The sequence below is a fragment of the Pteronotus mesoamericanus genome, unplaced genomic scaffold (genome assembly GCF_021234165.1).
Source record: "Pteronotus mesoamericanus isolate MK-2021 breed Mesoamerican mustached bat unplaced genomic scaffold, CSHL_Meso_final scaffold_83, whole genome shotgun sequence".
Taxonomy (NCBI): Eukaryota; Metazoa; Chordata; class Mammalia; order Chiroptera; family Mormoopidae; genus Pteronotus; species Pteronotus mesoamericanus.
This window is the reverse complement of record NW_026555328.1, coordinates 2,355,140-2,427,228: the sequence shown is the minus strand read 5'-3', so window position 1 is coordinate 2,427,228 and position 72,089 is coordinate 2,355,140. Positions and strand designations below refer to the sequence as shown.

General features: G+C 41.9%; 2 protein-coding genes and 1 pseudogene across 2 annotated transcripts; 1 reads left to right on the top strand and 2 right to left on the bottom strand.

The window, feature by feature from the left end:
* The first annotated feature begins 31,810 nt into the window (after positions 1 to 31,810).
* On the top strand, positions 31,811 to 32,761 carry LOC129062649 (olfactory receptor 6Q1). The gene is given in 1 exon segment (XM_054563662.1): positions 31,811 to 32,761. A coding segment is annotated over 1 exon segment (951 nt).
* Positions 32,762 to 45,009: 12,248 nt separating this feature from the next.
* On the bottom strand, positions 45,010 to 48,830 carry LOC129062688 (40S ribosomal protein S6-like; annotated as a pseudogene).
* Positions 48,831 to 62,684: 13,854 nt separating this feature from the next.
* LOC129062628 (olfactory receptor 9I1) lies at positions 62,685 to 63,629 on the bottom strand. The gene has a single exon (XM_054563640.1). The coding sequence runs from the start codon at positions 63,627 to 63,629 to the stop codon at positions 62,685 to 62,687; it is 945 nt and encodes a 314-aa protein (XP_054419615.1).
* Positions 63,630 to 72,089: the final 8,460 nt, after the last annotated feature.

Below are 72,089 nucleotides of genomic sequence, written 5' to 3'. Positions count from 1 at the left end.
AAGACCCTGACATCAGGTATGACATAGATTACCTCCCAGTAGGAGAAGGCAAAAGCTAGACCTTCCTTCCACCCAGGTGATCGTACAGTTTTTCAATTTATATTCTGAAAATGTGGTCAACTGCTTTGGTTGATATTGAAAGGTTAAATGAATCTTATTTGTTTTTCTGGAACTTATACATAAATTAATTCAGGAATACAACATTGAGATGTATAACCCTTGTTAGACATAACTGGGTTTAATTTGGCAATATATTCTTTAATAACTTCCATATCTATTATCATGAGAGAGATTGATCTATAATTTACTTTTCTTATATGGTCTTGGGATATTATGGATTCAGGTTATGCTGGCCTTATAAGAGAGTTGGGAAATAATCCCCCCTCCTTTTTTTTTCCCTATTTAATGTTTGGAAATTGCTCTTGTGAAGTCTTCTGAATCAAAAGCTTACTCTGTGGGTAGGTTTTCCATATGAATTTAATTTCTCCATGAGTTATAGGAGTATATATGTACTTGCTCCTCTTATATCAATTTTAAAAGTTTGGCAGATATCAGAGCTGCTGAAATAAAGTTCACATGGCCTTCATCCCTGCATCTATTGGTGGAAGGAACCCTAGATGTAGGTGAGGAATCCCAGATGTGACTAACAGACTTAGGTCAGTGTCTTGATGATGTGTGGCCAGAAGTTATAATGAGCGAGAAAGAGGACAAGGACATCTATAACTGATTAAGTTTTACCTCTATCTGCATCAGAATTGTTCCAGTAGCTCTGTGTCCCCGATAAGGTTAAGGAACAATAACAGGAAACATTCAGTTTATTCTGTAGTTTTGGAGCCACAAAGGGACTGGGAGATGAACAGCAACAACCTGGTGTTCAACAGTGTTATAAAATTTTCTGTTTTTCAGTGGTGGCGTAAGCTCGTATCAGTTTGGCCATAGAGAAATAGTACACCTTTTTTATTTTATTTATTTATTTTTTTAAAGCCTAAGCCTCTATTAAAATAACTCCTTGGGTCAGCTGGTAAAGCTCAACTGGAGATTTAGGTAAAGGCTACATGGCATTGGATAGAGACAATTTGTGGCCAAAGGTCTGAGTCTAAACATTTGGAATATAAGGCAAAGGAAATCATTTTACAATTCTCTGAGTTACATACACCTGATTGAAAGAGCCATGGAGGTAAGAATGAGGAATTCAATCCTTTGGGGGTTGGTGGATAACCAGAGGAGACTGGCTTATTAACCGGTTTGGGTAATTTCTAGGGAGAGACCGAAGAAGTGATAATGGGACAAGGAAGTTGAGGGTATGTGAAAAAAGTGATGGTAACAATTGAGCATAGAATCTAAGCTGAGTAAGGAGAGTATGAGGCCATGAGGAGGTTGAGGGAACTTGTAAATGTGGTTGGATCAATGAGCTGCAGGTCCCAGGGTGTTACTAGTGTTGGGATACCAGAAAGTGTAGGCTGGAAAGATGGAAAGTGTTGGCTAGAGAATGGAATGCTTAAATTTGAGATTGTGGAGGGATTGTTATTGGTTGTGTCAAACTTTATGGCATAATCATAAGACACTGATAATGCAGGGAAGTTTATGGCATAATCACAGCAATGAAGGCTGAGAAAGACGGGATACAAGAAGGTCAGGAGCTGATAATTTAGGGTATTAGAAGGATCAGTTATGACATTGTTTTCAACCTTGCCTGCATGTTATAATCATCTAGGGAGTTTAAAAAGAAATATTGATGGCTTGGTCCTTCTTAGACCAAATTAAGCTGAATCTCTGTGGGTTAGATTCTAAAATAGGTTATTTTGTTTTAAAGCTCCCGAGGTGATTGTAATGTGCAGGGAGGGTTAAGAACCTCTGCGTTTAGGGGATATCAGAGTCCCTCGAAAAGTGATCTTAAGCCAAGAGCTCCAATCTTCCCAAAATGAGGGGAGAGGCGACAGTTGCCGATGACAGTCATAGGACGGCTGGAGGATGGTGTGGTAATAACATGAGAGCACTATGTTTAATTTTTAAGGTGGGCTGGGGATGTTGGGGGAGGGAAAATGGGCTGGAAGTATCCCTTTGCTTGGAACCTACCAGCGGGACCCCATCTGACTCTGAATGAAAGTCAAGGCTCTCACCATGGTCTACAAGGCTGGTCTCTTTCTGTCACCCATCCCTTGTGGTTTCTTGGATCTCCCTCTTGCCCATTCCTCTGCAGCCAATGTCATTTCCTTGTCTGATTGAATCCCAGGTTTCTGCTCAGATGTTATCTTATTAGAGAGACCTTTTCTGATTTTATTTAAATAGCAATACCCAACTCCCTATTCTCCCTCCTTCCCCTTTTATTTATAGCACTTTTTACAATCTGCAATAGCATTTGCTTACTTGTTTTTTTCTTCTCTGCCTTCTCCACAAGAATGTAAATTCCTTGAGGGCAGCAATTGTCTGTTTTGTTCACTGATGTGTTCCCAGGGCCCTCTGAATAGGTGCTCAATAAATGTGAGGTATGAATGAATATATAGAACAAGCAAAAAACAAACAAACAAGTCACATAACCAAATGTCCATATAACCCTGTATATGAGTGTAAGTGTGTGCGCATGAATGATATATACCCAAAAGTTTTGTAAGAATACATGTCAAAATGTTAACGATGGTTGTCACAGTTCAGAAAAATAGGAGTGGGCCTTTTTTTTTTACACCTTTTTGTATATCTGAATTTTTTCAGCTCTCGTGTTTGTACTCTGCCACCTTCTTCTTACTCCACTCCCCTCAACTCCAACAACAAATAGGACAAAAAACAGAAAGATCATCTGATTTCAGTGAAGGAGAAGGGGGTGACTGCTGAAAACTTGGAGCAAATATTGGCAAAGTCTGGTCTGAATCCAGATGAATTTCTGAAATGGAGGCTGCCGAATCTGACTAGAAACAAATATTTGGGGATGCAGGCTCTGATGGAAAAGGTAAATCTGGACATGCATTTTGTGCACTTAGCGAAGGTTTGAATCAGGAGTTGAGATGGTATAAAATATCACATTATTCACAGGAAAAAGCAATAGGTGAGCAGTGTCAATTCTGCAAGAAAAAGCAAAGATTTAGAGATAATATAAATAGGAATTTCTGAATTGGCTGCCTTTAAGATCATAAATTGTGAATTTGGGTGGGTAACTTTTCATTTTGTGATTAAAGGTGAAATTAATCAGGTAAAGTGTATCTGCCTGGGGAAGATGCTGTCCTGAAATGGTTAATGAAAAATACAAGATCCAGGGATTACAGACACAACTTGTTTTAGACAAACAATTAGATTGCTTACCTGAGAGAATGGGGCATATTGTACAAAGTTTGGAGAAATTTTAAATGGGTATGTAGGTCCACACCAGTCCTGGTATTCAAGTTTGGTTTTTTGCACAAAGGATTAATTTACCTTTGAATGAATTGTTGTCTTTCTTTGATATCTGCTAGCCAACTGGGAGTTAATTTGTTTCTAAAACAGTACAAGGTTTTTTGGTTTCACCTAGGAGAGTGAATGGGTCTCTGTCTTTCAAGGTTGCACATTTTTCTGCATTTCGGTCTAGGCAGAGATAAGACCTCCAGGGCCGCAAAATACAATAGGCTATTCTTGTACCTCAGATGTGACTGGGCACCAGGAGTAGCTTCTGTTCTTGACCCTACACCCACCTTGAAGCAGGAACTCTGTTATCGTTTCCCAGAAAGCAAATCCAACACAACAAAGGATTAATGAATAAGGACAATTTTACTGAAAATGTCTTGGGGAGACAGAAAAGCTCTATGTGTCCCAGGGAGAGAGTTTTGATCTATGACAAAACCTAATAAAAATTCTTAGTAGCCACATACGTTTTCCTTCCAAAGGAAAAGGTTTCACATTCCTTTCATTTCTTTTCTCTGTGTTTTTAAGCAAAATGACCACATCCCTTTCAAAGTCTCCAGTCTCTCATCCTCCTATCTGCCCCTCTGCCTGGCAAGGGAAGGGCCCTCCACCCCCAGGCATCTGGTTATCTAATCCACTCTCAGAGGGATGTACAGAGTGAAGGAAAAGAGAACCCCTTGCGGCTCCTTGTCCCTTCCCAGGGCCAGGGGTCCCATGGGCTCAGGCCCCTCTTGGAGACTGTGTTCTAGTTCACCCTTCCTGCGCATGGTGTGTGTTGAAAGGAGGGAGCTGTGCCTGGGGATTTGTTGGTTCCCACTTGATAGCTTTATGGTTTATATCCAACCTTTTGGTGTCTCTGGGCCACAATGGAAAAGTGTTGTCTTGGGCCACACATTAAATACATTGTGACACATAGTCGCAAAAAAAGTTGCATTATATTTTAAGTAAGTTTATGATTTTGTGTTGGGCCGCATTCATAGCCCTCCTGAGCTGCATGCAGCCTGCAGGCTGTAGGTTGGACACCCACAGTTTAAAAGGAGTAAGAGAAGAGCAGGAATTTTTTACAATAGCTGGGAACCTCTGTGCTTCCTTCTTCCTCTGAGCCACTGATGGCTTCCAAACTCCTCAAAGGGATATCCTTGAGTGAATTCCCCATTTCTTCTCACCTTGCTTTTCAGGTGAAGACCTCCGGGCCTTGCCTTAGACACATGAACCATAATAAAGCAACTCCACCCCACTCTTGACACTGTTGCATGTCATTGCCATCTCCCCCTCCCCCACCCCACCCACATAGACTCTCTTCTTCTTAGTTTTGAACTCAGCTGAAAAACAGAAGAGTCACACATACATAATTACCAAGCGTCATAGTTCATATCTGTAAAATATCTTCATGAACTGTTCATAGATTGACTGCTTTTTTTCTTTACCACGGGACTGGTTCTTACTGCTGTTGACTGTATCTTTATCTCTCTTCACTCTGATATAAAAATTTTGCCACTGGCTCTGGCTGGTGTGGTGATTGAGTGCCAGCCTATGAACCAAAGGGTCCCTGGATCGATTCCCAGTCAGGGCATATGCCTGGGTTGCAGGACAGGTCCCCAGTAGGGGGTGCTCAAGAGGCAATCACACATGGATGTTTCTTTCCCTCTCCCTTCCTCTCTCTCTAAAAATAAATAAATAAAATCTTTAAAAATATTTTGCCACTGAATTGTGATTTATTTATTTATTTATTTATTTATTTATTCACTCAGTGTTTTTTGAGCACTGATTATGGGGCAGGTGGTGTTCTGAGGACTGAGTGACACACCATAACGAGAAGATTCCTGTTCCCATGGCTCTTACTTTAAGGTGGGGGAGGCCAACATAAACACACAAACAAGAAAGTGTCAGATGGTGATAAATGCTTTGAAGAACACTGACAAAGAATGACAGACAAAGCTGTGTTAGGGGCTCCTGGCAATGAGTGGGCAGGCATGGCCTTTATGGTGAGGTGGTAGCTGCTGATTTAACCCTTTATAGTCATGAAATAAATCTGCAATTTACCTTTTACTCCTTCCTCTCAGAGTCTGAATTTTTGGGTCAGTGTCCTGATGGAGACTGTTCAACACCCATTTCCCTTTTCTGACCAGGGATCAGTAAAATTTCCTCTGTAAAGGGCCAGATAGTGAATAGTTTTTGCTTTGTAAGCCATACCATCCCGGTCACAACTGCACAACTGGGTGCTGTTTGTAGCACAATAGCAGCCACGGGTATTATGTAAATGAATGGAGGGGGCTGTGTTCTGATACAACCTTATTTACAAAAACAGAGGGCAGGCCCTATTTGGTCCATGACTGTACTTGGATGACCTCTGATCTCCATCACACTTGCCTCTATTCACTTCAGGGGGAGAGCGGAGACCCTTTTCCTTCAAGGAGAGAGCTGCCGCCCCATTAAACAGTCCTTTGCCTTAATTTTTCTTCACTAGAAAAAAGGAGAAATTAAGATAGAGTAATTCAGAAAATTTACACAACGGATAAGAAAAAGTAGAAAAAAGTGAGAGCCTTACATTTATCTTCACATATATTTTAAGAAGAACCACTGTTAAGGTGAATCTTTTCAAGTTTTCTATGTGTATACACATGATGAGTGTATATGCACAGACATACAAATAAAGATTTTTTTTCTTTTTTGTCTTTAGTTCCCACACTTTTCCTTCCTACCTACCTTTCTTTCCCTCTCCCTCTCTTTTCCTCCTCTTAACTCTGATATGAAAATTTTGCCATTGGATTGCAATTCATTCATTCATTCACTCACTCATTCTCCTCTCCTGCCTCCCTGTCCCCCTCCAGCCCTCCTTCCTCTCTAACACGCATGCTGTCCTTCTGAAACACTGTTCTGCGTTTTGCTTCTTTTGCCCCCTCATTACATCACTGTATGTCTCTCTGGATTCGAGAGGCACTCATTCCACAGTTGGCGTCCTGTTATTGCCAACCGACATGACGTGAGTGTCAAATTATTTTGGTGAATGGTGCTAGGACCAGGTGGTGCTGGGGGCATTCTACATCTCCTCCCACACAACCTCGCTGCTGCTGGAGGGTTGCTTTGAGAGCAAGTCTCAGGCCAAATGCCAGCAGCTCCACAGCCCTATTGTGGTGAGCAGGCACGAACAGCTGGTCTGGACTTTGGAAGGGGGTTCTGTCTTGGTGGTCAGGCACACTGGCCAGCACTGGCTGGAAAGGCTTGCTCTGAAGCAGGTGCTTCTTACAAAAGGGCTGGTTGACTCCTTTATCCGCACAGTGCAGAGAAATGGTCCCAATGTGCCCCAGAGCCCAAGCACACCCTCATTGTGTGGACTGTTGGAATTGCCTTAAATTTTTTATTACTTTATTCATAGAAAGATCATGAACCATGCTATATGATTGCAAGAGAATCAAAGATTCCCCTACTTAGATAGACAAATGAAAGAACAACATAATGATATCCTGCACTCAGATTCACAATAACATATTTCCACATTTGCTTTGCCTATTTTTCTTTCTCTAAAAAATATATATACACACTCACACATGCATATATAAATTATAAATGTATTTGCACATAGAGTTAAATTTTATATTTTTAATTGTGGTTCCCAAATAAATCACATATCATATATCCAAAATAAATCACAACTCTTAACTTGCCAGTTAGGTTATTTCTAATATCCCTTATGCCAATTAGCTAGACCTAAGGGGCTGAATAAAATTAATTTTTCTCAGATAAGTTTCTGTCCTTAGTTCAGCTGCTCAGAAATGTCAAAGTTGAGGCCCATAAGTTTTTTTTTTTTTTGCTTTTCTTTGCATTGCAAGATTTTCACACCAGAAGGGCAAGGATATTTGTTTTGTTATTGCTGAATCTCAGTGGCTTGGAAGAATGCCTGGCACATAGCAAATATTCATGATTTGAATATTTGCTGAGTGGCTTTTTGTAACTCCAGATATTCCTTAAGAGCTATAGGCAACAGGAAAGAAGACAAGATGCAAAAGAAGAGATGACCTCTATGTTGAGAAAGTGAAATATTCCTGGGAAATCTGTGGTCAGTGAATTAAAATCCGTAGCCCAATCCCTTTGAGCTGCATTGGCCAGAGCTCAGGGCTATCCATAAGATAGGCCGGGACATAAAGTTTCCAGCTTGGCACATTACTGCTATCCACACAAAAATAGTGGGGTTTTGTTGTTGTTGTTGTTGTTGTTGTTGTTTTTTTTTGGTAAGTAAGAAAGAAGCAAAAATGGATATTGAGCAACGTTAAAGAAAATTTTTGCTGGACTTTGGACATGCATGTAGATTTGTCCATGTAAGACCCTGAGTCTGAAAGGTATGAGACACTGGTAGGTAGATAGAGAGCGAGTGGTTAGGTGCTATGACAAGAAACCAGAGCAACTGCTTCTCAGAATCTGGTCAGAGAAACAGTCCAATCATGAACTTGTGACTGCTTTCTGTGTGTGACTCAAATGTCTTATTTCAGCCCAAACTAATGAACTTGATGGATCACACAGCTCTTAAAAAACCAAAATTGGACTTAGAGGTTCACCAATTTGTCTGAGCTGAGCATCACTGCTGGTCAATACTGAACTGACAAGATAATGGATTGTTTAAATCAGACAATCTTCTGTCCTTATGAACTCTGTGGCTTTTGCCCTTATACATCTTGCTCTTGTCTTGGGTTGATGAGACTCTCTTTACAGGATTCCTGTACCTCATGCATATCCAGGACTGGCTGCATGATTTGTGGGGACTGGGGAAAATGAAAATATGGGGTCTCTTGTGTAAAAATTAAGAATTTCAAGAAGGTGATTGTGGAAATTCAGACCAACGATGCACCCTCTGAGCACGGGGTCCCTGTGTGGTTGCATAGGTCACATGCCTATGAACCAGCTTGGTGTATACCTTTACATGATGAAACACTCAAGGCTTGGGCTAGCTGTCTCTGAGTTATTTTTTGAGAGTTAACATAAAGATCCTATCACTTAGGACTGGATCCTTCTGTGTTAAATCAGATTTTCCCACTTTCCCTGGCAGTGAGCTCAGACTAACACTCATGATGAATCAGAAATAGTTATTTTTATTTTGTCTGAAGCAATCAGGAGTGATTGGCACAAAGGGATTATTCTGGTTAAACATGGGGGGGCCTGAAATAGGATTTTATATATGTTTCTTTTCATGACTCCACTAAAATGCCAGGAAAAGGAAAAAAAGGTATGAACACATAAGAACAAAGAGAACATGAAAAGGGAGCAGAGAGCAATTGAGGGATTAAGAAAGTTAATTCCTTTTTTTTTAAAAAGATTTTATTTATTTATTTTTAGAGAAGGGGGAAGGGAAGGAGAAAGAGAGGGAGATAAATATCTAGGTGTGGTTGCCTGTGGCATACCCCCTACTGGGGACTTGGCCTGCAACCCAGGCCTGTGCCCTGATTGGGAATCGAACCGGTAACCTTTTTGTTCACAGGCCAGCAAGCAGTCCATTGAACCACACAAGCCAGGGCTTAGAAAGTTAATTCTTAAGCCCCTGAAAACGGGCAGGAAGAAGCTAACAAGATATAAATTTAGTCTCACTGCAGAAGTCCCTAAAGACTCAAGAGCTGGGGACACAAAGTATCTCTAGGGGCAGGGGTGGGCTAGGGTTAAAAATAGGGAGGCATTGAAAGTCCACATGAAGAGCAGTTGCACCCCAGATTTCTTACCTTGCCCCAGTAAAAGATTGAGGGCAACTTTTCTCCCTGAAGAAGTCGAAGCACAGAGCTTTTTGGTTTAGCCATACCAGGTACAGTTGAGGACAGTAGTCAGGTACCAGATTGAAAATGAGAATTAACAAAAATCTACAAAAGGGTTTGCTAGCTTGCTTACCCCAATTTGGCTCCCAGAATGCTCATGGCCAGGCTCAGAGCTACCAAGCAGCGGTGCAGAGAAGTCCTCTTTTGGACACCACCAAATATCCCCTACCCCCAAACCCACCCCTAAAAGCCAGCACCTCTCTAAGCTTCTCTTTGCTGGTCCTTGTGGTCCAAGAAGTCCTGCCCAGGCATGCCAAGCTGGGTCTCACCTTAAATATGAGTGGACAGCCATGCTTTTTCAGGAAATAAACTAGAATGAAAGATAAGATCAAAGTCAACAAATCAAAAAGGCACTTGGAGGAAACAGAATACAGAGATTAGATGTCAACTTCAAAATACTCTAATATCATATGAGAGATGAGAGGTGTGTGAAATACCCACTCCTCATTGCTTTCTATTTCCAGTCCTTGTTTAAATCCTTTTTTTTTTTTTTTTGGTAACACCATTACCTCCTGATATTATATAATATAACTATTAGCTGTTAACTCTTTGTTACTCCCAGTTGACTGTAAGCTCTATAAGAGCAGGGACTTTGTCTTCTTCTAGTCTTCTCACTATGACTAGTACAAGGTAGGTGCTCAAGTTATATTCATAGACAAGAACAGGGGACTATGCAAGAGGAATAGTAAAGATCAGAAAAGACATTGTAATATTAATAGTGTGATAAGAAAATTTAAAAATTCAATAGGAGAGATGAAAACTAAAATTGAGAAAATATCCTCAAAACATAAAAGAATAGAAAATAATAAAGTGTGCAATAACATTATATCTAAAAAATAATGTATGTACCTTAATTTAAAAAACTTTATTGCTAAACATGCTTAAAAAAGGAAAATGTTAAAGAAAACAGAAGAAAAGTAGAAGATAAGGCAAAGAGTTTTCACATCTAGCTGACAGAAAGTACTCGAGGTATTTGTATAGAGATGGATTTTAGTTCTGTTTGGAAAGCGTATGGGGGTAGTTTGAGTTTGGGCCAATTATAGGTACATACAAAACTAAGCAAGTGAAAAATGGAGGCGATTGTTAACTCAGGAAAAACATAAAAGTTATATAATAAAGGGTATATGATATATCATAGCAAATGACTCAACTAATGAATTCTATTTTTATAGTCCATAACGTAAGCACTAAATACCAGTGTAACAAAAAAATCTTGGTGTAACTTTACTGAGAGAATGATATAGAAGGGATAAAGGGTTATGGGTGTGGTGTGTGGGTTAAAAGAACTAAATCCTTGTTTTCCATCTTATGAAGTCAAAAATGGAAATCTTGAAATAAAAAGCAGAAGGGAAAACTGTACACATGTGATGTGGAACTATGACATTAGACACCATAAGAAACAAATGAGGGAGCTGAAAGTGATTGCTTTGGGGCGTGGAGCGTGGCCAGAGGAGGGAGTGGAACAGGGAAGCTTTTTCTTGTCCTCAGCCTCGTGGTACTGTTTGACTCTTTAAACTGCATAATGAAGTTCTTTGATAATAATAACAACAACAAAAAAAAACAACCCTTGAATAACAAGCAGTATGCTGTTGCGGTGGTGGGCTTTTGCACCCCCTCATCTGTGATCGATTGGCTCTATGGTGTGGTGTTAACAGTGAGGGCTTGGAGACAGCTCATCGCTGGGACTTAGTCATGTGCGGAGGTATCTTCTTTGAAGTCATCACGAGCTTATCATGTTCTTTTACTCCGTGGGAATAGGACGTCTGGGAACCAAGGAGTGGAACTGGGTGTGGAGTCTCACATGTTTAAGGATAAACAAACAGGCAAATAGCACACAAACATTTGGTTCTTTCTCTTTCTTTTGACCCCACTTCCCCTCTGGCACTCACCCTAAATAGTTGTCCATACTCATTGTCTTTAATTCTTCTCCCTTTCTCTCTTGAACCTATTCCAGTAAACTTTGACTCCCACTTCTCTGCTAAAAACAGCTCCCCCGCCCCTGCCCCCAGGATCTTTAATGGCCTCCTTGTCACCAAACCAATGAATTCAGTTTGGATCTTAATGTATTGGCAGCGTTGGACACTCAGCACCCACCGGGCAGGCTCTCCTAGTTCTTCCTGCTGTGGACTGCTCCTTCTCTGCTGCTTTTGTGGACTCCTCCTCATCTCCCAGCCTCCGCGTACGGAAGTACCCAGAGCACAGTTCTTGGAAGACTTCTCTTTCTGACCTAAGGTCGCTCCCTAGGCGTGCTCAGGAAGTCTCACTGCATTACCAGGCTCTATAAACTGAAGACTTTCAGATTCTATATCACCAGCCCAGAGCTCTCCTCTGAACTTCAGACTTCCTGATCCAGTTCCCTTTTTAATCTCTCTACTTGGATATATCTAAAAGGGCATTTTTATTAGGTTGGAAACCAAACTCTGGTGTTTCCCCCAGCGAGCCTGCTCTTCCCATGGCTTTGATCACATGAGTGGCTAGCTTGTCCTTCCAGTGGATCAGGTCAGACCTTGGTATTGTTCTTTCTCTTCTCTCCCTTGAACCTCACATCCCATCAGCCACAACTTCCTGCTGCCTGCGCTTTTGAAATGGATCCAGCATCTACCTGCCTCTCATCCCCTCTACAGCTACTTCCCTGGCCCAAGGCGCTGTAATTGTCCATCTGGGTTACTGCTCTGCCTTTGCCTCTTTGCAGTCTATTTTTAAAAAATTCAATAGCTAGACAAATCCTTTAAAAACTCCAGTCTGTGCCTCACTACTCACACCTCTTCACTGGCTTCCCGTATGACTCTCCTTTGAGGAATGCCATTTTTCCTTACATTTTAAACAATTTTCTTTATAAAATTTTGAATCAATGTGCTTAAATCCATAAGGTACCATGATATAGCTTCTCGGTGGGATGTATCATTACTCAATATAAATGATATTGGATGCTTTTTTTCTTGGCTTCAAGTTCTACCTTATTAAATTAATATGGTGACACATGCCTCCCTTTTAAACATTTTTTTCTTCTGTTGCTGTCAGGGCAGCTTCAGCTCTGCGGCAATAAAGTATAGGTCTCAAATCTCTGTCTTTACACAACGTAGTTTTATTTCTCACTCATATTAGGCATCCAGAGCCAGTTGGCAAGAGGGACTCCGGCCAAGTGAGAAGCTGGCGGGTCACATAGGGGCTTTCCATTGCTTCAGCCCGAAAGTGACAGACATCTGTTTCCCTCCCATTTTATTGGCCAGCACAGTCTTACATGTGCCTGGAAAGAAGGAAGATAAATGGGATTTGGTGAATAGAAAAACATGGTCTTTGCCTCAGTCACTTTGTAGGATGCATGTGTCTGAGTGTCAACGGGAGTATATGTATTATTATGAAATTATAGCTATATTTTAGTTACAACATATGCTTTATCATTAAAGAAGTCTTACTTATGTATTTCCTAAAGTCAGTTCCCTTCTTGCCTCCTGCTTCTGACTTAGGGTGTGTGGGGGTCTTCACCTTTGCCCTGAGGCCTCTCTCCTGCAGAGCTCAGCACCTCCTCCAATTCTTTCATCCTTTACAACAGCCTTGAGACCTAATTATCCTCATTGTAGAGATTGGGAACTGTAGACCAGAGAGGTTCTGTGCCTTATCTGAGGTCACACAGCAAGAAAGTGGCTGAACCAGGATGCCAATGTGAAGGTCTTGATTCCTGGCTTGGTTTGAGAACTTATTCTGAATCTTAGGGGGTAGGTAGTCGGTCAGAGGTGGAGGCTCAACTTCCTCTCTAGCCCCAAAGCTCTTTGCTGCCCTCTCTTGGCTTCCTCCGTTGTGACTGAGCAAGAAGGTGCTGGCTGCAAGGAGCACTTGATGTTCTGGTAGTCTCCAGGTTACAACCTGTGTTCTCTCTTCTTGATATTTTACACCCCTATCCCCTCTGATTCCCAGGAGCTGGGTACATAGTAAGGACTAGCAAATATTCTTACTGATGGATGTTTAAGAGCAACGACTCTGATAGGGATGTTAGAGTACCTTAATGAGTTTCCACTATATGCTGGACATGCATATGCTGTGCATGTATATCACTATACATACATAACCCCACGAATTCCTCATAACAACTCCAAAGGGAGTGCTATTAAGTCTCTCTCACAAATAGGAAAACTGAAGTGCAGAGAGGATGCATTATTATGCTCAGGGTTATCTACTTATTAGTATGTATTTTACATACTGTTAAAGAACATTTATTATCTGAATTTAACCAGGCAGTTAAAAATGTATTAATCAAATTGACAAAAAAGTGTAGTATCTGGGGTTTGAACCCAGATTATTCTGATTTTAATTATGTTTCCTTTTCAATAAAACTAAACTGCATGCCTACATTCTTTCAAGAGTTATTGCCATTGCTTTCTTTATGACATTTTCCCTGAGTTTTCCTTTCTCCCTCCCATATGAGACATAAAAGCACAGTTACAGTCTTGGTTCTGAGGAGTTTCTAGGGTTACAAAAGCACAGTTGGTATCTCTCTGCCTTTTGATCCTGGGAATAAAGATTTGAGTGTCGTCTTCTAGGGATGGCAAACGTATGTTACTTGTAAGTCACTGCCTCAGCTTCAGCTCCAAAGCAGACATTGCTAATCAATTGCAACATCTTTTCCAAGACTCAACTTGGGACTCCTTGTCTCTGCTTCCCCGCTGGTCTACCTTGAGTTTCTGTAAGACTGTGTAGAACACCAGGCTCTGCTCTAACACATAATGCAACGTGGGGTTATGGATGGGACAGTCGAGTTGCATCTCAGTGGGCAAGAATGTCAGATGAGAGGAATGAGAACATCACATCCCACTGGCCACGGCAGCTGACCTGATTCCTTCGGAGTCAGCGAGAGGCATCTCATGACTCAGACTGTGGGAGAGGTATGTTTTCTTTTCTACTGGACTTACGGGTGAGGATATAAGTCTGGAGCTGCTGGCGGTCACCCTGCCATCAAGTGGAGAAGGCTTGTTGAGAGTGAAAGCAAAATAGAGGACAGAACAGAAGGATGGAGAAAGTTGACATTGTTTACATCCCTAGGACTCTTCAGTTATGGAAGCCCATAAACTGGAATTCTTGATTAAGTGAGCTTGAGTTGGCTTTGCAGTTATTTACAACCTAAATATTCCTGATAGACCAGGCAAAGAATATAAGGACGAGAGAGGGGGAGGTGATGTCCCGATGGCACACATTAACTCAGCCACTCATCGCTAATGAAACTTGGAGTGGGAAACAAGCTACATTCTGAGTATACAGGGATTACACAGCCCTGTAATTTATGCAGTTTAATTTTGAATCCCTTCATAATTGGTTTTAAGGGCTGTTCTTGGTTGTCATATTTTCCTTTCCTAGTACTTCGAGGAATATCTGAAATTCAGGTCAAACGTTTTTACCACACAATTGAATTAATGCACTGATTTGACAGATGGTATAATAGCACATGCGTAGACATGCACACACCATTTAGTCAGTGATGCTTTACTCATGTGTGAACTCCTGTGGGCGGACTGCCTTGTCACGCAGGCTTCACTACTCCCCTGCTGTAAGGGGATGTGTCTGAATTCTCCTACTCTAATCCTCCCTGTGGCCAATGTTGGACACACATTTATTTGGCCTGATCCTCTCTTTTGCTCACTCAAGTTGCTCTGAATCTTGGAGGCTGAGAGAATATATCCTCTGCTGACTTGCTACCCCTCCGTACCCACCATATAAATTCATTCTCACAAGTGCTTGCATTGGGTTCTACTACAGTGACCCCTATGTGAGCACCTTTAATCTATCTCATGCTATTAAGTGCTCATTATGATCTAGGGAGAAAGCTATGAACAACACAGATAAATCCCAGAGGGTCTAGGAATGTGTTGTCTTTTGGGTAGCTTCTCTGGATTTACAAAGCCTGTCGATTTGTGTCAATAATTCCTTGTTTATTGTGTATAGGACAAAGGTTACCAGAAGGGAGGAACACTTCATTTTATTGGTGATAGCCATCTTTTTCTGTTTTTAATCTTTTAATGGCTGGAGAGTCATTTCCTGTTCTCCTTTGTTTCTCTCTTCCTGTTGATTCTCAAAAAGAACCTCTATATCCACTGGACACTCTGGTCCCTTTGGAATGTATTCTAATACCAGGTGCATCCTACTAGATTTACGACATGTTAGACAGTGTTCTAAGTGCCCTACACAAACCACTCGTTTAATCCTCCCCACAGCACCGTGGGTTCTATAATTGTGCATCATAGGAATGGATTTTTTCTAAAATGAGTTAACTTCAAACCTTCATTTCTGTAAAATAATATTTTTTCAGAGAATGTGGTGGGTGGGGGGGAAGAAAGGAAGAAACATTGATTTGTTCCACATATTTAGGTATTCGTTGGTTGGTTCTTGTATGTGCTCTGACCAGGGATCGAACTGCAACCTTGGCATACCAGGATGATGCTCTAACCACCTGAGCTACCCCGCCAGCAAATCTTTATTTTAATTCTACTTTATTATTGTTTGAATTTTGCTCTATTATTGCTTGAATTCTGACTATTCAGGATATGTTCAGTTAATATTTAGTCTTGACTGCCTCTTGTATGCTTGGTGCTCCAGTAACGTGCAACAGATGGAGACAAAATTCAGCCTGCCGAGGTGGCTTTCTTTGTACCACAGCAGACCTGGTCTGGCCACTTTGGGCATCAGAACTTTGACCACAATTGAGATATACGTAGTCCAACTCTCTAACTTCAAAGAATACTTACTGACAGTCAGATCAAAGTGGAATTCATGCTTAAAGAATTGCCTCTGCTCCACAAACATAACAGTACTACGTAAAACAAAAAGAGGAAAGAGAAGAAGGTATGGCCAGGCCTAAATACAAGATAAGCATTTTTGAAGATCCAAGATGGCACAGAAGCACACACAGTGACCAGGGCAGAAGGGGCAGTTGAGCTTGCTGGGTTTGGTTGGGGAGGCAGTCAGTGGTGGCAAAGAAATCAAAGGTATTCTCTGTGAGATGGGGAAGCAGAGGCAGGCTCACTGACTGAAGCCCAGGAGGAGGGTGGTATTCATTTCTTACCCCCACCCTCATGAGAGGAGGCTAGAAATAAAGCTGTTGCCAAATGCTGAAGGAGCCCTGGCTCATATCTAGCTCCAGACCAGGAGACAAGAATGAGACATCACCTTGTGACCAAGAGCTGAGTCAAGCTTCCCCCTGACCCAGCCTGGATCTGCCACAGCCCAGTGGTTCTGCAGGAGGATCACTCATTGCCTTATTAGACCTAGATCTGAACTGTGGACCTACAAACCTGTTCAACAGATAGTTGAATACAGAGGCAAAGGAGAGAGAGAAAATGGAAAAAACAAACAAACAAAACCCCTCATATTCCAAATGAGACTGTAAACCAAATACAAAACTGATGAATACAAGCTAAGACTAAGAAAACAGTCAACAAACCAACAATCATAATATGGATTCACTTCAGATGAAACTGACTTTAGGAGGCTTTAAAGTAAATATACATCTATTGATTATGTCATAGAGGTAAATGAAATAAAAACTTCCATTAAAATAATAAAAATTATGAAGAAAAACTGCCTGAAAACAAGAATGAAAAAATAGAAAAAGGACCAAGTGGAATATTTGAACATAAAAAAATATAGTCATTGAAATTAAAAATTTGAGGCTTTGAGTTATGGTTGCTGTTTGGCCATGTTTACCTAATTTCACTACCTTTCTAAAGCACAGTAAGAGATGGAAGGAAGGAAGGGAGGAAGGAAGGAAAGAAGGGAGGAAGGAAGGAAGGAAGGCTCTTCTATGTGGAATAGGATTAGTCTAAGAGGGAAGTCCTAAAGATAAAGATGCAGGGGGCTCCCAGAGATGTGGCTTCCTTAGCTGGCCACAGACGAGAGCTCCTAACTGACAAATCATACCCATCTACTCAGAATGTCCAAGCTGCTTCTAAATCCCTTTTACTCTTAACCCCAAGGAGAAAAATCTTATGATTACCAGAAATGTGAGGAAAACCTGCAAAGTAAAACATAGAAAACACAATGAGCAGGCAGGAAAAAAGAACTTGAAGGAAGCAGAGACTACATAGGGGAATGTGGAAGAAAAACAAAGCAGTGAAAAAAAGAAGAGAGCAAACATTATATTGTTAGGGAGATAAAAGACATTGTATCTATGAAAAAGAATTTTAAAAAATTCAGAGAAATATTTTTAAATGAACATTGGAAATTAAAAACATGATGGCAGAAATGAAAAAACTCAATGAAAGTGCTGGAAGATGAAGTAAAGGAATTTGCTAGAGATGAGAACAAAAATATATAGAAAGAAAAATAAGAGGAAAAAAATTGGAGGACCAGTTTAGGAAGTTTAATATATAAATAATGTGTTCTACTTCACAGCATACACAAAGATCAAGTCCAGTTACATTAAAAACCTATGTGTAAAAAGCAAAACCTAAACATTTTTGGAATACATTTTACTCAAGATACAAAAGCGCAACTATACGGGGAAAGATGAATGCATTTCATTACAGAGAACTTAAAGGCACTGCATAAAACGAAGTTAAAACACTGGGAAAACACTGGGAAAATATCCACTGTTAATATTACCAAGTATGTGTGTCTAGGAAATACACAGAATTTCTACAATTTATTTAAAAAACTGTTCAATAGGAAGATGAAGGAATGTAATATAGGGAAGGAAATCCATGTGGTCCATATGCATTTGACAAGAGGCCTAACCCTCCGTTGGTCAAAACTGTAAGGGGCCGCATTATCTAGTGTTGGCTTTCCTTGAAAATGATGGTAACTCTCAAACACTGCTGGTGGGAGTGTAGCGGGGGCGTGCTCCTTTAGAGGGTAATTTGGCATTATTTAGTGATGTGGGTGATCCTTATTTGGGTATACACCCTAGAGCAGCTGTTCTCAAACTTCAGCTTGTCTCAGAATCACTGTAAGGACTTGTTGAAGCACACATTTCTGGGCCTTACTTCCAGAGTTTCTAATTCAGTAGGTCTGGGGAAGGAGCTCAGAATTTGCATTCTGACATGTTCCAGGTGCCGGTGGGAACTACATATTGAGAACCAGCCCCACAGACAGCAAGATGTGCAGAGCAAGATGTGCAGGACAAGATGTGAACAAGAATGTTCATTGTTAGGAATATGAAAAAAAATTAGAGACAACATAAATGCTCACCAGCAAGAGAAGAAATAAGTATACTGGGTATTTTTTATACAACAGAATATACACAGAAATTAAAATGAACAAAATAGAGATGCAAGTATAACATAAAAATATATTAAAAACAATGTTCTATAAAAAAGCAAATTACAAACTGATAGATGGAGTTTGATACCATCTATATACATTTTCAAGACATGCAAAATATAACATTTATGCATAACAAATGGTATAAATCATAAAGGAGCAAGATGATATGGAATTTAATTCTGAGGAGGGAGTGAGTGTAATGGGATTGAAAATGGAGGCCCTCAACTGTATCTGCATTGTTTTCATCTCTCTATTGATTCATTGGTCAATTTATCATCTGTCTGTCTGTCTATCTATCTATCTATCTATCTTACTTTCACAAAACAGAATCTTAACTAAACTTTGCTGCCTTAGTTCATTCCGGTTGCTATAACCAAATACCATTGACTGTGTGGCTTATAAAGAGCAGAAATTTTTTTTTTATTTTTTAAAATATATTTTATTGATTATGCTATTACAGTTGTCCCAACTTTCCCCCCTTGCCCTCCTCTGCCTGGCATCCCTCTTCCCTCCAGCAGTGTCCCCTCCCCTGCTTAGTTCATGTCCATGGGTTGTGCATATAAGTTCTTTGACTTCTCCACTTCCCATACTATTCTTAACATCTCCCTGCCTATTTAGTACCTGTCAATTGTGCTTCGTAATCCCTGCACATTTTCCCCCATTCTCCCCCTCTTCCTCCTCCTAGCTGATTACCCTCCAACTGATCTCCATATCTACGACTCTGTTCCTGTTATGGTTCTTTGCTTAGTTTGTTTTCTTAGATTCAGTTGTTTGATAGTTACAAATTTGTTGCCGTTTTAGTGTTCATAGTTTGATTTTCTTTTTCTTAAATGAGTCCCTTTAACATTTCATGTAATAATGGCTCAGTGATGATGAACTCCTTTAGCTTTACCTTACCTGGGAAGCTCTTTATCTTCTCTTCAATTCTAAATGATTATTTTTTCTGGATAGATAATCTAGGTTGTAGGTCCTTGCTTTTCATCACTTTGAATACTTTTTACCAGTCCCTTCTTGCCTGCAAAGTTTCTTTTGAGAAATCAGCTGACGGTCTTAAGGGAACTGCTTTGTAGTTAACTTTCTGGTTTTCTCTTGCTGCTTTTAAGATTCTCTCTTTATCTTTAACCTTTCTCATTTTAATTATGATGTGTCTTGGTGTGGTCCTCTTTGGGTCCAACTTGTTTGGGACTTGGTGTTTCTGGGATTGTATGTCTATTTCCTTTGTCAAATTAGAGAAATTTTCTTTCATTATTTTTTCAAATAAGTTTTCAACTTCTTGCTCTTCCTCTTCTCCTTCTGGCATCCCTATATTTCAGATATTGGTAAATTTGGAGATGTCCCAGAAGGTCCTTATACTATCCTTGCTTTTTTGAATTCTTTTTTTCTTCTTACTGTTCTGGTTGAATGCTTGTTTCTTCCTTATGTTCCAAATTGTTGATTTAAATCCTAGCTTCCTCCTCTCCACTGATGGTTCCCTGTAGATTTTTCTTTATTTTATTTAGTGTAACTTTCATTTCTTTCTTGATGTTCTTGGTGTACTCAGTGAGTTCTTTGAGCATCCTGGTCACCAGCATTTTGAACTCCGCATCTGATAGGTTGGTTATCTCCATTTTGTTTAGTTCTTTTTCTGGGGTTTTGTTCTGTTCTTTCATTTGGGCCATAGTTCTTTGTCTTCTCAATTTGGCAGCCTCCCTGTGTTTGTTTTCGTGTATTAGGTAGAACTGCTTTGACTTCCTGTCTTAGTAACGTGGCCTATTGTAAAAAAGACACCCATCTGGCTGAATGTGGCTTTTTTAAATCCTTGGTTGTCAGATTTCCATACAGTCTGATTTTCTAATGGCTCTGGGGGTTATTTGCTTTGAGGTTCAGTTGTAATTATTTCTGTGGTTGTACAAGGAGATGAAGCATGTCTACCTATGCCTCCATCTTGACTAGAAGGCAAAAACCACATTTATTTCTCACAGTTCTGGAAGCTGGAAGTGGGAGATAAGGGAGCCAGCACGGTCAAGGTCTGGTGAGGACCCTCTTCCGGTGGCAGACTGCCGAATTCTTGCTGTATCCTCACTTGGTGGAGAGGGGCAAGAGAACTCTCTGGAGTCCCTCTTACAGAGGCATTGATCCTATTCATAAGGGCTCCATCCTCTTGGCTAAATCACCTCCCCAGGGCCCCACCTCCTGACACCATCACATCGGGCATGAGGATTTAACATATGAATATGAGGGAGACAAACATTCAGTCTGTAACAATTGCCAAAGGTTAATATTTGATCAAGCTGGGAAGTGGGTATAAAGTTACCGTTGTATTATATTCCTTCTTGTGTATCAGTTTGAATTATTTAATGATGAAAATGCATTAAAAATAATACTGGCAAAAACACCAGGTCAGACTTTGTTTCTGGGTGTTTTAAGGCTGCAAAACATCATTTGGAGGAGACTGAGCCTCTATTGTGGAAAGAGAAGTATCTACAATTCCGTAAGGCTAGAAAAAAACTCTAAGTTCAAGGTGTGATTTCAAATCCCTTTCAGAGGAATGGTGAAGGCCCTCGGAGTTTCAATGTAGTCCGTGTTCCTCCTCATCTGACACAGTGTTCGTTCTCTGTTCCTCCTCTACGTGTCCTGGTTTCGGGGCTGGGATATTCGATTCCTCGGGCAAGAGGAAAATAAAAGGAATATGATCATTCAAAGCCTCTTTTATTGCCGTCACTCACAGAGGAGAATTCCACCTCAGATCGCTCAATTCTGGACTTCTGTGGTGTAAAACTGGGACAACAGATAGGGTGACAAACTTAAGACACCAGCAAGGCTGGATGGGTTTACATGATAAAGGCAGAATATTCCAGGCTGAAGAGAAAGAACATGTTCTGGAAAGTGAGAGGAGAGGACCAGGTGCGAGGGCAGAGGTTTTGGGTCTGCCTGTGTTTCCGTGGCCCTCCAGGTTCTTCTTTCCTGCTGGATGCTCATGACCTGCTGGCCTAGTTGCTTTTAATGAATGCAGAGCAGGATTTTTTCTTTGTGCTTTTGGGGAGTGAAACTTTGTGAAGTTGGGTCAAATTAGGTCAGAGCTGAAAAGCGGTTTTTCCATTGACATAAAGCAGCCTAAAATTTCTTTCTATCTTTTTTTTTTTGAAAAACTTTTCAAAAAGGTTTATTTTTAAATTTTATATTTTAATGAATTAAAAAAATTTCAATTACAGTTTACATTCAACATTATTCTGTAGTAGTCTCAAATGTACAGCAAAGTGGTTAAAAAATCATGCACTTTACAGAGTGGTTTTCCTGTTGCTTCAAGTACCCACCTGGCCCCCTAGGTAATCATTTCCATATCATTGACTATATTCCCTGCGCTGCAACCCACATCTCTGTGGCTATTCTGTAACTATCGCTTTGTACTTCTTCATTTCTTCACCTTTTTCACCCAGTCTCCCAACTCCTTTCCCTCTGACAGCTGTCAGTCTGTTCTCTGTGTGTATGAGTCTGTTCCTATTTTGTTTGTTTATTCTGTTCATTAGATTACACATATAAGTGAAATTATATGATACTTGTTTTTCTCTGATGGTCTTATTTCGCTTAGCATAATACCCTCTAGGTTAGTCTATGTTGTTGCAAAAGGTAAGGTTTCCCCCTCCCCCTCCCCCTCGTTCCCCTCTCCTCCCCTGCTCCTCTCCTCCCCTCTCCCTCCTTCTCCTTCTCCTTCTCCTTCTTCTTCTTCTTCTTCTTCTTCTTCTTCTTCTTCTTCTTCTTCTTCTTCTTCTTCTTCTTCTTCTTCTTCTTCTTCTTCTTCTTCTTCTTCTTCTTCTTCTTCTTCTTCTTCTTCTTCTTCTTCTTCTTCTTCTTCTTCTTTTACAGCCAAGTAGTATTCCATTGCATAAATGTACCACAGCTTTTTTAAATCCACATCCACTGATGGACACCTGGGTTTCTTCCATATTTTGGCTACTGTAAGTGATGGAAAGCAGCCCAAAGTTTTATAGCAAAATCATCTCATGTCCACCATTAGGTGAGTAAAAACTTCATCTTTGTTGCCTTAATCACCTCTAACCACATCCTTGTCAGGCATATTATTTTCCCAACTCTAGAGGTGAGAAAAGGGCCTCAGAGAAACTGAATTCTCAAGGTAGCACATTCATAAAGAGACTTAGGTGGACTCAAGACTATGTCTGTGCTGGATTATACTGAGCTACATTGCGCTAGGCTCTGTGAGATCCAGTAACATACAACACATGGTGTAGTCAGCAAGGAGATTTATTGTTTAGTTGGGAAGACATCTCAGTCTGAAACATGAAGGCTGGACCCATGTCATATGAAATCAAGGGAAATATCTTATGTGTTTAGGTTGTGTTAAATGACCAGTCTCCTACAGAGCCCTTGGGCCCTGTTAACTTTGGGTTGGCTGCATCTTGCAATCAAAATAGATACTCACCACCTTGATGTTCCTTTTGCTTTACAGTGAAATGATGTCATATTTCCTTTTGGAAAAAAAGATAGCTCAGCCTGTAGCTAATCCTCAGATTCTCTGAGGGAAGTTCTTTGGAATGAAGACACCTGGGTATAGTTACATTCTGGGTAAAAGTGACCCTTAGTCGTAACCTTAGGCACAGCCTTTGTGAGCTCCTTCAGGATTGATGCTGGGCATTTCATGCTTGTATGGTTCATAGCAGGCCCAGCATGACTGCCCACTAATATCTGTTGTTATTATTGTAGAATTTCTCCACCTGGGGACAAAGTGCAGATAGGTGGGTGGGGATATCTGAGCCACCCTAATAGAAAAAAGTACTCATTGCATTCTTGATAAATCTGGAATTCTGGAGATTTCTTTTCATCCTATTCTAGAGTAAGAGCCAGAGACTTTGGCAAAGAGTCTAACTGGCATGGGACCTTCTTTAGTTGGCCCCTCATCCTCCACTGGCATCTGTCCAGCTTGTCTACAAACTTGGGACTCCCATGTAGCTCCTGCACACCCTCTGGGGAAGAATTTCCCATAATTTATTATCTTTGTTCCTTTGTGGTCTGGCTGCTTCAAACCACCATTGAGATCTGGTCCCACAGGCCACCTCTAGGGTGTTAAAGGCATATACACAGGTATAAGTAATTTTATAGACAGTGACAACTCCTGTTTCCTCCTTCTCCAGTTCAGCTGAGGGCACCCTGTCTTGTTCCTTTGGCTCAGGTAAGCTGTGACCCTTGAATGTGGAATCCCTGTCCCACAATGAGATTCAGGTTCTAAGAATGTTGGGTTTTTGTGTTCCACTCAGAGAAGAGACAAAGAAGTAGCAGGGAGCAGGCGAGTGGCTCTTCCAGAGACCCCTGAGCACCTGGATATGGGCTATTTAGCTTTTGGGTTACACTAGTGTTGGAAACTAACAGGCATATATCCAAAGAGCACGAAGAGAGGGTAGTGTATGAGAAGGGTCATCAGCCAAAGATGTGCCAAAGCTAGAGTAAGGATTCCTGACTCCTGTGTCACCCAATCCTTTCTTCACAGTTTTCCCAATTTATTTCATTTGTTTTTCTTTCAGAATCTCTTTTACAGAGTCACTGTGGCTCTAAATATCAACTCATTTTTCAAATGAGGAAACTGAGGCACACAGAACCTGACTGATTTGCCTAAGGTCACATAGAGTAGGGGTGAAAAGGGACATTTGGGGGTTTTAGTTCCTCATCATCTCTGTTTGCCTCCTCCAGCAACCTCAAATAAATCTATAAACAAAATCAGTTTGCTTGTTATTCAAGTGCAGCTTCAAGGCCATCCCCGGGGGCCCCACTGATATTGCTATTCCCCTAGGCTTTCCCGTGATTGAATTCTGCAGTAATCACATGGCATAACAATGGAGGCGAGATAATAAGGTCTTCCCAGAGTGTGCCTTTAACATTTCAAAAAGCCTGCTTATCCATTCTCTCATTGATTCACAAAGTATCCTGTGGACATTATTCAGCAGGTATTATTCCTGTTTGGAGATTAAGAGCCAGAAGCTCAGAAAGTTTGTTTCCCACCTTGGTTCTTTTCTGCTGTAGTGAACTCTTCAGCATGCATGTTGACTGGAGAGATCCCTATTTCTTCTTTTATGTTTTCATTTCCCATTTGTTCCCTTCATGAAAAGACCATTTGAGAGAACCTTCAAAGAGCAGGTCATGCCTGCTCAGTATGGAAGCTGCTGGACTAATGAGAAAAGCACTCAGTTAATTTGCTTTTAGCAATGCCAGCACCCCCGGGAAGCGGTGTGGTGGAAAGACGGTGGTCAGATTGGGCTGTATTCTTGTCTGGACCCTGCCACTTACCAGCTGGCTGAAGCAAGGCTGGTGAGAGAGAGCTGCTCATGCCGGGTCCCTTTCTCCCCCTTTAATTATTGGCTCCTGGCCACTGAAGAAATGAAGGGCTTGGTGGAGCAGAGTTGGAAAACAGCTGATATAATACAGTTTTCCAGGAAATTTTAAATGAAATTCAGTAGCTAAGAAAAAGAAGTTATATGTAAAAATCAATTCAATTTTTTTTCACACCCGAGTCCAGTGAGAGTGGGCTATTCCAGGACACAAGTGCCATTCTCTCGGACACCTCCAGTCTTGGAGCTGATCGGCAGAATGGTCCCATGGACTTAACACCCAAGTTGGATAGCTCTTCTGTACGTATTGGTGGGTTTTTTTTCCTTCGTGTTCCTTGAAACAGGTACAGGAAGTGGAGAAGAAACAACATTCTGGGCCAACGTGATGTTTGGAGCAAGTGCGCATTCTTTTATGATGACATTGACATACCGTATTTTGCCGTGTATAATGCCCACAAAATGTGGGTATGCATTATAGATGGGATTAGCATACCCATGGGTATGCAGTCATTATACTCATGTATAATGCACATCCTTGTTTTTCCCTCAAAAATTTGGGCAAAAGTGCACATGATATGTGGCAAAATATGGTATTCATTGCATACACACTACATTCCAGTGACTCTTTTTGCCACTGGTAACACAGTGATGCGGAAGCAGAGACGCTGTCTTCAAGGAGCTTGCACTGGTGTGTGTGTGTGAGATATTAGACAGAAACCAATAAATATCTGATTGATGACAATGAGGCTGTGACAAAACTATCAAGCCAAGGAAGGGGGTCAGAGTGACGGAAGTTGTGTTTTCAGGTTGTGTCAGAAAGGGCCTCTCTGTTGAGATGGCCTCATGCAGAGAATTGGAGGAAGTGCAGGAGGAAGCCACACAGAAAGGAAGAGGGAACAATAAGAGAAAGGCCCTGAATTTTCACTTAATGCTGTTTCCTTTGATCTTCAGACCAGCCCTGCAAATGTATGGACTATACCCTCCATTGGAAGATGACAATACTGAGGCTTAGTGTGATTAACTTTCCCAAAATACAGCTAGTACCCAATGGAGCCAGGGTCAAACTTAGCTCCTATAATTCTAGAGGTGGTGCTGTGACCTCAGGGGGCTGTCTGAGCACCTGAAAGCCAGCTATGCAATTGCTGTCACATTGCAGTGAGTAAAGAGGTGGCATACAGTGAGTGAGAGCAAAGAGGAAGTTGAAGGTGGACCCGGGCTTCAGTTCCTGGGCATCTTGTGACCCTTCCCACCTGTCTCATGGTGCCCATCCTCCATCACCTGCTCACCCTGATGTGGTGGTTGTTTTGTGCTGTCATTGCCTGGATCTCAGTAAGTTTATTTTCCTATTCCTTTTACGTCTGGGGACAAGTATCCCCGAGGCCAGGTGGGGAGGATCGGAAGGGGTGGAATCCAGCCTGTCACCAGGCTTGTCACGCATCTGCACAAACACTTGGCTGTAGGAGCCAAGTTTTAATTTCCCTGCATGGCCCCAAACTGCTTTTTCCATATCATTGCTTTTTCCACATTCATTAGGGAAAATCGTAGCCCAGAGAACATCATTTTGAGGGCACCAGTTAGGCCAAGTTCTCGTGTGGCCTCTCTCCTTATTCAGTGATTGTCCCCTATGACCTGCTCCTATTAGCTGCCGGTTTTCTATGTGTCATTTGGTCGATAAGTTCTCTCAGCCCCGGGGAGGAAGCTGATGTGGTTAATAGGCCTGGGAACCTCATTGTGCCACTGCGGTTTGCTGGAACCTGTGGCAGGTTTTGCTCAACCGGGCGCCAACACACAGAAAAATTAACCTCACAGGTAGGACTGGCAGCGAAGGTTGCAGGTGCATCATTTGGTGAAATGAAAGGACAGAGGGAGGTGGCACGGTGTGGGGGAAGTGGAGGGTTTTGTGTCTGATTTGATGGTGTTTGAATCCCATCTCTGCCACATCCTAGTTCTTCAATCAGATGCTAGTTTCTTTCTTTTGTTGAATCTCTGTTTTTTCAATTGCATGAAACCCAGGAATGAAGGTTAGCTTGTAGGATCATAGTATTGTGAGGATTAAATGAGATAATCTAAACCCAGCAGAATCTGGCCCATGGAGGGGCTCAATAAAAACCCTCTTCTCTCTTCTTTTGGAGAAAGGCTCATCTGCCTAGCACACAAGATCTGAGCGCTCTGAGGTGCGGCTCAGTTCATCCTGAAACTCTTGTCCAGAAAGCTCTCCTCCTTTCTCTCTTCTCTGCTGACTTAAAGGATTCCATTGGAAATTCATTCCATTGGGTTAGGTGTTGCCTTCCATCCAGGTTTTGTTCTTTGCATTTATGTTGAGAGGTGGTGGGACTGGGATTTGAAGGCACTGGGTAATATAATGCCTGAACAGGGTCTTAACCGCTCCGTCCTCCTCCCTTCCGGGGACCACACAATGTCTTATCAGGGATTTATCTTCCACACCTCCCTTTCCTGGCTTGCTGGGAGGGCCTGCTCTCCTGCTGAACTTGGTTTTGTCAGTCAGAGACCGCATTCTCCCTCACTCCACACACTTTGGTTTGATGGGAAATTGGTCCTTTTTTTTTTTTTTAAAGTTAAATTTATTGGAGCCACATTGTTTAATAACATTATATAAACTTCAACTTTATGACATCTGTATAATCCACTGTATGCTCGCCACCCAAAGCCTAGTGTACCTTCATCACCGTATATTTGACTCCTTTTACCCTTTTTGCCCTCCACCATGTCTCTCCCCCTCTGGGAACCACAATTCTGTTGTTGATATCTATGAATTTGTCTGTTGCTTTTTGGTTTTTTCTTGATCTCACCTGTCCTGTCTTCCTACTGGGCCAAGTTAACTGTTCCCTTGCTCTGTTCTCCCAGATACACAGTGACTAACTCATCACATCTCTTTTAGGCACATGAATAGTTCTCTGTCTCCCTTGAAAGACAATGGATTCCTCAAGGACAGGGCTCATATCTCATTTGGTTAGGTATAGGCCTAGTGCCTAGGGCCCAGTGCCCAGTGCCTAATGCCTAGTGCAATGTGAGTGCTTGAATGGGGAAGTGACAGGCATGAAGGTCTGAGTAAACCCCATCAGTAAATTACAAATCACTCAGTTCAAATTGCTGCTGGCCTCAGAAGTTGCTCAGGATTGGACATCTGTGGGATTCTTTCTCTCTCTCTCTCTCTTTTTTTAATGAATGAGAGTAAATTAATGTATATTAGTAAGTGAAGAGCCATCCATTCAATCATTTTGTTCCCTTAAACTTTTTGAATGATTTTCTCAATGTAGCAATTGAATCCATTCGACAGCTTGAGTTAATCTGAGTCTCTCAAAAAATGGGATTGGGTCTCGAGCAGCAGCAGGAGAAGGGATTCAATGACTTCTAGGGTCACTTAGTTTAGATATAAGGGGTGGGGTGAGGCAACAATGACACACCTGGCTTCTGGACAGGGTACGGTTCCTCATGTGCCCAGCCTGTATCTTCCTGCAGAACAAGAGACAACTGAGGGTTTGGGGACAGTTTGGCTGCTTGGTGGTGGCCGGATGATAGGTGTGCCCAGCAGGCAGGGTAACTGTAGCTTCACACAGTGAAGCACAGTCATTTTTAACTCAGGTCATAATTCACGGTGGGTCTAGGACAAGGATTGGGAAATTAAAGCCTGGGGGGGCCAAACCCAGCTCCAGCCTGTTTTCATGCTGCCTGTGAGCTAAATTTTATATATTTTTAGAGACATAGGAAGGGAGGGAGAAAGAGGGGGAGGGAAACATTGATGTGAGGGAGAAACACCGATTGGCTGCCTCTCATACCTTCCCCCATCGGGACTGAACCCGCAACCTAGGCATGTGCCCGAGTGGGAATCAAACTTGTGACTGTTCACTTGGTGATATGACGCCAGCCCACTGAGCCACACTGGTCAGGGTTTTTACATATAAATGGTTGCAAAACACACAACCCCCCCCCACCAAAAGAATATGCAGCCAAGATTGTATGTGGTCACAAAGCCTAAAATGTTTACTATCTGGCAGAACAGGTTGATGGCCCTACGCTAGAAGGCAACAGTGTTTTCCTCAGGGATCCAGGCTCGTTCTGTCTTGTAATCCCCATGCACTGATATCTCCACGGCTTCAGAATTTAGCCTGTGAATGGAGGAAAGAGAAAGTGGGAAGGCACACCTACTTCCTAAGTACCTCAGCCAGCTCGCAAGTGGAATGTGAACTGCATCCTTGCCTGGATACAAGGGAGTGGGAACGTAGCCCCTGGCTGGGCATCTTTCTCCCAAGGACTCCACACTGAAGAAGGGGAAGCATGATTATTTATTCTGTGTGTGTGTGTTCACTAGTCCACTTCTTTGCCCATCCTTCATCTGTTGAGAAATAAAAGCAGCCTTTTTCTCTTCTTTTTTAAATTGACTTTATTAGGGTAACACTGGTTCGCAAAACCATACAGGTTTCAAGTGTACACCTCAATTAAACATCACCTGCACACTGCATCGTGCACCCAGTACCCCAAGCTAAGTCTCTTTGCAGCCCCATTCCACTCCCCCGTTTTGCTCCCCTCCACCTAGTGCCCACCCCTTCTCCCCTCAAAAGCAGTTTTTTTTCCAATGTGACTTATCTGGACCAAAACAAATGCCCTCAGGTTCTGGCATCCTCTCTTTAAGTCACGGATCAGAGAACTGAAACTATTATAAGGTACTATCTGCTCTGTACCAGGTACAGTGGTGGATGCTGGGGCACCAGCTCTGTACCAGGCCCTGTGCTGGATGCTGGGGGCCAGATGCTCTGTACCATGATGCCTCTCAGCATCACCATGTGTCTTGGTACAGAGCAGGTGCCTGTCATGTGTTGGCCTGAACTGCGTACAAGCTTGGAGGAATGAGGGAAGGAAAAGTCTTCCTAGTGAAGACAGGACTCTTGAATGCTAGTCACCCCTGAAAGGATGAGTAAGATTTAGAAATAATAGTAGCAATTCATGGATGAGGCAGACCAGCTAGTAAATTGCAGAGCCAGGGTTTGATGCCAGGTCTGTTTGACTGAATCCCATGCTTTTAATGACTATGAAGAAGAACAAACACTTCAGATAACTTGACCATGAAGAATTTTACTGTGTCTATCACTCAGAGTCAAGTCAGGCTTCTATAGCATGAGGGTCTCTGTAAGGAAGGGCATCTCGGAAGAGCGAGCATTCTTCCCAGGCTGCTACACTGTCAGCCAAATTGCTAAGGGGAGACATGTGCAGAAATTGTACCCTGAAATTTCCTGGAACCAACAGAACTGTGAAGCATCTGGGGCTACAATGCAATTATTTGGCCAGGAAGCCAGTGTTCATAGACCACTCACTGGGGGGATGTTGGGGCCTGTACTTAGGCGTGGTGGAGACACATACAGGAATCCAAAGACTTTGACATTTTTTATTTCTACTTTGTATCTCTACATGCTTTTATTGCCATGAAATCATGGAATGTTGAAGCCAGAGGGAACCTGCTTAATACTTTTTTTGAGAAAGAGCAAGGGTTTTAAACTCTGACAAACTTGGATTCAAATTTCAGTTTAGGCATTTTGGACCGTAGACAAAACGCTATTTCTTTTCGTCCACAGGGTCAGAGATATTGAAGAATTTGCCCAAGGCTATGGAGTCAGAACATGTAATTGTTTTTATTAGCTAGTACTGCTTAACAAGCCAGTCCAAAACTTAGTGGCTTATAGTATCAACAATCATTTATTTAGCTCAAAATCTGTAATTTGGGGAGGGCTCAGTGTTAGCTGGCCCAGCTTGACAGGGGACTGAAGGACCTATTTCTCAGATGGCTCATTCACCTGGCTGGCATGTTGGTGCTGTCTGTCAGTGGGAGCTCAGCCAGGGCTGAGGGCTATGACCCTTAGCCATTCCATTGAGGCCTTTCTGCGGGCTCCCTGGACTTCTTCACACCATGGTGGCTGGGTTCCATTGCTGTCAAGCAGTCATGAAACCCAGATTCCAGGGGAGTGGCTGTACACCTCACTTTTTGATGCAAAAAGTGTCAAAAAAATTTTAGGCTTTGTTTTCAGCCTGCCACAGTAATGGGGACATTATATTCTCTCACTCAATCCTAAAATAAGGTAGTTAACCTATTTGGATCTCTTTTTGTATTATCTCTTTTTAAAAAATGAGTATTTAGTGATTCACACATGGTCACATATTTTAAGTTGATGTTGGAGCTAGTATTCAAACTCAGTCCTGTGGATGCTATATTTTAATAGTTCTGTTCACTCTCCATACCTAGTGATCATGACCATCACTATTCCATGCTTTGCTTGCAACAACCACTCAAACCTTCCTGCCTCCCACCTTGTTCCTTCTGAGGGGCAGAAAGCACAGTTCTCTTTCCTTGCTGAGAACTCTTCAAGACTCTCCATTGACCTCAGAATGAAGCTTTGTTCCTTTTCTTAACTTGGTTACTATTCTTCATGATGTCATCCCAGGACATTCCTCAAGCTCAATAATATTAATCTTCCCTTCATGCTCTATCCCAGGAGAACCACATGTCAATTTTCCTTAATATTTATTGACCCAAACATGATGCTAAATGCTTTAGGACTACTCAGTTTAAATTTTCAGAACACTAATTCAGTTGGGGTTTTTTGGTATTTGAAGCTGGGTGCATTTGATTAGGAAGCCAGGCTCTTACCCTCTGTGGTAAACTAGAGATGCCTGAAGTTTCTCAAATGCGCAATGTTCTCTCTGGTGTCTGAGACTACTTCTGTTGTCTGTACATCACTATTTAGATCTCAGTAACTTACACTTATTTTTCAGGTTCCAGTTTAGACAGCTCTTTCTCCAGGAAGATGTCTCTGATTCCTCAAGACTGGTTGAGCTTCCCCTTTATTTCCTCCCACAATATCCTGTCTCATTGCTTTCTAGAACTTTTCATTGTGTTCTGAAATTGTTTATTTTCTTGTGGTCCTAAAAGACTATACGTTCTTTGAGGATAAGGGTAGTGTCTTCACTTTCCTCTTCTGAAGTAGAAGATATTTCAGTCTCGCATCCTCACAGGTTCTCTTTTAGTTGTCCTTATCTACAAGACTATGAAACTACTGAGCTCTCACTCCCAATATGCAGCCATATACCCCAAACTGGACCCATGTAACAAAGTTTGTCATGGTGGGTTTTGCTGGGGTGCATGAAACATGCCTTCTTTTCTTTACACTTTCCCTCACCATGTACCTTATTACCTTGGTGGAGAACCTGGTCATCATCATGCTGGTGAGTTTGGATCATTGGCTACAAAGACCAATGTACTTCTTCTTGAGGCACTTGTCCTGCCTTGAAATCAGGTATACCTCAGTCACGGTGCCCAAGATGCTCACTGGTTTTTATCGGGGAGATGGGGACAAGAATATCTCCTGTGCTGGTTGCCTTTCCCAGCTCTTCATCTTCATCTTCCTTGGGGCAACTGAATGTTTTCTACTGGCTGCCATGGCCTATGACCACTATGTGGCCATACGTATTCCTCTCTGATATGGGGCCTTGATGTCCTGGGGCACCTGCATCTGCCTGGCTGGTGCTTGTTGGCTGGTGGGCTTCCTCACACCTATGTTTTCCTTCTACCTCACGTCCCAGCTGACATTCTGCAGCTCCAATGTCACTGACCACTTCTGTGATGCTTCACCTCTGCTAGCCCTGTCCTGCTCAGATGTTACCCTGAACGAGACTGCAGACTTCCTGATCTCTCTGGCTGTGCTCCTGACCTCCTCTGCGGTTATCGTTATGACCTGTGGCAATATTGTCTGGACGCTGCTGCATACCCATTCAGCGACTGAGCACCAAGAGGCCTTCTCCACTTGTGCAGCTCACCTGACTGTGGTGAGCCTCTACTATGGCACTCTTTTCTTTATGTATGTCTGGATGAAAGTGACCTCCTCCAACAACTTCAACAAGGTGGTGTCTGTCTTCTACTTCATTGTCACGCCAATGCTCAACCCCCTCACATATAGTCTTCGAAACAAGGAGGTGAAGGGAGTTCTGAGCAGAGCATTTTTCCTCAAGCCTTGGAAAGGCCAGTGATGGGGCAGGTGAGGTCCAGTTCTCTTGCCCTTTAGAGAGAGAGTGGCGAGGACTATGGTATGTAGCAGTGGCCTAGGTGGTCAGGAGTTATGGACTGTGTGTTAAAGTAAAATGCTAATCTGCTTTAACAGGAGAGGCCTAACTATAATGTAGCTTGAAGAACAAAGGAGATTTTTCTCTTTCCTGCTGGAATCAAAGGTGAATGCTCTCAGTTGGTGGGTGACTCTGCTCAACAGCATATAAGGATCTAAGCTTCTTGCATCTTGTGGGCCCGTGGATCAAACACAGCTCAACACTTGTTTTTAATGACCTGTGAACTAAGAATGGTTTTTATACTTTAATATGGTGGAAAACCAATCAAAAGTAGAATAATATTTCATGATACATAAACATTTTATAAAATGAAAATGTCAATGTCCATAAATAGTTTTATTAGAACACGGCCACATCATATGAATTGTCTCTGCTTTTGGGCTACAATGACAGAGTTGAATTGTTGTGACAGAGACCATTTGCTAACCTCCAGCCTAGGACCTTCCTGTAATTTGTATGATCAACCCTGGGTTTCAGTGGGCAGGGAGGATGGAGCATGGAGCTGGTACACACTGTGTCTTAAGGTTTCTGCACTGGATGTAGCAATCATCATTTCTACTCACCTCTGTTGGTTAGAAGTTAGTCATAGGTCACATCTAATTGCAAGAGTGGTAAATATCTTCCATAACTAACCTGCCAGATACCTAACCAGAACTGATTATTGTGGAAAAATTGAGGAACAAATTTTGGTAGACAGGCAGTAGTTTCTACCATGAAGTCCCCAGAATCACAGCTGATTTTCCATGTGATCCATGTATTTATCTGCTTTGTAGCTACATTCTTTTGTTTGAAATATGGAACAGTCTTTCCTCTATACCACATACTCTTTGAAAATTGATTTAAGAGGATCTCTATGGCAATGTCAGCTCCCTTGAAATAAGATTTAAAAAGACAATTATAATTCAAGAGTTTCCTGCTTGTAGATAGTTGCCCTTCCTGAAGACATTTACATCATTATTTGTAGTATGTGAGAGAGGAAAGTGTTGAGCTTGGGATTGGGTGGGGGCAGAACATATTTTCTGTGATGATGTTTTTAAACTGGCCAATAATGACCCAAACTCATGTTGGTGCCTGTAGCATCACAGCCTCTGCACCCCACACACAGTATCTTAGCAGTTGCAATTTTAATAGTCAACAATGAGGGCACAATTCACAAGTTGTGAAAACCATTTTATTTATTGAATATTATCTCAGTAATGCACTTTATACTCTTTTGGGTGATGACAAGATGCCAAAACTGTGCAAAGATCAAATATAAGAATTCATCTGTATGAAATCATGAAAGAAGTAGATACTTTGAGGCAACTGACCTGAGTAGATTTGACCACAGAATGAATTTGACTTGTAGGTTTCTGACTGATGGAAAGAAAGTAAAACATACTGGATGCATTAGTCAGAGTTCTCCAGAGAAACAGAATCAACAGGATCTCTCTCTCCAGACAGACATGCATCTTTACACAGAGATATACCCACAGACACATATATATGTATATAGAGAGAGATATATACATATACATATATACCTATGTATAATAGGAGATTTATTTTTGGAATTGGTTCATACAGTAATAGAGACTGAGAAGTCCCATGATTTGCCATCTGTGACTTGGAGAATCAAGAAAACCACAGGTATAATTCAGTCTGAAACTGGAGCACTAATGTCTGGGGGAAGGAGAAGATGGCTGTCCCAGCTCAAGTAAAGAACAAATTCACTCTTCTTCAGCCTTTTGGTTTAACTCAGGCCCTCAACGGACTGGATAATGCCCACTCGTGTGGGTGAGCACCACCTTCTTTACTCAGTCTACTTACTCAAATCCTTTCAGAAACCCTCTCACAGACACACCCAGAAATAAGGTCTTACCAACTGTCTCTCAGCATCCCTGAGCTCAGTCTGGTTGACACGTAACACTTAACATCACCCTGGGTTATATCGTTCCCATATATGGTAGCAGAAAGAATTCAAATTCAAACACAGGACGTGCTTTTTTTCTGGATTTTGGGAACCACTCTAAGAACCACTCCATGGAGGTACCAGTAAAGCTTACAAATCTAAGCTTCTTGAAGAAGAAACCTATATTTTGAGATAAATTACATAAAATGGTAAATGCTCTTAGCAAGGATTCTGTACGTGTGAAGGTGTATGCGGCTTTAATAAAACCTGATATAAGGAACTAAACTGAAAAAAGAAAGGTCTTTGTGTGATGATTTATGTTATAAAATAACTACTCCATTAAAAAACAGACATAACTACCAGAATCTGAGGTGCATGATATGTATAGGTATTGACAGCTAAAGTTTTAAAAAAATTATGTTTCATCTTCAACATAACTTTATATTGGTCTCAGGTGTACAGCATAGTGGCCAGGCAATCATACACTTCACAAAGTGTCCCCTCAGATATTCTGAGCACTTACCTGGCACCATTCATAGTCATTGGAACATTATTGACTACATTACTTATGGACTGCTGAAGCTTTAAAAGCCACTGTTAATGAAGATAAATTATAAAATCATGTCAGGGAAAAAATGCATATTTTTGTGTATAAGGAATTTCTGAGGATACAATTCCTTCTTTGGGACTATATTTATCCATACATTAAAATATAGTCATGGGAAGTGCTAGCTTAATTTAGACACTATTTCATTGGTACTCAGAGAATGTCACAAAGAGTGATTCCCAAGAGAAACAGGACTTATTAAGATATAATTCTGGGGAGGAGAATTAAGATGGCAGAGGAGTGAGCAGAAGTCACACGGACCTCCTCCCAGGACCAACCTGGAATTACAACTAAATTGTGGAGAAATCACCTGGAACAAACAACAGAACAAGAGTGAGAAAGGAGCCTTTTAACCTCGGATAGATAGAAGAATCAGCTCCTGGGTGGTAGAGGCTCGAGTGTGGTAAGGAGTGTGGTAGAGACTCGAGAAGGTGGGCGGGGTGCCCACAGGTGGCAGCACCAGAAGGATATTGAAATGGCCAGTGGATCCCCCTGGGAAGAGAGGGGTCTAAACCATAAGTGGGGATCCTCAGCCTACAGCACCAGAGCCCAAGAAGTACACAGAAAACAGCCAGCTGCGAAAAGCGGCAGAGTTGCTCTCTGCCAGAGACAGGCAGCTGGAGACACAAAGAGCTGTTTAAAGGGCCAACACATAAATTTTTGTTTTCAGCCACTTACCCTGGGCTCTGGCAAAGGCCGGGGTAGAGTGGACTAGAGACACCCGAGGAGAGGTTGGAGAACGAGGCTCTGGAGAGAGAACTGACAGTGGCCGGTGGGATCTGGGTGCTGACTCATCCCCCATACAGCAGCAGCCATCTTGCTCAGGCAGACCACACCCCTGGGTGGAAACAGCCTGAGAGGACACAATAACCCTGCCCCAAGGAGGGACTCTTCCCTGCCCTGTGCTATCTCTATGCCAGCCTGCTGAGTGCAGAGTGACTATATTAACAGCTGAAGGTGACAGCCACAGACAGTAGATTTCTGGAAGGTTTGAACAGACTGCCTAAGGCCAACATCTGACATCATCAGAGGCAGATCTAGAAAGAAAATAAACAGCGGTCTCCTACCATAGAATTTCACACCACAAAGTCGGGAAATCAAGACAGACCAATTTAATAAGCAGAAGCAAAAAAAGAGAAGAGTCTCACAAATAATGGGAAGACAAACACCCCCCAACCAAAGGGAAAGGAGGAATCCCCAGAAAGAGAACTAAGTGAAATAAAGGCAAGCAAACTAGCAGATATTGAGTTCAAAATAATGGTTCTAAGGAAGTTCAATGAGTTCAGTGAGCTCAGAGAGCTCAGAGAGAACTACAAAAAGCTACAGGGAAACTATGAAGAACTTACTGCAAACTATATCAACATGAAAAAGGACATAGAAACTATCAATAAGAGACAAGAGGAAATGAAGAATACAATTTCTCAGTTGAAGAACACAGTAGGAGGAATCAAAAGTAGGCTTGATGAAGCAGAGGATCGAATCAGCAAGCTGGAGGATAAGGTAGAAAAAAGCTCCCAGAAAAAAGCTATCCATTTTATCCAAGAAAATGAAAAATGACTGTAAAAGAATGAAGGGGCGTTTAGGGAAATGCAGGAAACCTGAAACGTAACAATATCTGTATTACAGGGATACCAGAAGAAGAAGAGGAGCAAGGGATTGAAAACCTGTTTGAAAAAGTAATGATGGAAAACTTCCCTAACTGGAAGAGAGAAAAAGTCATACAAATCCAGGAAGCACAGAGGATCCCATTCAAGAGGAATTCCATGAGGCCCACTCCAAGACACATCATCATTAAGATGGCAAATATCAAAGACAAACAGAATCCTAAAGGAAACAAGGGAGAGAAGGTAGTAACATATAAGGGAACCCCAACACGGCTAGCAGCTGACTTTTCAACAAAACACTGCAAGCCAGAGGGAATGGTGAGAAATATTCCAAGTCATGAAAAGCAAAGGCCTGCAACCAAGACTGCTCTACCCAGCAAGGCTCTCAATTAAAATGGAAGGTGAAATAAGGATTTTCTCAAACAAAAGAAGGCCAAAAGAATACACCTCCACCAAACCAGCACTGCAAAATATGCCAAAGGGACTACTTTAAGAAGATGAAGAAAAAGAGTCTATTAATACCCAGTTCCTTTCACAGTCTCTAATACTTGATATTACCAATATTTTTAATACTTACTAATCTGATTATGACAATGATGTTATTTTAACTGTTACTCTATTATTTGTTGAAATTAAACCTGTTTTTGTATATGTCTTGCCTATTTCTATTATTTTTAAAAAAGCTTTAAATGATTTTTTGTTATTCTTTATCCATTTTTTGATTAAATGTTTGTAGAATTTTTCCTTAAAAAAACTATTAACCCTTTTTTAGATGTGTTGCAAATACTTTCCTATTCTATTACTTGTCCTTTAACTTTTTTTATATGTGTATTACCATATAGTCTTAAATGTTTAATATAGTCATATTGTCAATATTTTACTTTATAGCTTATGGGTTTGAATATGTTACTTCAGGGTAAGAAAAATCTTATTTTGTATTTTCTCCTAAAACTCCTTAGATTTTATATATTGACTTTTAACTCACCTGAATATTTTTTATATGATGTGTGAAATAGGGCTCAATATTTGTTTTATTTCAAATAATAGTGGTCCATGCACCGTATTTGTTGAATAAGCCTTATTTTCCCTATTTATCTGAAATATCAATTAAATCATATATTACATTGTTAGATATATATGTTCATTTCTAGAACGGTCATTTTATTTCATTGATCTACTTGATTATTTCTGTGCTGGTGTCATGTTGTTTTAATTGCTTAGACTTTACAATGGACTTAAATTTTTAAATATTTTATAATGGATTTTGACATTAAAAAATTAAATAAATAAAACCAATATGCATTTTAAAAAAAAGAAATAAAGAAATAAGAAACTCCTACTTTTCTCTGACCTTTTGAGACAGCATGGATGGAACTGGAGAATATTATGCTAAGTGAAATGAGCCAGTCGGTGAAAGGCAAATGCCATATGATCTCACCTAAAAGTGAAATCTATTCAATAAAATGAAGTAACAAACAAAACAAATCACAGGCATGGAAACATGGAGCAGACTGAAAGTGACTGGAGGGGTAGGGGAGGAGTACAATAGTAGAGAGAAGGAGGAGGAACTAAACAAAGAACATGTATGAATGACCCATGGGCATGGACAACAGAGTGGGACTTGACTGTGGGAGAGAGGGGCCGGGTGAGATGAGTGAAGGAGGGCAAAGGGGGAAAACCTGAGACAACTGTAACAGAATAAACATGATTTAAAAATTAAGAAAAAAGATATAATTCTGTAAGGAGTGCTCCTTATCTTGCTTCCCCCATTCTGGGTATCAGGATATTGACTTAATTGTTAGTAAGGAAATACCTGGTTACTTTCTGGGAGAAGGTCCTTTGACTTGGGACTTGGCGAGAATGACTGGAGGTACACTCTGAAATCAGAACTCTACAGTTTGCTGTGGATCATTATGTAACATCATCAAAGGCTTTGATATAGGTCTTTATCATTGTGGCCCATCTGGACCTCCTTCTGTAGTGCCATATTCTTTTTATTGCTTGCACCTGTGCTTGGCTTCCCATTTCTTTCATCAAGGTTTATAGTTTTTGGTTAGTCACTTGCCTTTCAATTTTCACATGCCAACTGCTTAGCAGTTGATTTCTAAGTCACATTTGAAGAAATGCTGGCTTTGATTATGGATGCTATAGCTCTCTTTTTCTCTAAATTGAGTCTTTTTAAAAATCTGTATCCTTATTTGCTGGCTTCATTGTCATTGGTTTAAATGACAGTGTTGGCTAGCCATAGCAAAGTAGGAGAATTTATTTTTTCAGGTTGATGATTTTATTTTTTATCACTTTTAATTTTTAAAAATTAATTTATTGTTATACTATTACAAATGTCTCCCCCCTTTGCTCACCTCTACCCATCCCCCACCCCCCTCCCTCTGGCCATCACCACACAGTTGTCTGTGTCTATGAGTTACGCATACATGTTCTTTAGTTAATCCCTTCACCTTTCATCCAGCCTCCCCCTCCCCTCTGACAGCTGTCAGCCTGTTTCATACCATATGATCTCACTTACATGTGCAATCTAATGAACAAAATAAACTGACAAACAAAACAGAAACAGAAGTACGGACACATGGTAGGAACATTTTAAACTCCCTTTGGCAGAAACTTAAGGTGGATCTCTATACTCAAAATGTGGATGCCTTGACACCTCGAGACAGTTTGTGTAATGCTGTTCAGCTCTGTCCCTTCCTAGAGAGCAGTCCAGGAGCACAATCATTTCACTACCTGATGCTCAGTGTTTGCAGCCTTCACTAGAATCCTCACATTCTCTTGGGAGTGGAGAGACCTCATTTAGAGCCAACTTTGTTCCAGTGGTTGCTCAGCTGAGTCTGTGACCATTGCCCATTTTCATCTAACCAAAGATAAGCAGCTAACCAGAACAGATTCAGGTTATTTACTTCTTATAAGAGTTTCCCAGTAGACATATTTAGTTTATTCCAACCAATCTGCTTAAGGTGGGAGCGTCAGATCATAAGTTCTTTGCTTGTAAGGACTATGTGTTAGCTTGTCTGAAAGTACCTCACCAGGACCTAGCTTGGAGCAAAGGTCTCATAAAAGTGTTAGTGATTCAGCAATAAATCAAGAGATGTAAGTTTGCTACTAAGTATATTTTTATTGAATTAATTGAAAGTACTTGTTTAACTCTTATGTGCCAGATACTATTCTAAATGCTTTATGATGCTTTAGAGACATTAGTTCATTTATTCCTCATTGATAACCCCCAAAAGTTGGTGCTACTATTCCCTTACACGAGAGGAAACTAAGGCACAGAGAAGTTAAGTAGCTTTCCCAAAGTCACATAGCTAAGTAAAAGAATTAGGGCTTGAAATTTGTTCATGTGACTCTTAACATCTGTACAGCAATGCCCTGGGTACAGTGGTCCCCCTTCTTGGTATCAGTTTCTTTATCTGTAAAAGGATGGTTTTAAATACCTGCCTTCTGAATGATTAATATGTGCTGAGCACATTCATACATTTTCTCATTTCATCATCACAGTAACCTGGCATTTGAAGGCTTCATCTCATTTTACGTTGGAGGAAACTGAGGCTCAGGGAGGTTAAGCAACATGTCCAAGTTCATATTACAATGTGGAAGGGCCTGGAGGATTTCCACCGGGTCTGTCTGACTCCCTCAACCACTCTACCTCCCTGCCTCCTCTTGGAGATTTTTCCCAATGCTAATTTTGTGTAAGTTAATTTATTCAATCATCAAGCAACTATTCTGTCTTAGGCTCTTTGCACCAGGCACTGGTTGGCTGCTGAGGGGCCATAGAATAAATTAGACCAGATGCTTCCATCAAGGACAATATTATTGGCAAATATGTCTCATCTCCCTTTCAAAGAATAAAATACAAAAGAGAAGCAGCTAAGCGACTAGAAAGTGTCCAGACCAGTGAGATGGGGCTCAGAGGAAGGAGCGTTTTCCTAGTGGTGAGCTTAAGGAAGAAATCCTTGAGAGGGTGGCATTCATTCCAGTCCACTGTGGATATTCTCGCTTGAGGTGATGCCTGCCAAGCATTTGTTCTTTTGTGGTCTCTTCAGGATGGAGAAGGATGATATAGCATTTGGGAAAGAAGAGATAGGATATGGGGCCTGCTCCTGAGGTCAAGAGGGCAAAGACCTCCACGGCCACTGTGTCTTTGCCTCAGGCACTCATGTGGGCAGGGATGAAGGATACCCAGACCCAGAAGAAGACCAACATGCTGAGAGTGATGTGCTTTGCTTAATTGAAGGTGTCAGGCAGCTGGCGGGCAGGGAAGGCCACCAGCAAGCAGACCAGGCAAAGCAAACCCACGTAACACAACATAGTATAGAACAGCCCCAAAGAGACCTCATCACACTTTACAGTTACCATGGACCCACGCACTGTAGAGTTCACAGGTTGCGGGGGCCATCTGGGCACCCAGACCATACACAAAGTTGCTTGGACCAGGGTACAGATGATGGGGGTGGTGTGTGGGAAAACTGGCCCCCCATACTTCCTAGCCTGGGCATGGGCATGGTGGCATGGAAGGCTGCCACCACCATGATGGTCTTAGCCAGCACAGTGGACACGCAGATTGTGAAGGTGACCCCAAAAGCTGTCTGGTGCACAGCACCGGCGAGAGACCCTGGGTGGCCAATGAATATGAAGGGCAGAGGAAACAGAGGGCCAAGGAGCACAGCAGAAGGTAGCTGAGCTGGCGGTTCTTGGCTTGGACGATGGGGGGTATGGTGGTGCCTAATGAAGATACCTGAGATGGCCAGGACAAGGAAGAAGAGCATGGCTGAGCACAGAGCCAACACTGTGCCAAGGGGCTCGTGGCAGGACGAGGAGTCAAGGGCTTTGGGGATGCACTGACTCTTCTCCATATTGGGCCACTGACCCTCAGGGCACTTCTCACAAACAGCCCCATTTGAATGGAGAAAGAGAAACTGGGTTGGAGAACAGAGTGGGGAAGCTTCTGGAATCTTTCTCAAGGTCAAGCAGTTATGACTTATGATGGCTTTTTGAGCATGCTTGGTGTATTTCAGTCCTACTATTATGGGCTTTCTAGATTGCCTGATGTCCGCAGATTCAGGGCCAAAGTCACAGATGGCAGAGATCCTGAGAGCCGCTGCTTATCATGCATCAGACTGTAATGAAATAACACTTACCCGGCAACCTGCACAAGCTCTAACTCCTATCTAGGCTTCATCCCATTGAATTGGACAGCTCTTGTGGCAATGTCATAATTCATAGTCACAGCTAATTTATTTATGCATTTATTCATCCATCAGCCTATTTAATTCAAGGGATGTTTATGGGGTGCTAAGTAGGTACACAGACTCTCTTTTGTTATGGGGCAGACCTTTTGTAAATCAGTCCTTTTGACAGAACTTATCAGAGCTTTGCTTTCTATAGTGATTTTAAAGATTTTATTTATTTATTTTTAGAGAGAGGGTAAGGGAGGGAGAAAGAGGGAGAGAAACATCGATTAGTTGCCTCTTGTACACGCCCCTTCTAAGGACAAAACCAGCAACCCAGGCATGGGTCCTGACCGGGAATCGAACTGGCAACCTTTAGATTTGTGGGATGATGTCCAATCAACTGAGCCACACCAGTCAGGGCTTTATAGTAATTTTAAGGACAAGGTTTGTGACTGGAGTTCTGAATCAGTTATATATTTTCATTTAACCTCATTCCTCAATTTGGTTATATCTCCATGTTCCTACATACTTTGATTCCATGTCCTGCTAATCGCCAAGTCCAAGGATTTCTTATTTATTGTCATCCTCCCTTTAGCATCTGACGTCCCCTCCTCAGCTTCATTCAGCGGCACCTTCTCTTTAAATGGGCAAAAAGTGTCCTCAAAGCCTCTGCCTTTCCCCCACTGAGAGTTTTCAGTTTGAGAAGAGGCCTTGTCCAAACCCAGACTTTAACAATTGCCTGGATTGTGAACCTGGTCTTCCTGACCCAATCTCTTTCCTTTCCAGTACACCCATCTCCTATTAATCTCCCCCAACTCTTATTGAAATGCACACTGATTCTCTACTTAAGTAACTCAGTGGCTCCACAGTCCCTTCAGAATAGAGTCCATGCTCTTGAGTCTGGCAAGCGAGGGCCTCTGTGATTGACCACCTGCTTCCTATATCTCCCATCACAGTCTACACTGATGCCAATTTCAGCTCCTTATTGCGTTCATGCCTTGAGCATTTAGTAACTTACTCTTTGGCCTGAACTAGTCTTATCATGCTTTATTGCTTTTGAAACCCCACTTGCTCAAGGCCTATACTACATGCCGCCTCCTCCAGTGAAGATTCCCTAAATACCCTTCATTAGAATTAATTATTTCTCTGTTCTCTCATGGCTGAGTGCCTGAGCTTTTATTAAAGCAATTGATTTTACTTTGTAGCCTTGTTTCTTCATTGTACAATGATCATTCTCCTTTAAGAGATCTTGAGCTCTGTGGTCCAGGGGCTGTGTGTTATTTGTTGTTTCCATCCTTGCACCCAGCACAGTGGCTGCATACAGTAGGTGCCAGTTGATATCTGTTGAATGAATGACATCTTAGGAAAATACAGGTTCAGTCATTTGAGGATCTTTTCCCCAATATTTATGGAATGCCTACTATGTTTCAGACACTAAATTAGGCACAGAATCTGGAAAAACTCGTAGTTGATAAAAGACTATATAGTCTTAAGTGGCTTTCATGCAGCATGTGGGAAGGGCACATTGACGTCATCTTTTTGATTTCTTCTTCCCTGGATTTTTCTTCCCCCTTAAAGGAATCTTCCTTTGATGTGAATATCAGCTGGGCTCTCATCTGAAGCCTACCTTGGCTGCTGCCTGGCCACCACGTGACCGAGGGCCGCCTCTCTCTTTACCTGGCATCCTGGCGATTTCTCCACTGGGGCAGGGAAGGCATTTGTAGCAACAGTTTGGCTTCTCAAGTAGGGTTGATTTACTGGTTCCCACAGGACATTTTTCACTGCAGATCGAAGAAAGGACCTGCACACGAGATGAGAGAGAGCCATGCAGACTGCAGGGGAGACTGAGTGGGGTCTGTTCAATCAGGTCTTAGAGGAATTAGCAGCATCATTCTTGCTTCCCAGCACCCTCTTTCCTTCTTCCTTTTTTTGTTTTAAAGTAAAACCTTCTTTATTCTTTTTCTTTCCTTCCTTCTTTCCTCTTTCTTTTTTCTCCTTTTCTTGCTCACATAGTTATCAATGTGTTCTATGTATCAGGTACTGTGCAGGGTTTTGATGAACAGAGATAGTGTAAATAAGCTCTTAAAATTTCACCATCTGGGAGGTGTGGTGGGGGCAAAAAAATCTTGAGAAGAAGAAAGATATGACCATCAATGCTCCACAGACAAAAGGCCGGACGCTGGGTACTGATTGGAATTTTGGTTCTGCCATTTATGGGCTAGGTGACCTGGGGCTTAAGCTCTCTGAGCCTGTATTCTCTTCAATAAAATGGAGTAATAATAATATGTAGTTGGAAGATTGCCCGAAGATTAAATGAGACGATGCGAGTGAAGCCCATATCATGGTGCCTAGAACACTGTGAGCCCACAGCAAGTGCTAGTGAGGTAGAATGGTATTCTGAATAGTATTGGAAGTTTGTCCTCCACCCTGGGCTCACCAAATCCCTTTGTTGTTATTTCCCAGGACTCATTTTCCCAGATAGAACCGAGTCAACAACAGTGAATCAGAAAATATGACCTCAAACAACAGCTAAGCCACTGGCCTACTGTTTCTCAACACTTAGCCTACCAACATTAGGCACTGAATAATTGTTTGTTGCGGAGGCTGTCCCGGGCACCATGGGATGTTTAGCAGCAACCCTGGGCTCTATCCACCGAGTGCCAGTAGCAGCCCTCCAAGTCGTGGCAACTAAAAATGTTTCCAGACATTGCTAGTGTTCCAGGGAGGCAAAATCTCTCTGAGTTGAAAATGGCTGAGAATTCAGATCATGCTTGCAGGATGAATTTTCTTTCTCTCTCTCTCTTTTTTTGGTGATACACTGCATTTTTAAAAATGTCTGTTCTTACTTATTTGTTATGCTTAGAAAAATCTCATTTTTGACTGAACTCAGACTTAGACGTAGAAGCTCTCAGAGAAGACAGCCGACTCCATCACTTGGCAATCTGTTCCTGGTGTTTTTCTTTGGCCTCCTTCATTCTCCCACCCCTAAGTTTAGCATACTCTGCAGCCTCTTCCTTATTTTTCTTAGTACGCTGCTTTTTTTCAGAGTGATATACTGAGGTTTATGTTTTTAGTGGAGTAACAAGATGCTGAATCTTGGGAGGTTTGGTCCTATGTTTCTTACCTTTTTTGTTTAGGGGCTTTCCCACAACATATTGATTGATGTCATCTTCTTAGAGAGGTTGAAAAGTTTGTGGATTCTGCTAGCTCCTTAGGGCCCTAGGCAATGAGGCACAGTAGTATCAGTGAGACCAGGATATGGTTCTCCCCCTACCTTTTCTTTCTTTCTTTCTTTTTTTTTTTTTACAGTGACCAGGTTGAGAGCACTGAGACTGGCATCCACAATGCAACCCCCAACAGATCTGCGCTTTGTCCAGTCCTCCTTGGTCTATAACAGGAATGCTCCTTACTCATAACTGGCAGACACAGCCATGGGTGAAGACACCCTGCTTCATTGGGGAAGCCTTGTTTGTCGTTCCCACCACTGATTCGAACCACATAACCCTTCCATTCTTCACCCACAATGCCAGCAATAACTTCTGTGGCCGTACACTTCTCATAAAAGGTACAGAATTTGCATTCATTGTCCACTTCAGTGAATTTCTGGCATCTGGTAGCTGGGAAAGAGATGTCCTTCTTCTTCTTGAAGCAGTGGACCACCTTCGAGGCACCACAAAAAAGAGCTACACTGCATTTTATTTTATTTTTTAAGAGAAGAAGTTTTCTTGAAAGATAAAAGGATCCTGTGGTCTGGGGAAGGAGAAGCAATTGAACCAGTACCGAGTAATAACCTCAACAGCCAGGGGCCAGCCCTGTGTCTGTGGAGCAATGGTGCTCATTCCTTCCTGGAACTCTGCTCAGTCCCCTTGCTCATCAGCCACCTTGTTCCCTTCTCCAGGGGGAATTCTGAAGTGTGATAGTTGTGGGAATGGAAAAAGACCTGCCAGACTAAGGTGAGACCAGAGGAAACTATTTTGACACCCCTGAGGATGGAGTAAAAACATTCTATGCCTGTTGTAGTAATTTTCTTACCCTTACTATAGAGGCATGTGGAAAATGCTGTCGATGCTTAGAGAAAGGAGCGCTTAATCATACTTAGATGAAGTGGAGAAAACTGCAGGAGGCATGGTATGATAGCTAAGGTACACTCACACTTAAATTAGAAGTTCCCTTACTGGTGACCTCAGATGCTTAGGGGTCTGGAAGAGGATGAATGGGGTTCTGTAGCTCATTTTCTGTTGTGTAAAAAAGCTTGGCATCAATTGTGTGTCTCTTGACTTAAGGCTGCAAGGCTAAGACAGTAGAAACTCAAAGTGGACATACTAGCTATCTCAGGATAAACACCAATTAGCAGTTATTTATAATATACTTTCCCATTTGCTCATTAATTACCATTCCCTTCTCAAGCTTCTTTGTTTGGGGAACAAGAAAGTGATTTTGGAAGGTTTTTATTTGCTGAACAGTCTCAGGGTTGTGTAAATCAATAATCTACTTTGTCTTCCCTTTGTCCCACTATCCTAAGTCATTTCACTGTAACAGACACTGCTGGGTGCTTGGGGGCTGAAGGTGCTGTGTGGCCTTGGTCCTTGGGGAGCTCTCACCTTAAAGGATCCTTCTGCCCAGATAATGACTTCCTCATTCATCAGTACCTCTTTTCCAGGAGTTGCTCTGAAGTCAAAGTGTCCAACAAGTGCTATCTCTTCTCTCTGGCCTGTGAGGAGGTAGATGTTTTTATTGTCAAATGTTGCCAGCATCTCCCTATCTTTGCTGAAGAAAACCTCTTCCTGGCTCCAGTGGTGAAGTGAACCTTCTGGGTGTAATGGAGCACCTGAGACAGGGGCAGGAAGTGATGGAAAGAAACTGGTCAGGAGCAGCACAGCTCCCAAGACTGTGTTAGTCTGTGGTGGGTTGGAAGTGGCTGTTTTCATCTATCCAGTCTTCCACTGTCCATGCGTACAAACTGCTTAGCATCTTCTCTGGCCCAGACATGATTGCTAGTTTGGATACAAATGCTCAGTCGTGCTTTCAAAGAACTGCCTAGTTCAACTCAGCAGTGTGGCTGATAGAGAGTGTTTTTGATGAAAAGAAGCTAGGACTGAGGAGAATGAATGTTTCAATGTATCCCCACCTTATTATAGCTGAGAGAACCACAGATTATGTGACTATCAAAGTCCTATTATTACTCTTTTCTGGGAGCAGCAGAACAGGGAGGGCAGAGTGCCTTCAGGAGCCCACCAGGGACCTTGGGGTGGGTGCACCTACATCTCTGAACACCTTTGGAGCAAGATGGAATTGCCTTTGGTTCTGTGATTAGGGAAAGGGGTTGTGATCTTTTCCAGGAACCTAAAACTCTTTAAGAAGACCTTTGAGGCTGTTTCTAACAGAGCTTGCACTTGCATTTCCAACCATTTCTTGCTAGTGTTTTTTTCTGAGTCTATCCCATGCTTTGAACCAACTGTATCACTTCCCCACCTCTGCTCCTGCCACAGCCTCTAATACCTGGTATGTATGATTATCGCTCATTCGAACTTGAGGGTAAATACTTGAGGACAAACACACATTTTGCACATTTCTGTATCCCTCATTGCGCCAAGGTGCATGAAAATTGCTTACTAAGTATTTATGGCATAAACACATATTGGTTGAATTAGACCCCAGAAGCCTGGTAAGACTATAGGAGGGAGTTTGAGCAAATCACTTGGCTGGGGGCAGGGATAGGTCTAAATTCCTACAAGATTCCCAGAATTTTTCAGCATTGAGAGGCAGGAGAGACAGCGGCCCAGTGCCCAAACCCTGGAGCCAGGTTGCCTGGTGCGATTCCCGACTCTACCTTGAACAAGCTGAGCGACCTTGGATATGTTGTTCTACCTCTCAATTTTCTCAGCTGTGAAAATGACAGCTGGCTAGCACATATTTTCTTTATGTATGTATCTTCATACATAAAGATAAAATGCCTTAATACATATAAAGTGCTTGAAACAGTACTTGGCATAAAGTAACACTTAAAAGGTGTATTACTTTTACAGCCTTTAAGAAGTCTCACTACATAAATACTGATAAAATTACCTAAAACCCATCTTAAAGAAGCTGTGCCTAGTTTGAAGACATTCTTTCAATATTTAAATTTTTTTTCTTGTGCTCTGACTTCCTTTCTATAACTTTGCTTGGATATTTGCAGTGGCATGCTACCAAATATTTAATAACTGACTCTCTTGGGAGAAAAGCCAGGATTTTTAGGATTTGCTGATTCCTGTGGTTTACAAGTGTTTGTATAATTTCTGAAAATTTTATAATCTACTCTCCTTGCCTGAAGGAGCCAGTTTCATCTTCTAGGTCTAGACCCTGATATTGTTAATAATAAGGGACTTTAGCCGAAGTCCCTTTGCCTTAAATTCAAGCACAACTGTCATGAGACCATGGTGCCTCTCTGCCAGTCTGTGGCTCACAGCAGGCTGAGATGGACAGGACTGGCCAGGGGGTTTTGGCAGCTCACCTGCCAAAGCCTGGCATTCCATGCACTGGCGCGTGTGCCTCCCAGGAATGATCTCTCACCTGGGGAGCTGGACACCAGGTTCTGATGGGCAGCCAGCAGGGCCTTGGCTGCCAGGAAGGCTTGGTAAGTGACTGTCAGATCAAGAAGTTTGAAGGCAGACAGGTGGACAGCTGCCACATTCTCAAGCCCTGTGCACATATGAGCCCCTTCTCTGGCCCTCTGGATGGCAGCCCCTGATCCAGGCCACCTGCATCCATGCAGCTCCTCCCACAGCTTCCTCGCCAGACCATTGCCTGGCTACATGGCAGGGCGCAGAGCCAACAGGAAGTCCTTGAAGCCAGGCATTGTTCCTGAGGGCATGGCCAGGTTCAAGCTGTCATTCAGCAAGCCCAGGGTCTTGGGCCCCAGCACTGAGGGGTTTTGGAGGAGGAAGCGGAGAGGATCCATGTCCTCCTGGTTATGTTGTTCTCCCAAAGGACTTTGGCCCGGAGCCTGAAGTGATGGCGGTAACAGTCATAGACGACGACGGTGGTGGCAGGGCTGGAGGAGATGACTCTGGCCACGATGTTGATGCTGTCGCCCCGGCTGCTGATCTCCCTTGAGAAGGCCACGCAGCGGCCCGTGTGCCCCACCTCCAGCTGTAGCTGCTGTCCCAGCCGTTCAAAGTTGCCATGGTCAGAACCCACCAGGCCCACCCAGATCCAGTTAAAGTAGCTGAAGCGCTTGGCCAGGACCCAGGGCTGGTGGGCGCTGCTGGGCACTGTGCAAAGGAAGGAAGGGAACTGGAAACGGTCAGAGAACTCGGGGTGCTGACAGCCATGGTTAATCTGGGGGAAGAAGTGGGGCTGCCAATTCCTGCCTGAACATCCCACCGCCCACCCTGCTCGGTGCCTCCAGATGCTCTGGGACTTGGCCTCGTTCCTCCCCTCTCTGTCAAATTATTCTGTTCAAATTATTGAAAAGATTTTTTAATATACTGTATATAACTAATATATACAACCTGATGAGTTGGGAGGTAACTATGCACCTCTGAAACCATCGCCACCATCTATGCTGTAAACCTATCCATTACATTCTAAAGTTTTCTCCTGGCCTCTCATTTATTTTATTGCTATGATTTTGCATGATAAGAACAATTGACATAAAAATCTACCCTCTTAGCTAGTTTTTAAGTACACAATCCAGTCTTGTTAACTATAGGTACAAGGCTGTACATGAGACTTAGTCATTTTGCATTGCTGGAACTTCCTGCCCTTTGACAATCCCTCCCTATTTCCCCTTCCCCCAGCCCCTGGCAACCACCATTCAACTCTGCTTCTATGAGTTTGTCTATTTTAGGTTCATCATAGTATGATATAATATTTGTTCTGTGTCTGTCTGTCCATTATTTTTAATTATCTCATGGGCTTTTGATACATGCTACGTCCAGGTCCTTGCAAATCCTGTGGGCTCAGGCCTGAGAAGCCATTTATTTGTTTTAAAAAAAGATTTTACTTATTTATTTTTAGAGAGAGAGGAAAGGAGGGAGAAAGAGAGAGAAACATTGATGTGAGAGGGAGACATCAATTGGTTGCCCCTTGTATGTGCCCTGACTAGGGACTGAACCCACAACCCAGGCGTGTGCTCTGACCGGAAATCAAACTGGCGACCTTTTGCTTTGCAAGACAACACTGACCCACTTAGCCACACTGGTCAGGGCGAAGCCAGTTCCTTTTCTTAAGAAGTTATTTAAAATATGACATTGCATAATAAATAAAAAATTTTGTAAGAAAGTGAAATAATGACAAACACATTAGCAAGGAGGTGGGGTGGGGGAGAGGGATAATGGAGGAAAGAAGGGGAAGGGACTAGAACAAAGAACACGTATGCATGACCCCTGGACATGGACAACAGTGTGGGGATTGACTGTGGGAGTGGGGGTGGGGTGGGCAGAGGAGGGCAAAGGGGGAAAAATCGGGACAACTGTAATAGAAAAACAATAAAAAAATGGTTTAATAAAAACATGACTCTAGTTAAGGAGGGTATGCTGTGTTCTCCTTTTTCTATTCAGAAACTCTCCAGCTGTCTGCATCTTCTGGGCCCCAGCAGGCTGACTTTGATGGACTGCAGCGGAGGGCTGCCCTGCCCTCTGGTTTCTGGCAGGAGGCTGGAGTAGGAGGAGAGTGGTGCTGGGATACTCACGCCCCCAGATTCCTCTCCACTCAACCGTGGTTGACAGCGGCTGCCCGTCTCTGAAGGCCATAGCTCTGGTTGGAAGGTCCTCTTACTGCGTCCTCCCCTGCAGACAGATGCAGCTTCCGCTACTCTGGCTGTGCTCTGGGCGTTTCACTCTTCAGGCTGCCTACTTTTTTGAAAAGATCTCCTTTGTCACACCCTTGTTGGAGTGTGCCATCTGTGTTTTGCTTTTTCAAGGGCAAAAGGAGGAGGATTAAGCTGTCTTGACACAAGGTTCCTGGAATCAAGATTTCAACTATTGTAGTTACTTTTAAGTCGGGTAAACATTCAACTATTATAGCTATTTTCAAATTGGATATAAAACAAAAGTTGTTTATTTGCTATTTCGAAGGTATGCACCTAAAGCAAAATAACAAAAAAAATTCAATATCAGGCATGGGTAACCTCAAAGTCTTAGGTAAGTCCATTTGAATGGGAGGCTGTCCAGCCCTCCTGACCCAAGAGAGAATACGGAACTTTTGGGCAAAGGGGTCAGTGGTTAAGTCAGTGCAGAGTGTGATTTCTGGTGGGCAAACCAAGGGAGTGCTCATAAGATGTGTTAAGTTTCTTGAACCCAATTGGTATCAGAAAACATCTTGGGGGAAATAACAGGGTGATACTGATGGTCAGGTGAATATTAAAGTAAGAAACAGTCGTGGAATGAAGTCTTTATGCTCCTCAATATTTTTCATAGAGGAGCATAAAGACTAAACAAAATACAGCTTGTCTACTGAGTTTGTCCCCTTAAAGCCCTCCTTGATTTCTGTTTCTCAAGCTGGGGTTGAGGTCTTGCTTCCTGGTCCATGCCAGCTCTAGGACTCACCCCCTCATCCCATTATCACTGAGCTCTTTCTACCTCAGGTAGTTTGAGCTCATGTATTTTCCCATCCAGTTAGATTTCAAGCAGCATCCATTTAATTTATCTCAGCTGTTGAGTGCATGAATGATGCACGTTGTTTCTCTCTCCTCTTCTTGCCTTTCTCTTCTTCCTGCAGGTTCCCCAGGTGACTCAGTGCAGGGGTCTGCTACGACAGACCTTCCCCAGCCTGCTGTAAGGAAGCTGCCTCACCAGGTATATGCAGACAAGATCTTTTCCTTCAAAGTCTTTGGTGACTCTGGTTCTAGACCAAGCAAAATTGTACAGAGGACTTGGTTCTGCCTTTTCTCAAAAGTTACTGCTTCTTCTGGGTTTACATTGTTATTATCGTTATTGTTCATAACAATAACAGTAATAAGCATTTGTTATATACCAGACACTGGTTGTTCCATTGTTAACACCCACAATGATTTTAAGAAATAAATACATCATCATTAACCTTTGTTAATCTGTCTTTTATAGATGAGGAATGCAAAGCTCAAAAGGAATTACTCAATTTATCAAGATTGTATAATTAATAAGTAGTGCTGTTAAGATTCAAATTCAGGTTTACTGACTTCCAAGTCAGTTCCCTTCATAATTTTGAGCTCCCCTGCATCCCAGCCCCTCTCTGTCCAGTTCCCTGTGCTGGTGCGCACTTTGGGATTTGTGTGTAACAAAGAGGGTCTCTGTCAGATCCTTTGATTTGGTCAACTCTGGGGTTTTGTAACACCAGAGTTGGTAAAAGCAAGGAATATTGCCAAATGCTCCAAGATATCTATTTCTTGATGAATGTAATGCATTTAGAGTTCCCTTGAATTTTAGCAAAATAAAATTTCAGCAACAGGAGTGGGGTCCCCTGTGCTGGAAAGAAGATGCATGTGCTCTGAGTCCAGTTTGTCAGGGCTCTAGACCTAGAAGGGTGTGGGCTCCCAGGCTGATCTTGGGGAAACTAACTTAAACTGACTGAGATTAACCTTTTCACAAGTGACCCGTGGGGCTCTGATGCTGGGGAGGCCTTGGAGCTGGGCCAGGTGTATTCTTGGGGCTGCACTGTAACTAAGGGAATCTCTGCCAGATAGGTAACAATACAATCAACTGAAGAATGACCCAGGCTGCCTGGGTATTTCTGTCTGCTGTAAGGGAGAGGGTGTCTCAGCTGAGCTGAACATTCTCAATGCTTGAGAAGGTCTGATTTCTCAGTAGTCCACTTTCTTCTTTCTTATGCGCCAAGTCTAGGCTGATGGATTATCCTTCTGCGAAAAATTTGGGCTCGGAGAGACGCTTTCCCCTAGGGAGAGAATACACTGACCAGCCAACACAAGGATGCTAGTCATGTTGGAAATCACATTTCTCATTCTGAGTTAATAAGTGGTGTATGGTTTTGACAATGATTTTGGGTAGCTTGAGCCAGCCTCTCTAGTACCAATCATGTCTGGGTGAGTACTTCTTTCCTAGAACTATGATGTCATTTCTTCATCTGTGCCCCACTCAAGTATGAATTCTTTGAAGTTGGCAACTGCATTTGATTCATATTAGTACCATTGCGGGGAGGTGGTAGGAATTATGATCTGGCATGTAGCTGTTGTTCAGAAAACATCTATTGAATGGGTGTGAACTGTGACATTTCTAGAGCTACAAAGCTGAGACTACAATAACTGGCACCTCAATGCTGGATGTGTGAGAAGGCTTTGTTGTCCCTGTCTCTGGGGCATTTCACCCGCAGCGAAGGTTGCATGCTGCCATGCTGGCCATGGGGCTGGAGAAGGAAGCCCTGATGAGAAGGAAGTGAGCCCTGGTGAATAAAGAGGATGTCACACACACACACACACACACACACACACACACACACACACGCACGCACGCACGCACACACACAGTGGAATACCTCTCAGCCATATAAAATGAAGAGTTCCTGACAACATGGAAGGAACTTCAGGACATAATGCTAAGTAAAAGAAATCAGACAGGGAAAGACAAATACTCTATGATCTCACCTATATATTGAATATAAAAAAGCCCCAAAGGAAACCACCCCCTCCCACCAAACTCATAGAAAAAGAGATCATATTTGCGGTTCCCAGAGATGGTGTGTAGTGGGGAAATTGGAAAAAGTCAAAATGTACAATAAGTACTAGGGATGTAATGGACAACATGATGTCTAGAGTTAGCAGTGCTGTATGATATATATGAAAGTTGTTAAGAGAGTAAATCTTAAGAGTTCTCAACACAAGGGAATAATTTTCCTTTTTCCTTTTATTGTGTCTGTATGAGATGATGCATGTTAACTGAACTTATTGCAGTAATCATTTCAAAATATATGTCAACCATTATGTTGTATACCTTAAACTTACACAGTAATATATCTTGATTATATCTCAATAAAACTAGAAAAAAATTTAAAAAAGAAAATAACAAAACCACTGTTCAAAGAGAGCTGGTGACCTCACACAGACACCTATGCACCCTATGTCATTTGTCACTTTGTTTCAGTCTGGAGAAAACATCATCATAGATCAGTACCAGTTCATGGACCAGCATTGGGAACCACCGATCTAGTCCAATACCCCATTTTGTGGAAAGGAAATTCCAGGCCCAGGAAAAGGAAGTGACCTTTTCAAGGTCATAGCTTGTGATTGTTCTACCTGGTTGCAGAGCTATCCTCTAGCACCTTGTCATGTGCCCCAACCAGAGTGTTCGAGTGGCTTCCCCTCTCCAGGTGCATCACTCATCCGAGGGACTCTATGCAAGGAGAGCAGCTCTGCCGCGGGCTTGAACTCTGGGGAGATCATCCCTCCAACCACCCCCAGGAACAGTTGTTGGGGACTGCAGCGAAAGTTGGGAGTAGGCTGGGGTTTGTTGGACAGCGAGGCCAGGGTGCTCCCCAGGGCCCGGATCCCTGGTACGCAGGAATCATACATCTGCAGTCCCACAGTGACGTTAGGCAGGAAGGCTGGGTCCTTTTTCACTTTGGCCACAGCAAAGAGAATGCCCAGGACGTTCAGGAATAAGCAGACTTTGAATCTTACAGAGGGTGAAGGACAGGGGGAGGTAGGATCAGTCAGGAGCATTGGAAAGAGCCGTATGAAACAGCCCTCAGAGTTCTTCCTGGGGAGGAGAGAGGGCCAAATGATGTGAGATTGAACCTAGATGTACATTTGCATAAAGAAAGAAGACTTGGGGGTTGCAGATTCTAGGGGAGACACATACACAGGTGGCCTGATGGTGAGAAAGGCCAACAGCATCCCAGAAATAGGCATGAGACACACAAAGTCACACACACAGAGAAATGCACTTACAGACAGGCAGAGGCTGACAGCAATATAGGCAGACACACAGCCCTGGGTCCACAGACTCAGGCATCCACCTGGTGGAGTGGGTGTGACACGTGAACAGGCAGACATGTGAACTGGGATAGATGGTCAGATGCAGAGACAGGCACTGAGGTGTGAATGAGACAGGGAGGCAGGTGACACAGCTATTGTGAGCAGGATGGACACATGTAGAGACTGGTAGCCATATATACAGGCAGAGAGATGGGCTCAGGCACAGGCAAACTCTTATTCAGACAAACAGCCACAGACACAAACTGAGAGCTGTGAGTACATGTAAAAGACATGGGCTAGAAGGTCTTTGGCAAAGACTTAGGCAGGAAGTATTAAGACAGACATTGGGTAGAGTGACATTGGGGCCTGGCTACATACTTCCTGGGCATCTTTGTGGACAGACACTGCAGGCTCATAGATGGAATCTGGTTAGAAATGAGTGAAACCTTGGAAACAGTTTAGAAATCTGTGGAAGCTGGGGTCGCAGAGGAGAGGGGGGCCTGGGGCTGCCTTCCCCTTGGTCCCATGAACATGCCTGTAGATGCATCTTATTTTGCTCCAGCTGCCGTGATTTTGAAACCATTCCCAGACCTAAGGCTGCTGAGCTCTTCTCTCCATCAAATTGAAAAAATGTTAACACGTGTGTGAGGGGGGGCAGTTATTACTCAGTGACTTGGGGACAGCTGGGAATAGAACCAAGTCTCTATTACTCAGGTGCACAGAGTGAGGCGCTATCCCTGCCAAAGGTCTCAGTGCCAGAAAACTGGATAGCGGATAACAGGTCTGGGGACCCCAGCTACCTGTGCTGATCAGAAAGGCTGCTTCCCTTCTCCCTCCCTCTCCAGGGATAAAGAGCACAGCCCACCATTGGCACAGAGGCTGCTCCGGAGGCTGCTGGAACTTGACTTGTGGCCGATCCAGCACTACGTGTATGGGAGTTACAGCCCGATTAAACATGTTTCCTTCGGTAGAAAAGATGCCTGAGGGCCTGGATGTTGGCAGGTAGCCAGCTGTCCAGACAGTGTCCCCTATGGGCATTGCTGAGAGCAGGACCATGAGCACAATTGGACAGGACATGGGGACTGTCCTTTCCTGTGGGCGTGAGGCTGGGAGACCTCAGTTGTCAGAATGTCTGGTTCTGACTTCCTCTGGGAGGCTCTAGGTACACCTGCTGGGTCTTCAGGAGATCCTGAAAAGGAGTAGAGGGAGCATGGCTGAGCTCCTCACTATACCTTCGGAGTTCTCCAGGGCTCTATGACCTTGTTTCAGTCCTGGACCCCGGAAGTCTCTGTCCTTGCCTCTCATGTTCTGACAACTGCTAACTTTCCTTACTGGCTGGCCCAGGGACTGGCAGAGACAGTGTGAGCGGGATGCATGCCCTGACCATTAGTGCCTCCATTTAGCCAGGGACGTTCTACCGGGGCCTGTGTTTGTGAAGGAGTCAGGCCTCCCTGCCCAGGGCCTCTGGGAGCTGCTCACACCTCGTGATCTTTAAAGCCAGAATCCAGCCAGTGATGTTCATCCAGGAGAGGCCTGAGGTCTCCAGGGAAAGGCTGAAAAACAAACCAGTGAAGCAGCCTTGTTAAGGGTGTGGCCACAGGCCCGACTCAGGTCACTGGGATGGGGTGGGTACCTCTGACTCTGTGCTCTTGGTGGGGCAGGGCCAGGGAAGACTGGCTCAGCTTCAATCTGTTTGTGGCCTGTTCTCCTCCCAGCTCTGTTGCAAATGCCCTAAGTGATCTTGGCAAGTTACTCCCTCTTTTTTGGGTCTCAGTTTTTCTTCTGTGGTAGGAAAATATTAGAATCGACAGGTGGTTCTTAAAATTTATTTCAACAGCAGAACCCTTTCATAATACACTTAGAAGCCCAATGCATAAAATCAGAGAGGGGTAGAGCTGCCCTGTGTTAGGTGGGGTTAGTGGCCTTGACTTTCACCAGCTGGGCCCTCCCTTAGCCCCCTCAGTGGTGTCTTGAGCCTCTTCAAACAGTCCTTCATCTCTAAGGACCACAGTTGGATGCCACAGGGCTGAATTGCCTCTAAGGCTGTTTTGAGATATGACTCTAATTTTCAAATGAGTATGGTCAGATGAGCATTGGAATACTCATACCTCTTGACCTAGGAGAGGTTGGGGCTGAGGAGAGGTCAGTGAGAGTCCAGACTCTGGCTAGAAGGGGAAGCTTTGGGATTCTGCCCTCTGCCCTGGGGGAGACTAGAACCATGAATGGGCAGGGGATATTAATAAACCAAGAGCCAATGGAACTTTGTTCCATTATGGGTTGTGCTGGCCCTGGCTGAGTGAGGCTGGTCTCTGGGACAAACACCATCATGGTTCCAGAGAGGTCCCGGTGAACACCTGAGGGCAGGCAAGAGGCCAGGTTGCTCACAAGGGCAGTATCAGGGGGCAGCAACAACTGTTCTGTCTATGTAGTCTCCTTGAACCCGGTTTCCCATTCAGTCTTCATGATAGTCAATGTAAAGCGGCTTAAAATGACACAAATTGATTATCTCATAATTTTTCCCAAGACAGGAATCAGGGTGTGGGTTTGTCTGTCCTCTGCTCAGGGTCTCCCATGACTGAAAACAAGGTGTTGGGAGAGGCATCTCATCTGAGACTCAAAATTTTCTAAGCCCCATCTGGTGGTTGGTAAAATTCACTGTGGGGCAATCGTACGACTGTGGGCCAGAAAACAGCCTTGAGCCCACCCTCAGGTCCTTGACACGTGGTCCCTCCTCTCACAAGATGACAGCTTATTTCTTCAAGGAATAATAGTCCTTTCTTCAAGGACTGTCCCTGCTGTTTTGAATTTCTCGTTGGGGGTTACCCCATTAGGTCAGGCCCACCAGGGATAGCATCCCTTTTAATAGACTCATAGTCCACTAGTTCAGGACCTTACTTACAACTTCAAAATTGGTTAACCTTATAATGGGAGTGGTGTCCCATCATATTCACAGGTCCTGCTCTCATCCTCGGGGAGGGATTACACAAGGGCATATGTCACTGGAGGTCGTTTTAGAATTTTGCTTACAGATATTAGCAACCAATCAGACAAGTCTAGAATATAGAATATAACAAACTCTCAGTATCTTGGAACCAAAAGGAAGGGGGTTGTACTAGCTTCAATATAAAAAAATGTAACAATCAAATGCAGGGCTTGAACTTAGATTGGATCCTGATTAAAACATATGTAAATAATAAAACCCATTCTTGAATACACAAGCAAAATTTGAATGTAGACTAGATTTTAAATTATGTGATGGGGTAAAATTTGTCATTTTCTTAGGCGGGATAATGGTATTACAGTGTTGTGGTCATATTGAAGAATAGCCTTAGTGTCTATAATATTTTTTTTGTTATTTACTTATTTTTAGAGAGATGGGAAGGGAGGGAGAAAGAGATGGAGAGAAACATCGATGTGTGAAAAATGAATCTACTGGTTGCCTCTTGCACACCCCCAGCCAGGGATGTGGCCCACAACCCAGGCATGTGCCCTGACTGAGAATTGAACTTGGTGACCTTTTGGTTCTCAGGCCAGCACTCAATCCACTGAGCCACACTAGCCAGGGCTAATGCCCATAGTATTTTTAAAATGTCACTGAATTATAACAAACATTCAGAAAAATCAATATCATATCTGAATGTTCACAATCTTAACACTTGAATTTCTAGATCAAGGTTCATCACATTACCTATCTCTGCCACAAATCACTATGTCCCAAGCCACAATTATGTAATTTCAGAACATCTTGTACACTATTTTAGCTTGTTTATTTTGTTCAGTTTTTCCCTTCTATGGAAGGTTTGTTTTCACTACTTGGAACTTGCTAAAGCCTTGAAAAATTGAAGATTTTGCGCTCCATTCATTATATGCTTCGATTAAAGATACAAGATTTCTGGCTGATTTTAAATAAACACAATTACAATTTTGAGAGCATTTCAACAAATGAGTTCAATATTATTGTACATCACATAGGTTGATTAAAAGGTAGCACTTTGAAGGCTTATATACTTTTACTCTTCTGTGGATAAGACGAAGGAAAGAAATGTTGAGCTAAATTACCTTTGGTGGGGATGAAAAGTCATGTTTCCCAGGATGAAATGTAAACACATCTGCTATTTTAAGCCATTATCAGCAGGAACAGTGTTTGAAAGCAAATGTTAATGTACCCATAGCAGATCTGTATCTTCTACTTTTCAAGTCCTCATGGATATCACTCTGATTCCCATAATGAATGATAAAAGCCGACAAACATTTTGTGCAAAATGCATGTTCATCATCACTTTCTTGAGTAACATGCATTTCTGTTTTTTAAGTTTATGACTACTGAAAATGCTTACTGTAAAATATGAAAGTGATATCAAACAATAAAATATATTGCTGTGGCTTTGTATCATGCAAAAATTGACCAAGCTACTGTAGCAAAAGCTTTCAGACTATTCTCTACAGCAGTGCTTCTTAGTTCCTATTTTCTGCACATTTTTAATTTATCCCTAGGAGCCTGCCAATGGACAGTCTTTTGGCTTCATGTGTTATGCTATGGACCACAACACAACTGGATGGTACACCATTGGCTGCTAGGGTTGAATACTTTTCTCACCATCACCCTAAAAGGGATAAATAAGCCTCCCCTAGATCCTGTGTCTAAGCCACCCAATTCTTCCCTAATGTTTCCACTCCAGTAGGCTGCTCATATCTCTCTGTGTCATTCTTTTTCAATTAATACCACAACTTTAAGCTTAGGTGGATAAGTAATTCTACTGGCAGTATAATTTGGCATCCCACAGTTCAAATGTTGGGTACTCTGTAAGTCTTAGCTGTTGTTGTTGTTGTTGTTGTTATTATTATTATCATTTTGTTATAAGGAACTAGGACAACAATTTTTAGGTCCTCTAGATTGTAACAAAGTCCCACTCAGATTATCTAGTAGAATGTGGGTCTACAGTTAAGACTGTTATGTTCGAAAATTAAGATGGGGTTTTCTTGGGAACTTATGGAGAGCCCTAAAATGCATCCTAGAATGTTATTTAAGACCTGGAAAGATCTAATGCAGCACCGGCGACTGGGTTGTAGTGCTGCCTCTGGAGCAGCTTAAATTTGCTCATTTTCTCTCTGGTCTTTGGCCATTAAAGTGACTCACACATCCTCTCCATCTCTGATTATCATTTGTGAATCTCATTTCTTAGTTAACTTAGTCCTTTCCTATAATTTAAAGTTTCACTCCTAAAGAGAGAGATAACTTTATTGGCCCTGTTTAATAATCATTGAATAACTTTAGGAAATGTCATGACTCTCTTTTGTGTTCATGCATTGATGAACCCTGGGTCAGGTGCTTGTTCTAGTCTGAAAGGCAAAGTCAAGTGCTAGTGCAGGGGTTACCTAAGCAAAGCACTATGGGCAGGGAAATTTCTTTTATAATAGGAGAATCAGAGAAATACAGAAGAGACGGAGATCTAGTCTCTTTTTTTAAAATTCAGAGTGTAGATATAATCGGTGTCAACAAAGGCATATCTGCTGCAATATGCTGAACTCCTCTCTAAAAGTTGTATAACTATAGACTCTTCTGAACTTGATGACCAAACTTGAACTAGTCCAAAAATATGAATTTATTGAAGTGCCCCAATATACTTAAGAAAGTAATAAAATTACTTGACTGTCATTAATACAATGAGAAGTAGGGAGTGGAACTTGGAAGGGCTCTTCCTTAGTTTTTTGTTGTACATTGTCTTTGAGTTAACTGTTTTATTCTTGTCTCTCGCTTGACTTCTCTACCTTGGTCAACCTGGTCTTCTATTCTGAATCTCTTTTAAATGTTAAACTTTATAATGCCCAGGGAAAAATTTTTTTATTAAACCTAACATGGGTTAGGTGCTTATTTCAAAACCAAACAAGTGCAGGCAGGGTGGTAGGCCATTTCAGCAAAGTTGTTGCTCCCATATGAAGGGGCACAGAGGATCAACATCTCATAAAATCAAGGTTTGGTGAAGGGGTTCATTGGGTGCATAAGAATATATTCAATAAAAAGACATCCTTCTGTTAATTTTGACTGTGTGGGATATAGATAAATGTGCCCTCCCTCTAGTTAAACAACCAAGTTTATTTCATTTCTTGGATAAAGAACATTTAATTATTCACCTTCCTCGGTTCATTTTCCTTCATTGTTATTTCTTTGTGATCAATTTCATTTCTTTTTTTTTTTTTGTCAATGGCCAGGGTTGATATCAGAAAGTGAAAGAAAGGAAAGGGAAGAGAACAATGTATATTAGCATCTGACTTGTGCTAGGAGATTTATTAATCAGTTTGTTTAATTTTTACAGTATGCTCTTGAATTAGGAGCTGTTATATTTGTTTTAGACCTAAGGAAATTTAGAATCTGAGAAATTAAACCATTTACCCTAGGTCTCACCATGAATTAGTGGTAGAATCAGGATTCACATACAAGCTTGACTCTGAAAGCTATGCTTTGTCTACTGCTGTGCATGCTGAATAAGCAGACTGTAGCAAAAGTCCATAGGGACTATGAAAAAGTGTTTTCTTAATAGCAAAATGGGAATCTTATATTTAACCATGTCTGCCTTATTTGTCTTACAGAGTTTTCATGAGGCTCAAATGAGGCCACATGTGCAATGAAAAAGTATTTGAAAGCATTTATTGAGAGCTCATCTGCTCTAGACTCTGGATCAGAGGAAGAGTTCAGCAATGACGAAAACAAACTATGTCCTGCAGAGCTTTGCACTCTGGTGCAGGAGTTACAGTAACTTCCATTCTTATGAAATATGTTGCTCTTGAAGAAATATGTGGTTCAACTTTCTCCTAATACCTGTTTTTGCCATCTGACTTTGCTGTTCATGGAAATGGGATGCTTGATAGGAGAGAACTGTTTATGAGGCAGACAGTGGAGGTGAGGAGGAGAAACAATGCACCATATCCCCCAGAAACTAGGGCATTGGTCATTGAGCAGATATTCCCAAAGATAAGGTGGTTTAGTTAATCATGATGATGTCAGAGTAGCATTAAAGCAGAACAACAAAACCAATGAGTGATCAAGTGGGAAGTCAATTTGCACATTCAGATTTTGCAAATTCCATTGTTCTTGGCATGAGCAAGAAAGAAGACACTTCAAGGGGGTGACCTGGGCTTCCAAAATGTTGAAGATGAAAACCTGTTTTTCAAACAATCCCTTCCCTCGGCCATTTAGAAACTCAGTTTTGTCTTATATTGCACTCCTTACTTGCTAAGGTGGCCAGTCACTCACACATTAAAAAAACAAAAAGGCACTTAGCACTATTTAAGGAGGTCCCCAGATACAATCATAGACACAGAGAAAAAGACAATAGTCATGGGAGCAAAAATAAGAGAGAAGAAATAGGAAACCCAAGCACGGATGCAAAGAGTAAAGGGGTGAACAGAGATAAACTGAAGACATCTTGGGCCCCTGAGATTCTATAAGTCATGATATCACAGTGTAGCATGAGACTTCTGGGTGCTAGGAATGGACATGAGGTGGGAGAGGGAGGAGAAAGTACCTTGGGTTGCTGGAAACAAAATTGATCACATTTGCAGTTTTTTCTGTGAGCCTCATGATACCTATTCACCTTTCCTCTGTTCTTAGTTACAGGTTGCTTAATGGACCCAAAGGAGAGGTCCTTTCACTCAGATCTACATGCTCTGAAACACCTGGAATCTACCAATGACTCTTTTAAAGGCTGCTTTCACATCCTTGTTTCTCAGGCTATAGATCAGAGGGTTCAGCATGGGGATGACCACAGTGTAGAAGACAGATACAACTTTGTTTTCTTCTGGAGATTGGCCTGAGCCACTCCGCAGATACATGAAGCTGAGGGTCCCAAAGAAAAGGGCCACAGCAGTGAGATGGGAGGCACATGTGGAGAAAGACTTGGCCCTGCCACCTGAAGATTTCACTCTCAAAATGGCCTTGATGATGAGCAGGTAAGAAATCAGGATGATCAAGGCATTGGCCAAAATCACGAAGTTGCCAAAGAAGACAATGATAATCTCAGTGTTTGTTGTGTCACTGCAGGCAAGCTTCAGCAGGGGTGGAAGGTCACAGAAGAAGAAGTTGATCTGATTGTTGTCACAGAAGGAGAGGATGAAGGTACATGTGGTACGCAGGATGGCCCCCCACATCCCACAGACATAAGCTCCGATCACGAACCTCCAACAGATGCTGGGATTCATGGCCACAGTGTAGAGCAGTGGGTTGCTAACAGCAACATAGCGGTCATAGGCCATCACTGCCAGCAGGTAACACTCTGTAGCTGCACAAATGGTGAAGAAAAAGAACTGGGCAGCACATTGGCCATAGGAGATGACTGTCTTGTCTGTGGCCAGGGTGGCCAGGATCTGAGGGGTGATGACTGAGGTATAGCAGGCATCTAGAAAGGAGAGGTGGCTCAGGAAGAAATACATTGGGGTGTGGAGTTGGACGTCCAGTTGGATCAGAATAATCATCCCCACATTCCCCAGAAGGGTGACTAGATAGAAATTCAGAAACACCAGAAAGAGGAGACTCTCCAACCTAGGGTAGTCAGTAAAGCCCATGAGAATGAAATTGGTCACTGTGGTGAGATTATTCTTGGACATGGATTCAATGAGGACTTTTGATGAGAATAAAATAAAGAAAAAACCCCTCAGAATTGAAGGAAAGTTTCTTTCTTTCTCAGTGAAAGTTGGGTTTATATTTTTGGGCCAATTTATTGAACCTGTTTTTGAGAAATTTTGTACCTGGCTAATTGTCCTTGGGCATCAATGTTCTTCTCCTGTATTTTTTGGAGTTGAGCCATGAGCTGGTGTTTCTGATTCAAACAAATTCTGGTTTATATTTAGAAATTTCTGTGAAGATAAGAGATACATAGACTCTCAGATTTGGAAAGAATCTATTCAGCATCTGTTCTAATCCCCACCGGATACTGGAGTCTCCTCTACTGTGTATTCTCTACGTGGCCATAAGTTGCTGTGTGAGTCTATATCTGTGGACACCTCTACTTGTTAATTCTCTTTTTGAACCTGGATTCTCCCTCCCTTTATCTTCCATGCATTGGCTTAATTTTTACACCTTCCAGACATTCATGGCAATTTAATCCCTTCTCATGAAAACCTTTCAAAGTTGGAAGATTATGAATCTGATCTTTATGTTGACTATTCCTTCATATTACCTGTTGATATATTTTTTTATAATTGTATAATTATTCATTATTTGGTCAAAAATTACTTAGTCACATGGTATTAAAATACGTTATTTAAGGCTTCAAACTTGTAACTAGCAGATATAAGTTCTGGAGATCTAATATACAACATAGTGATTATAATCAACAATACAATATTATAAACTTCAAAGTTGCCAAGAGACTAGTTCTTAATTGTTCTCATCACAAAGAAGACATAACAATTATGAGACATTATAGAGATGTTAGTTTACATTATGGTAATAATCATATTGCCATATATAAATGTATCAAATCAATACATTGAACACCTTGAACTTACAGAAAAGTTGTTGTCAATTATATCTCATAATATTAATAAAAAGATAACTAAAAGCCTTTCTCCTCAGTTTAATCTTTTCCACTCTAACTTTGATGCGGGGGTTTCCTCCAGCTCTAATCAGAGGTCACTAGTGAGAGGAGGTACTGACTTCCCAATGTTTATGATCCTATGGTATATTCTGTGCTCTTTGCTATGAATTTTTTTTGCTATGAATTTTATTTCATCTTTATGATGAATGGACTAAAAATCTCCCTGTAGTTCTTTAGGTAATTGTATTTTTCTTACCTTTAAAACATGAGAAAACTTGGCTAATTTTAACATCTTTCTCAATATCTAATTCTGAGATAGTCATAGTCTATTTTTGTTTATCTCATGGCAAGATCCCAGGATTCCCTCTGATTTAGGGACATTGTTCAGTGCACCTGACCAGAGATTAGGTGGCAGATCACAGGGCTACAGATGCAGCCGCACTGGCTTTGTGCCACACGCATGCCAGACCCACCTCATGTTGTAGCTCCAATCCTTCCAGCAGCCCCACAAGTTGGGTATAGCCATGACTATTTTATGGGTGACCAAAATGAGGCTTACAGTGGTTAAAGAAGTTGCCTAACTTGCCACACACCTAGAAGAAACAGAATCAACACTTAAATCTAGGATTTTCTTACTCTAAATTCTGTGCTTTCTCTGCCACAACTTGCTGTCCTCTTACAGAAAAAGAATTACACATTCTGCAGACCCAAGACTCAACTTTTAAAACCATAGCACCTCTAAGACTATTAGGCAAATACTCATCTTCCATGGGAGAAGAGGATTAAGTTTGATTTTGGAATTTTGTGGGGTAGTTCATGTCTTTTCTTCTTTCTTCTTTTAGGGTTAAGATAGATTTAGTTGGGTCATATCCCATTTTTGGTGTGTTTTGGGAAAATTATTTAACCAAATTACAGTCTCAAGTTTCTAAATAATAAAATGGAAACATACTAATGATTTTTGAAAACTTAAGTAAATGGATTTTTACTTAATGTGATAGAGCATGTTTATTTTTCAGAAAGACAGTTTCGAGAATATTTCCCATAAGGAAAAGTTTCAGGACCAGGAAGTGATAACGAGTTTTGTATGATCTTATTTAAGACAGGGTTTGGAGTGCCAACAGCTTGGGTGGGCTCAGAGTAGAAGGTAGCAACAGGCTCCTTGAACTTAGAACAGTTTACAAGAGCAAAAGCAAAGGTCTATGACCAGTAGACATTTTATGAAGGCTAGGGACACATGGGTTGACATACTCACTTGTAAAATGTTTTGTTTATAATATGTAATGTAGAAAAAATATGAGATCCCTGGAGGGAGTAAGGAAAGAGAGACAGTCTTACCTGGAGGGACCCTTCAGAGACAGGAGGCCCTTAACCTTGTGTTTACTTTAACTTGAAATGTTCTTCCAAACTCTTCTTTCTCTTACTCCCAAAGGTTGAGTCCATTGGGAAGAACAAAGGAGCTCAAGTAAGTTAACTCTCCTCACCATATTGGGATTGCTGTCTCAAAATATTATTGTCAACATTACTGAGCTATTGCCCCGAGTCAGGTGGCAGGCTGAACACTGTAAAGGCTTTATTTCATTTCACCTTGACAATAACATGAGAGTGGAATATTTATCTTTGTTTTACAGTTGAAGAAACTGAAGCTTAGAAACATTGAATATTTTCCCTGAGGTTTCATAGCTAGAAAGAGAAGATATTTAGATTTTAACTGTGGTCTCTTTGACCCCAGAACAGGGATGCTAAACCACGGCAGTGTGCTGCTCTTCCTAATACTAGTAGTTACTTATTAAGCATCTGCTCTGTGCCAATCAGGATATTAAACATTCTACATCAATTATATCATATAATTCTAAAAATGACCTCGTGATAGAGGTAATATTTTGTTCTGGAAGAAATGAAGACTGAATAGTTAAATAACTTGCCCAGAGTCACATGATTAGTCAGTGAAAAAGCCCAGATTATAACTCAGTTCTGTCTAATTCCAAAGCTAAAACTATAGTACATGTGATTAATCCCACCTCTAGCATAATTACAGGAAGTACCATAATTTACTGTAAAGTCCCTTGCCTAAGCAATGCAGTCTAATACCCCACCATTGCCCCATGAAGCTGTTTATATTTTCTAAAATTTACCTGAAAACACATAAGGCCAAAAAGATTACATCTGTAGGCTTAAAAAAAAATTACCCAGCCTTACTTTTACTTACTCTTGTATAAAATACAAGCCAATCTTATGTTTTATACAAGAGCTGAAATTCCACTCTGGACACAGTCCCATTAGATGACTAGTTCCGATGACAATGGCCAGATTCTCTGCCCAGTTTCACCTTTCCTAGTTTGTATGAACCTTATTTCAGAGCCAGTACCCTCTCAATGTTACTCAGGTCACAATTTTATCTTAATTACCTGGTGAAATAATCCAGTTGGGTTTATTTTAGGTTTGGAATCAAAGTAATCTAAGGTCATTTAAGCATTTTGTAGGAAGCAGCTAATATTGCTCAAATAGATTAATGTAGCTGACAGATTTTAGGTTGCTTCTTACCAAAAAAAAAATCCAGAGAGATATTTAAAGTGCTTTTGGGGATGGTCTTGTGGGAGGGATGCAGCGAGCAGAAGCCTTGTCCCTGAATCATGAATCAGCACCTGGGAGAGCCTCCAGGGCTCCTGGGAAAAGCCAGCCTTGCCTGGGAGAACACACCTCAGCAGGAGCTCATTATCACATCTTCTCCACACATCTGAGAGGATTAAAAACAAATCTTGTGGAAATAAATGAACAAACAGAGCAGAAACTAACTCATAGATACAGAGAACATTTTGATGGTTGCCAGATGAGAGGGAAGGGGTTTGGAGGAATGGGTGAAAAAGGAGAAGGGATTAAGATGTGCCAATTGCCAAACAGTCACAGCGATGTAAAGTACAGTGTGGGGAATATAGTCAATAATATTATAATTACTGTGCATGGCGTCAGATGGATTCTACACTCATCAGGATGATCACTTCATAAGTTACATAAATGTCTAATCTCTATGCTATATACCTCAAATCAATATAATATTGTATCTCAATTGTAATTGAAAAATAAAAATTATTAAAAACCCACAAATCTTGTGGGATCTCTTGGCAACTCTTAAGTTTCATTGGTCTGAAAGCTCATTTACAGTTTCTGTAGGGAATGGACTTTGTTCCTCTTTGCCAGTGGCCCTTAATACCCTGCTGTCCCAGCTAGTCAGTGCTAGTGCCAGGACTGGAACTCAAATCTGAGGGCTCATGTGAAGTTCTCTTTCAAATGCATCCACCCTTAGGCCTGATGTCAGGTCTCATTTCAAGGGCTGGAACCTAGCTGTGTTGTCTGCTGAGAATTTCATAAGGAAAAGTGATTATTGGTTCAGGAGGGAATGAAGCTAGGGTGGTCTAAACATGATTCATATGAATCTATACCCACAGTAGCTTGTTAGTTAACCTACTGTACAGATCTATTGCTAGTTTCTATGAGCAGCTTTCTCCAACTATTTTAGTTTTCATTTCTTCCCTGGTCTCTGAAACCCACACTCCTTTTGTTATAACCATATGATTTGGCACTTAATTCTACTTGCCTTACATTGTTCAAGGCTGTTCCTTGTTGGTTAGTTTCATTTCCCCAGCTAGACTGTGGGTTTCTGGAGAATCTGTCTTGTTTCCTTCTAATAACTTGTGTTCTTGTTCCAAAGACAATCATCCCTTTCAGGAGAATCACCCCTTTGCCCTGCATGTGTTCACCCACTCATCAGTGTAGGTCAAATGTTTTTCAGCAAGAGGGTCTCAAGTGAGCCATGTGGCCCCATCACTCCAAAGTAACTGGCTGAGATAACACCCTTTGATAATAAGCAAGCATTCAGCCACACCAGGGTGATCTTTGCAACTGCAGATGTCAGATGATGCAAGAATATATTATAAAGAAGGGAGGCAGCCACAGATTAGGGCTTTTGGCAGAACAGAAAATTCTATTTTCCAATGCATTTTTGGCAATATTTATGATCATTTCCTGTAATTAAATACTCATCAAAATAACTGTGCAGTAAGAGCATGTGTACTGTATTGCATATATTCCCTGGTGTGGTTTAGAGGGGAGAGTGGCAATTGGGACAAGGAGGAGAAGGAAAGAGGATATACCAGTAATGACAGTATTCCATTGAACATCCTCTGGGGAATTTGTGGAAATAACGATGTTATAATGCCTTTCCCACCAACTGTTAATAGTGCTTATTGGCATGGTGTGATTATACTGGTTTAAATGTCTTCCTTTACATTTTTGACATTGTCCAAATATTTTATCCTAAGTGAGTTGTACTTATAATCGAAACCAGGAAGTACAGGATAGTGGTTAAGAGCCAGCCTTCCTTGGTTCCAATCTCAGCTCTTCCTCTTACTACCTGTGTGACCATGGGTGGCTGTTTCACTCCACTGAGTCTCAGTTTCCTTGCTGGTAGAGTAGAATAATAATATTACCTATCTTATGGGATTGCTGTGAGGAGTCAATGGGTCAGACATAGACACAACTAATATAGTATGCTAGGTACTGCTTTAAGTACTTTATATACAGATTATTAATTTTAGTTGAGTAAATGAGTAAGCAGGCTGCTGGAACTTCACACAATCATTTATTTCACTTGTGTCCCATAAATGAGATTCATCAGAAAATGTCACCTTGAGTTGATGATAACTCCTCTGAGAGCAGAATGCAGAGATATTACTCCTTCCCCCATCTCCAAAATGGGATTAATTTACAGTGAGGTTGCCAGATGGAACAAAGCTTGAGTGGGGAAGGAATTGAGAAAGTTAACTTCAAAGGGGTCCTTCTCTGAAGGTTTCTTTTCTCTGGGAATCAGAAAATCCTAATTAGAAGATGCTTAGGGTCTGATTAAAGACTACCCACCCTGAATCAGTGGAAAATCCCCTCCCCCAGGCTTCTAATTGGCTTCTTGGAGCACCCAGGATAGGGCAGAGATCTGGGCAGCTATTAAGATGTACTCCTGTGGATACTGCAGCTCACAAGCTACAGGTGCTGAAGATGTTTATTCATATGGTCCCTAAAGCCCCATTTAGACACCACATTCTGCTCTCGACCAGCCCAGTCTTCTGGATTAGGGAAGGACTCTTTGGTAAGTGTGGTCATAATAGATCAGAGAAAAAATGAACCACAGTTCAGAATCAAAATGGACTTGACAGCCTGAATGCTGGTTTTTTTCCCCCTCTTTTAAAGCTAGGAGGATCCAAATGGCAGCAGAGTAGGTGGAAGCCAAGTCACCCCCTCTCAAGACCAAACTGGAATTGGAACTAAAATATAGAACAAAAACAATCAACCCGAATAACCAACCAAACACTAGCTGAAGAGAAGTCTTATAACCAAGGGTTTACAGGAGAAGGCATATTGAGACTGGAAGGGTAGAGACACAAAAAGGGCTGGACCACCCCCATTGCCATGACTGAGATCCTGGAGGGATATCTCCGCTGCAAAGTTTCCCCCTGAGGAGAGTGAGGTCTTAGCCGTCTGCTGGGCTCCCCAGCCCGGAGCACCAGAGCTGGAAAGAGGAGCCCACATAACATCTGGCTGTGAAAAGCACTAGAGTCTGTTCACCAGGAAGAGACTAGAGTCTACTAGAGGCACAGGCACCCTTTTTAAAAATTATTATTGAATTTATTGGGGTGACATTGGTTAATAAAATTATATAGGTTTCAGGCTACAATTCCATAATACATCATCTGTATATTGTATTGTGTGTTCACCACCCAAAGTCAAATCTTCCATCACCGTATATTTGATCCCTTTGATCCTATACTAACCTCCCCCGGCCCCTCCCTCTGGTAACCTCCATACTGTTGTCTGTGTCTATGAGTTTTTATTTGTTTGTTTTTCTTATTTATTCATTTGTTGCTTTCAGTGTTATATCCCACATATGAATGAAATCATATGGTTCTTAACTTTTTCTGTCTAATTTTGCTTAGAATAATATTCTCAAGATCTATCCATGTTGTTGAAAATGGCAATATTTCATCTTTTCTTATTGTTGAGTAGTATTCCATTGTATATATGTACCACATCTTCTTTATCCTATCCTCTAACAGGGAACATTTTGGTTGTTTCAATGTTTTGGCTGCCATGAAGAATGCTGCAATGAACATCGGAGTGCATATTTATCTTTGTGAATGTTTTCAAAAATGTTTGGTGGATATCTAGCAGAGTTAAGTAGTGTTCATGCCAGTCTCATAGATAAAAGAGCTGAAGTTCAGAGAATTTAAGCAACTGGCTGCGATTTGACCCCCTGTGACAGATGTTCAAAGCATTCTAGTTCTGTGACACCATGCTGGTCTGCCTTTCTGCTATTTTCAGTGACTTGCTGGAGAATATTTTTCTACACATTTATGAATTTTAATTAAAATAAAAAGTTACCAGCTAAAATTTTTTTCCAAAAAATCTTCCAAAGAAAAGAAAAAAATTAAATAGGGACTCTTTTTTTCATTTCTAGATTGATCCACTTCTTTACCTAAACACAGAGAGAGTGGGTGGAGGGAGCTATGTTTGTTTTTTACCTTTTAAATGTTTTGGGGACCCAAGTCCAGCCTGACACTTTGAGTGGCCATGAAAGCATGTTATAACTCATTCCTTTATTCCTTTTTCCTCTTTAAGTCATCATAAATAGATGGCCAGTCCTAATAAAGGGGCAGAGGTAGAATCATTACCATCTATGTTTCTTTAGTTCTATATACTCATCACTAGTGTCCAGCTTACTGCCTGCCTGGCACAGAGTATAAAGGCAGGTCCTTTATGAATCTTTGTTCCATACATCTAGCTGAGAGCAATGGCACTTAACTTTAGGCACATCATATAAAGTTTATTCCTTACTATTTTAAAATAACTTTAAACCTGACTTGGAGGATCTAAGTAGATTAGTTTTGCTAAGCTATATAAATACTCTTGATATCCATGGCTATATATTTCCCACAGTATGTGTTAATGTAATAATTTCTTCCAAGTGCAATGTTTCACTTTTAAAATCATCTTTGCATGCATTTTGTTTGTTCCATAGTAGCTTCTTGACTCCTAGCTCAGTGCTTTCTCTACTCTAAGATGAGAGGGGGAGCCTATTAAACACCAAGGCCTGCTGGACTTTCTCTCTTCTGAAACTTCTGTTAGTTTTCTGAGGGTTAGTGGAGGTTTGGGGAGCATTAGTAATTTCAAACAACAGATGATCTCAAGGTCTTTCTCCTTAGCTTTGGAATGTGTGAGACTTACATGTCCTAAGTGTGTTTACCATTGGCTCCTATACAAATGAGTCTAGGGGGTCTTGAGCAGACATAACTAGAGTTATGGAAGTCCAGCAGGGGAGGCCTGTCTGCAAGTGAAATATTTCTGTGCCTGATCAACAATTAGATAACAGATCTCGGAGATTGTGAAATGCTGATGTTGCTCAATACTGTGGAGCATGGTGGGTTCATGATAGCATTAAGGATTCACTTTCTTCCTGTGCATCCTTAAAAGTCAGCAATTTCAA

What these genes read in the sequence shown, in the direction of transcription:
- LOC129062628 (XM_054563640.1), bottom strand. Translation starts at nt 63,629, where the DNA reads ATGTCCAAGAATAATCTCACCACAGTGACCAATTTCATTCTCATGGGC.